This window comes from Coenobita brevimanus, chromosome 49, assembly GCF_032717465.1.
Source record: "Coenobita brevimanus isolate Jiangsu-jjx chromosome 49, ASM3271746v2, whole genome shotgun sequence".
NCBI lineage: Eukaryota > Metazoa > Arthropoda > Malacostraca > Decapoda > Coenobitidae > Coenobita > Coenobita brevimanus.
Window position 1 is genome coordinate 16,639,080 of NC_137002.1, and position 72,089 is coordinate 16,711,168.

Here is a 72,089-nt window from a genome sequence, read left to right on the forward strand (position 1 = left end):
ACGCCGACCTAGCGGTCATCTGCAGTAAAAAATGCCGCAGAGCCGTTTCCCCCACATTCTCACTGCCTGCTTGCACTCCCCCACACCTCAGTCTACCACTTCAAGGGCAGAATCTCCACAATCAGGCCCTTCAGGAGTGGTATGAGTACTGAGCAGGTGTGTCGGGAAGTGTAAATACTCGTAGTGTACAGCAGTGCAGAAATTTGTGTATTTTCACAAATGAGTGAAATGTGTGATATTGTAAGTGAATTATAGAAAGTGCTATGATATAAGTCTTTTATAAGTTCTGCAAGTGCATATAAGTGATTTATAGTAAGTGCAGTACAGGAGTTGATATTGTTTATTGGATATTGGTTAGAAAATTATTGGATATACCTTGAGTTTGCCTACCTGTTACCTGAAAGAAAACCACTTGTGAATGGGCCACAATGAACAATACCTGCTTCGGTATACCCAAATTATTTCACTGAATACTCAGGGGGATTGTTCCAAATATGAGCATCAGTGTATCTGTGATGTGAAGTACAAATAACGTTAGTTGTGTGAAACATTTATATGATTTTCACTATAACCCTGATTAGTACAAAGCAGTCTGATTTACACTACAAATAATTACCTCATACTCTACGATAATGTGTGAAAGAGCAACAGCATTTACTTGTCAAAGTGCAATTACCCGTAATCGTGATGTAAAGTGCATTTCTAAGTGTCTTAGTAAAGGAGAAATATGATTATTTACGGAAGAAGTGAGTACAGAAAAACGACGAGATATTTCTTTTCCCACACACCTTCGGGGCTTAGTGGCATGGTGGTGTGGGCGGTAAATCCTTGGGTGAACTACATGAACCGGGTGATGACTCATTTTCACGGTGGTGAGTAAGGAGGAGTAGAAAAAACGAGTGGAATATTCCGCATTCTAAGGATGCTTGGACAGTGTTACAATCACCACTCCAATCAGTGCTGCCAACGCTAGCCGGCTGGGCCAATGCCATGGCCAGTGGCCCGCGCTTGGAGCAGCACGCCAAAACGTGAAAAAACACTCTTCTTCAACTCATCCTTACTCATCAACGGGACCACCTAGAGACCTCGGGATACCTTCATTGGAAAGAAGAAGAGTTGCTGACTCTTATAAACTTTCATTGAATTCTCTAGCTATTATAGTTTGGCAGATATAGGGGTTTGAAGTAAGGGTATTTTGGTCAAAATCTCGGAAATCGCCCGTAGAGAGGAGTGTGCTGCGGCCGGGAACATCCCAGTGGCCAAGGGTTAACCTGTCCTATCGCTCCGGTATGACCTGCGGACCCTCCAAAGCAACGTCGTATGTGGCACTTTGAGCTGTGGATTGGGAGGCCCTCAGGTAGTACTTCTTTGATTTTCCCTGGAATGATTATTTCTTCCATGGCTAGGAGCCATCTGGGTGTGCCTTGCGCATTACGGAGGTTATTCTCTTGGGCATGGAATCATACATTCCTTTCTCATATCCTTTGACTAATGCATGAAAGTCTTGGTTTAATAACGCTTATTTTAATGCTGTCTGCAACAAGGAGAGGGCCTATAAAGGGTACCGGAGTCAACCCACCCCTGAACCACACCTTTTATACGTTTCTGCCCGGAATCATGCTAAGTCTGTTCTTCACTCTGCTAAAAAAAAAAATTCACCCGTACTAAATGCACTCAACTCTCTAACTCGAATTCTTCCCACTCCTTCCGGCACCTTGCCAAAAACCTTTCTAACAACTTTACCTCATCATCCTACCCTACTCTTTTCTACTGTGATGGCTTTGTAGCTATTTCTTCTACTGATAAAGCAGATCTCTTCACTCAGACTTTCTCCTCCAATTCCACCTTAGATGATTCCGGTGCTGTTCCTCCATCACTTTCCCACTCTGACTTCCTCATGGTTGACATTAAAATTTCTTCAGCTGATGTACAGTATTTTCTGCCATCACAGGCCTCAACAGTAGTAAGGCATATGGGCCTGATGGAGTCCCTCCTGTTGTTCTCAAGAACTGTGCTTCTGTGCTTACACCCTGCCTAGGCAAACTCTTTTGCCTTTGTCTATCAACTTGTACCTTTCCTTCTTGCTGGAAGTTTGCTCTCATTCAGCCAGTCCCAAAGAAGGGTGACCATTCCCAACCCTCTAACTACTGTCCAATTGCTTTAACATCCTGTATCTCAAAAGTTGTTGAGTCTGTTCTTAATTGAAAAATTTTAAAGCATCTTTCTTATCACAACCTTCTTTCTGGTCGTCAGTATGGGTTCCGTCAGGGACGCTCCACTGGCGATCTTCTCACCTACCTTTCAGACTCCTGGTCATCCTCCTTTCGGGAATTTGGTGAAAGCTTTGCCATTGCACTTGACATCTCAAAGGCTTTCAATCGAGTCTGGCATAAATCTTTAATTTCCAAACTGCCCTCTTACGGTTTCTATCCTTCTATCTGTGCCTTCATCTCTAGCTTCCTTTCTGGTCGTTCTGTAGCCGCTGTTGTAGATGACCATCGTGCTTCTCCTAGATCTATTAACAGTGGTGTTCCTCAGGGCTCTGTCCTATCACCAACTCTCTTCCTTTTATTCATCAATGACCTTCTAAGCTGTACATCTAACCCTATCCAATCATCCACTGATGACTCCACCCTTTACCTTTCCATTTGATTTCTGCATCGTCCATCTCAGCAGTTATTTCAACAAACAAGGAATGAGGCTATGGCACACCTAATGTCTGAGTTGGCTCATATCTCTGACTGGGGTAAAAATAATCTGCTTGTTTTTAATGCATCAAAGACTCAGTTTTTGCACCTATCAACTCGACAAAATCTTCCACAGGTATACCCACTAATGTTTAATAATATTCAGCTTAATCCTGCATCATCCTTGAACATGCTTGGGGTTTCATTTACTCATAAATTATCTTGGAAAGATCATATTACATCTCTTGTAAAATCTTCTTCCAAGATATTGTGTGTGCTAAGCCAACTCCATTCCTTCTTTACCCCTGCACAATTGTTGAGTCTATACAAGGGTTTTATCTGCTCCTGCATCAAAGACAACTCTCATGTGTGGGGAGGCTCCCCACATACAGCTCTTCTCAATAGGGTGGAGTCAAAGGTTTTTCTTCTCATTAACGCTCCTCCTCTTACTGACTCACTTCAACCGCTGTCTCTTTGCCGCACTGTTGCATTTTTATCTCTTTTCTATCGCTGCTTCAATGGTCACTGCTCCTCTGAACTGTCTGCATGCATTCCTCCACCTCTACAATGGACGCACAGCACCTGTCTAGCAGCAAACTCTCATCCCTTTTCTGTCCAACTTTCTAATGCAAGAGTTAACCATTACTCCCAGCCCTTCATTTATGCAACAGGTCAACTCTGGAACTGTCTCCCTTTGTCTGTATTTCCTGCTTCATATGATCTCCAGTCTTTCAAACGCAGTGTGTCCAGGCATCTCGAAATGATCGGATCTTGAATTTGGCTCTCTCTTGCATTTTGTTTTTTTCTTGGAAGGAACAGTTTTGCAGGCTCATTGCCTTTGGTTCCTTCTTCCTCACATAAAAAAAACAAAATTAGGTAGTGTATTTTATTTACTAAATTATGGTTGTATTCAGCTGAAGGAAACACTTATCCAACATAGTGTTAACCCTTTAACCGCGGGTGTCATTCCAGAATGACATCGACAAAACTGGACCAAACCTCGGGTGTCATTCTGGAATGTTCGTGAATATTTTGAACACCGCGCATTTTTCCTGTGCGCAAATTGTCTCACACAAGAGTAGCTGTCGAGTTCTTTCACGCCAGCCCTCCCACACCTCCCTCCTCCCACCCCCTGGGGGCCCCCCCACCCCTCCCCTGACACGCATCAGTCAGTATCTGTCCAGCTCTGTGCGTGATAATGGCGCTCCGTCCTGAGTCATCGTCGCTCTCTTCCTCCTCGGAAATTATTAGTGCTAGTGTGCCTTCGACCTCTACACCGAGGAAGGAACTGCCGACGGTGAGGCAGAAGGGGTTGAGCACCCCAGAAATTAGGACAGAGCTGGATAAAACTGTAAGTACAACTATGGATTGTGACAGTGAGAGTGATACACTTACAGCAAGTAGTAGTGACAATTTTGCAGTGATTGGTGGTGAACCGTTTAGCATTGACAGTGACAGTGATGAAAGTGAACATGTTGTTTCCCCCCCACCGCCCCCAACTTACTCTGGGAATGGGAAGGCGCCTATGGGGAAAATTGGTGTAGCACATGGGAAGGGAGTGAAGCGTAAACTTACGTCTCCTACAGCAGGCCCTAGCAAGCATTTCCCACCACTTTCCCGTTCCCCTAGCCCTATTGCCCTCACATCATCTTCATCTTCTGCCGTGCCCTCTCCTCAGTCTACATCATCTGAGGAATATGAATTCCCAGAGCCTGCACAGTGAGGGAAGGCAGGCCGTGCAGGCAGGGTAAGCAGGGCAGGCCGGCCTAGAACAAAGGGGATGCGTAGAAGTAGGAGGGCAAAGCGGGGTGATAAGCAAGGTGATAAGCAGGGAAGAAAGGTTCAGATTTCACCACACACCAGGTCAGTAACCCCCCCGCCTGCCCCCCGCCCAGCTCCCTCATCCTCGCCACCCCCCCACTCACCACCCCCCCACTCACCCCCCTCCCGCTCACCTCCTGCCTCACCTCCTGCCTCACCCATTGCCTCACCCATTACGTCCACCTCAGCTCCTTCTCACGGGGAAAAGAGTGCAATGTGACCTGCCACTGCCACTGAACCACGCACCAGGTAAGTGGATGCATTTGTTTGGTCTGACGGTGCTGATTTTCAGCCACACAATCTGCTGTTTGACATGACAAATGCGGGAATACAGCCTGTCTTCCCATGCAACGAAGATGACTTTGTTGACTACTTCCTGGCCTTCATGGATAACGAAATCATGCAGTTTGTCAGCGATGAGACCAATATGTATGCAGCTCAGTGTGTAACAGAAGGGCTGGGACCTATTGGCTCACCAAAGCAAGTGTCGTGGTTGCCTGTCGGGACAGAGAGCTGTATGTGTTCTTTGCTCTCATGTTCTTGATGCCCCATATCAAGAGACATGAGTTGGAGGAGTACTGGCTGGTTGATGACATTACTTCAATCCCAACATTCGGCAAGTACATGTCACGAGATCGGTGCCGACAGCTGCTAGGATACCTGCACTTCGCTGACAATGGAAACCCGTCCCAAACTGACCCTTTGTGGAAAGTGAGGGATTTTCTCAACAGGATTAGCGATCGATTTATGCGATTTTTCCGTCCTATGCAAAAAGTCGTCATAGATGAATCCCTGGTATTGTTCAGAGGACGTCTCAAATTCATGCAGTGCATCCCCAGCAAACGCCACCACTTTGGGATAAAGTTCTTTGTGCTGTATGACTGTGAGACGGGGTATATTCTTGATTTTGTGATCTACTCTGCAAGTACAATGGACGTGGACAAGAAAGATCCCCTTGGCTTCTCTGGCTCCATTGTAAAAGTGCTGATGGAGAGGTATTTTGGTGGGAATCATGTGCTGTACACAGACAATTATTACACAGCACCGAAACTCGCCAAATACCTGGCTGAACACGGCATCGGCACTGTTGGCACTGTACGGAGCCATAGGAAAGAGTGGCCAAGTTTTCCTGAAGCATCATCATCATCCAAGGGAGATGTGCACCTGAAGAAGTCTGACAAGCTTCTGGCGATCAGGTGGCATGACAAGAAGGTAGTGAATATGCTCAGCACCATCCACAAGGGGGAATTGCAGAGAACTGGGAAGGTCAGCTACAGGACGGGAGAGCCAATCATGAAGCCCGATGCCGTCATTGACTATAATATCAACATGAGACTTGTTGATAAGTCTGACATGATTGGCAAAATAGACTGTCTCAGGAGAAACACCCGATGGCACAGGAAGGCTTGCCTCCACATGCTCGATATGTGCATGCTCAACGCCTTCCTCCTCTACAAGACACAAGTCAGGGGCATAAGGCAACCATCCCTGAGACAGTCCTCCAAGACTGTCGTGCAGCAGCTGCTTGCACGATTTGGTCAGGTGACGGCATTGGTCCCGAGGCAACACTCTGACACACAACCTGACCGTCTTGAGTGCCGCAATTACATGAGCCGGCACCAGCTTGTGAAATTGCCTCTCACCGCAGGCGGCAGGTTGTCACAGGGCCGCTGCAGAGTGTGTCATAACACCACATGGAGGCCTCGGATGAGAAAAGTGAGCACACACCAGTGCCAGGAATGCCAAGTCGCTCTCTGTGTGACTCCGTGCTTTGCCGAGTACCACTCTCTGAGTAAATACTGACAGTGACAGTGATATACAGTGATGCGACAGTGACGTGCTTTACCAATAATTGTATAAGGGATAATGTAGTAATAAGGGATATTTTCCCTAGAAAACAATGTAAATATTGACCAGTATAATAAGTGATATTGTAATAAGAAAATCTGCGGCACTGCTGTGATTCTGTGATGCGACAGTGACGTGCTTTACCAATAATTGTATAATATAGTAATAAGAGATATTTTACCTAGAAAATTATGTAATTATGGCCAGTATATAAGTGATATGGTAATAAGAAAATCTGCGGCACTGCTGTAATTCTGTGATGTGACAGTGACGCAATATAGTAATAAGTGCAGTGTAAATATAATGTATATTGCCCAGATTATATGTAAAATAGTAATAGAAGTTAGAAATAATGAAAACATTGCCGCTAACCAAACGTCAGTGAGCGTGTGATGCCGCAGTGAAGTGCGTGCAATTACAGTGCCTTTTACCTACCTCAGTGAACACAGAGTGGGTGTTTATCGTATGTGCAGTGTTCATATATGTTTATAGTACTATTATCAGAGAGTGGTTGGCATTTGGTACTGGTGTGCGGGACGTAAAATAGTGATTTTACATCCCTCACTTCTAATGGCACTGCCCGTCCTGTGAAAGTCCACAAAGTCATGAAACCTACATCATTGCAAAGCTAAAGGTTAGTACTTTCTAATGGTACCTTATTTTTTTCTCTAGCTTTATTCTGTGCAGCGTTATTAAGGTTTAAAGGTTTGTTTACATTTGGCTGAAACCCCCGCGGGAGAGGCCAGTCGGGGCAAAACAATGCCCGCGGTTAAAGGGTTAATGGACTGTTTGTCTTAGTAATGAAAGTGAGACAAAGAATTAATTTTCGATGTCTATCACAGTGCAGATAACGAATAAGTAACGGAGCAGATGACCTTTAAATCCAAAGTCGAATTTTGGCAACAGTATCTAAATTCTCTTAATATGTCTTACCATCTCACATGATTCTTAATTACTGCAGTGATCAGTGAATTAACCCCTTCATGCAAGATGGCACGATGCGAGTCATAATCCTTGTGATCTGAAGCATAACCGGTGACGCAACATGATGCAACTTCCCTATAAATTGCTGTAGAAACTCTTCCTGTGGATGGATTTGCACCAAATTTCGTTGAGTCAAAGCTGACGGTAGCCACATCTAAGAGAAATATATGGCAACACCCGGGAGCTTATCGGAGGGGCAAGTGGCCTATATTTATCTCAATATTCTCCTGGCAGCCAGGCTTGAAGGATGCGCGTGCCCGGGCATTTAAACCCGCGTTTCCTACTACCACACCGTCCATATCTTATATGTATTATAGTGATATTGTATTATATATAGTGCAGTGTGCTTGTGAAGGTGTATAAGTGTTTCTTATATATTTTCAGAGAAAGCCGGAAATGAAAATTCCTAACTGATTTTTACCGTTACCCTCCTATTTTACACTAAACCTACAGTGTCTCACAAGGGCTTATCAGAGAAAGAATACATGGCAACTGAGACCACTGCCATCACTCCTATGACAACTGACACCATTGCCATTACTCCTATGACAACTGACACCACTGCCATCACTCCTGTGACAAATGACACCACTGCCATTACTCCTATGACAACTGACACCATTGCCATCACTCCTATGACAACTGACACCACTGCCATCACTACACACACACACACACACACACACACACACACACACACACACACACACACACACACACTCGCACATCACACACACACACACACACACACACACACACACACACACACACAGGCTGTGATCGTACCTGTCCTCTCTGCAACTCCATCTCCTCTCAAGAAATGCTACAACACTGCTAGAGGACCTGATTAACCACCTTATTTGTCTAGTTTTTATACTATTGTATTGTAAGACATAAAATGTGTGTTTACTATATATTTCTCATAGGGAAAATGTGGTTCATTTCATTGCTATTCTCTCAGTCATTATACTCGGAAAGTATAGGTCGAATAAAAAATCTGAAGAAAGCTTGATGAAGCTGATGATTTCTTATGCATCCGTTTGTAAAGGAAAGTAACCTATATGTGCAAATAATTAATTTGAGACAAGTTCCGAAAGACGAGCATACTCAGCCTATGGGCTGGAGTATAGGTGCTGTCACCGCGTGCAACCCATCATAACTTTTCAAAATTCATTTTCTCCGTAACGATAAGGCTTATAACACTGTGAATTATATTATGGGATTCCTTAAGCTCTGGGCTACAAAACTGGGTAGAATTTACATATATGTTAGTTACAGTGTCACTAATAACATACGAAAGAAAAAAAATCTGACAATTTTATCCAATTCTCGTAGTTTTTTAAATTTATTCGAAAACTATTTGACGTACCAACTTGAAACATTCACACATGAAAGATTGTGAAATTCTGCATATAGATATGTCCTTTGTAACTGCGTGTCATGGGAAAAATTTTTCACGGTGATGTTGGGAAGTTATGAGAAGCAAGTTTTCACATGAATAAGGTTTATTCTGGCTTCATTTCTGTACATTTACTCATCTGTTTTATGTTTTTTTCTTATCTAATAGTACAAACTTCAACGAAGATGATGGGAAGCAATTTATAACAATATAAGCACTTTCCGAGGGTAAATTGGGCCATAGAAATTTTTTCCCTTGCTGCGTGAGCAGAGCCAGCCTGAGCGATGTTTTGGTTCTGTGCATGGAACCAAAACTTATTGAAAACTTATGGTGCGCGACAGGGTTAATATTTCTCACTGATATGATGCCACACAACACCTCCTTAGTGTAACGTTCTTTTAATCTGTTCTTTGTCTTTTAGGATATTGGAAAGTATTGACTGAGACAGAGCTCAAAATAGTTATATCGAGATATGCTGGCCATATTCTAAGACGTGTAAAGAGGATATAGAGGTAAATGATGTTCAAATAAAGGTTTAGTTTAGATTGTGGCAAACCTTTTGAAATAATCTGAGATGTTTGTGCTACCTTACCCTGTTGCATTGCCTGGGGCTTCAGGTGGCTTCTTTCTCAAGCCTCTCAGTCTTACACAAACACACATCTTACTTCTGCATCACTTTCCCATCCACCACTACTCCACCCATCCTTTGCCATCCAAAACTACCACACCCACACCTACCCTGTCCCTTCCACTACTACTCCAAGCACACCCACCCTCTCCCTTCCACCACATCCCACCCACGCCCACCCTCTCCCTTCCACTATTATTCCACCCACACCCACAATCTCCCTGTCATTACTAGCCCACCCAAATCCACCCTCTCTCATCCACCATTTCCCCATTCAAACTCAGCCTCTCCCTTCCACCACTACCCATTCCACACCCACCCTTTCCCTTTCACCATTACCCCGTTCACACCAACCCTCTCCCTTCCACCACTATCCACCCACACCCACCCTCTCACTTTCACCACAACCCTGCCCACACCCATCCTATCCCTTTAATCACTGCCCCACCCTCACTCATCCCATCCCTTCCACCACTACCCCGCCCACACCCAGCCTATCCCTTCCACCACTGCCCCACCCTCACTCACCTTATCCCTTTCACCACTATCTCACATACATCTACCCACTCCCCCACTGGTTTATTACCACACTTTAATTTGTCCCTTTCAGTGCCCCACCCCATCTCGTTTATCCCATCCCTCTCTCTTCTATCAGCAGATTCCTTCTTCACCCCCTCCCCTCCCATCCTTCCCTCGTCCTCACATGTAATTTTACCATCAGGCCTTGGCTCGTATTTTCGTTGGTTAAGGAAGCTCTCTAAAACCTCTTCCCATGTGATTCATTTTTCATATTACGCCTTGCTAACCTCTTCTGTGTTACATAAATCTTTCACCATAGTCTGCATAAATAACGTACAGAAGGACATTAACCAGCCGTATCCAAAAATAAATACCTAAGGAAGAAGTGTTATTGAACGTCCTTACTCGAGGAGAATAAAGATCCCTGTGTCTTCCATCATTTAGTGCTCTCACTCTCATCATACACCTCTCCTCTTATAACCCAGTCTCTCCCTCTTACCCCATCCCATTTTCTATCATAATTCTCTCTCTCTCTCTCTCTCTCTCTCTCTCTCTCTCTCTCTCTCTCTCTCTTCCATGGCAATGTATTTTTCATCACAATCTTTCAGCCTTCAAATTACTAGTCACAAATATTTGTAAAACTTTATTTAGGAAATGGGTATATATTAAAAAATGAAAACTAAATTTTTAAAGCATTCATTAACCATCCTCAGGTACTCTTTCAAGGTAGTTAATAACTTTGGTACACCTGGGTCTGCCAGACCCAAAATAATAACAATGCTGTGGTTTCACAAGTGATTCATTTAATGAATTCCTGAACATCATACAATTTATTAGGTTCACTAAACTCTACATATATTTATTTCTATTTTGGAAAAAAAAAAAAAAATGGCAAAGAAATACTTTTTCTTTTTTTCTACAGTAGGCATACGAGAAAACAAAGAACGCTATGAGCCTAGCACTTGTCACGGCTTGAGGAATGGAGGACCTTCACGATGGAAAGAGTTCATTCCACACTGCATAGAAACACACTGCAAACTAGGACAACCAAAAAAACCATACTCCTTTGGTACACGTGGATCTCATAGACCCGAAATACAACTTCTGAGTGATATAAAGCAAAAACTGAGAGCGATACAGTAGTAACTCCCCTACATCCTGCTTGGGCACAATAAGTTAGGAAGCTATTGAGAAGTTTAGGGATCCCTGGCATGTATGAGTTACTGAACCAGAGCATCGAAAACGTCGATCGGGTCTGTCAAACCCGACAAATTGTTGGTGTCACAAAAAGGTTTGTGTCATGTATATTAGAGGTGGTAGGTTGTGGTGACCATCAATGGCTTACTTGATATAGCGCTGCCTATTTTTCTTTCACCTTTATAATTTTTTTGTATTTGCCATCCTCTGTTCCTATTTCTTCCATTGTTCCTGTTACAGTAAAACCTCGATATAATGGACTTCAATATAGCGGAATTCGCTTTTATCGGACTCGAGGAGCCAAGTGAACTAAATTCTTATGCGTCAGGAAAAGTCCAATAATGCCAGAAGCAGTGGTCTCTTTGGATAAACGAATAAACAAACAAACGGAAGAGATACCATAACATCGGTCCGTCCTCTCTCCTCCATACATTCCCTTCCTCCCCGTCCCCTCTCCGGTGAGAGAGAGAGAGAGAGAGAGAGAAGGTAAAATTGAATATGATAATAAAAATAACTGTGAAAATAAGTGTAAAAATGAGGGTGAAAGAGAGCACACAAGTGAATATGGAATGCCAGAGTCAACAGAGAGAGAGAGAGAGAGAGAGAGAGAGAGAGAGAGAGAGAGAGAGAGAATAAGTACAGAAATGACAAGTGGCGTCCCACTGGCATAAACAAATGAGGGAGATAGGCATAACCTTGGTCCCTCCTCTCTCTCTCCTTCTATATTTCCTCCCCTTCTCTTTGTCTCCGGGAGAGAGAGGCGAAAGTGATTGAAAATGTGCAGGTTAGTGAATGCATTGTGAAGGTGAAGGTGAAGGTAGTGTGAAAGTGAAGGTGAAAGTAAAAGCGGTGAAAGTGAAAGTGAAGGCAAAAGTGAAGGTGAAGGTGAAAGTGAAAGTGAAGGCAAAAGTGAAGGTGAAGGTGAAAGTGAAAGTGAAGGCAAAAGTGAAGGTGAAGGTGAAAGTGAAGTCAAAAGTGAAAGTGAAGGTGGAAGATGAAAGTGAGGGCGATTTGAAGGTGAAGTGAAAGTGAAGGTGAAAGTAAAAGTGAATGTGAAAGTGAAGGCGAAAGTGAAGTCAAAAGTGAAAGTGAAGGTGAAGATGGGAGGTGAAAGTGAAGGAGGTGAAAGTAAACGTGAATGTGAAAGTGGAGGTGAAGGTGAAAGTGAAGTCAAAGGTGAAAGTGAGGGTGAATGTGAAGGTGAAAGTGAAGTCAAAGGTGAAAGTGAGGGTGAATGTGAAGGTGAAAGTGAGGGTGAAAGTGAAGGCGAAAGTGAGGGTGAAAGTGAAGGTGAAAGTGAGGGTGAAAGTGAGGGTGAAAGTGAAGGTGAAAGTGAAGGTGAAAGTTTGGGTGAAATTAAAGGTGAAAATGAATGAAAATGAAGGTGAAAGTGAAGGTGAAAATGAATGTAAGTGAAGATAGTGAAGGTGAAGGTGAAAGTAAAAGCCAAGGAGAAAATTAAGGTGAAAGTGAAAGTGAAAATTAATGTAAAAGTGAAGATCAAGGTGAAAGTGAAGGTGAAAGTGAAAGTGAAGATGAGAAAGTGAAAGTGAAGGTGAAGGTATTAGTGAAGGTGGAGGTGAATGTGACAGTAACAGAAGGGAGGGCAAAAGTGAAGGTGAGTGAATAATTGTAAATGTAAATGTGAAAATGAGAAAGTAAGGTTGCAAGTGAAGGTGAAAGGGAAATTCAAAATGAGTGATAGTGAAAGTGAATGTGAAGGTAAAGGTGAAGCTGAAATAAGCATGAAGAGACTATGAAAGTGAATGTGAATGTCAGAGTGAACTGAAAGTGAAGGTAAAAATGAATGAGAAGGTGAAAATGAAGGTGACGACGAAGACAAAAATATGTGAAGTAAAATAGAAGTGCCCAGTGAGAGAGAGAGAGAGAGAATAAATCCATGAATGACAGGCAAGCTTCTGTGCATAACAAAAGGAGGAGGAAGTCCAGGGGGGAGTCCTGATGTCCCTTTTATCGGACTTTCGCATTTTTTAGGACTGGTTTGGGCCCCAATTAGTCCGAAATCGTGAGGTTTTACTGTACTTTTTATAACTCTCTTTTCCTTTTTCAGGTGACTTTACATTGTATGACATGCCCAGTGGTTTCCTGTAAGTCAAGAAACCATTTACATTGTTGGGTGGTAACCATATACATTAACCAACCCATATGTGTTATCTATGTGTCAACCAAAGTCTATATAATAACATGTCAGGACATGCGCATTGGAGGAGTGAGGGAGAGATGCAGTCGTGACGTCACTTAGCGTTAGTGCCAACACAGAAAATGGACCCAACAATATTTGAACACGAACTATAACAAAATATCATGGCAGCATAAACATTATTAATCTTAATTTCATTTATTTATTTTTTATCACACTATATCTAGTAATATTATTTGTAGATAATATGACGGTGATAAGAGGTTGATGTTCGTGAGATGATGACGAGTTGGCAAGTTTGGAAGGGTTGATGAAGAGTTGGTTTAAGGTAGGTAGGGGGCTGATGAAGGGTTTCTTCCTAACTATGATACGGGTTATAAAATTCAGTAAATATAAGAAAAAGGTATGAATTAAAGAAAAAAATGTTTAAATCCACTCGTTTATTACAGAACTGGATATCAATAATTGCATTAACAGATATACTCTCTCTCTCTCTACTGTATATGGACTTTGGTCCGTAAAACAAGATCAAAGGAATTACCTTCATCTTGCCAAAGAAAGCTGGGAAGGGGAGTCGACATCACGACATCATTTCACACTCAGCCGCCCGTGGCTCGTGAGCAACTGAGCTGAAAAACCGGCACGACACGTGACGTCTTAACGCTTGATGCGCAGCACGGACGCGTTTTTGTCGGTAAGATTCCCGACATGTTATTCTATCAGTCAGCAAGTGGATTGGCGGTGGGCTAGTGCCCCTCCCCGTAAAACCAGTACCTCGGAGACAAACGGCCACTCCTTACGGGATTATTGTGTCTGGCTAGAGATAGACAGACTTAAATGTTCTGAAGAGTATCGAGTTTTAATGTAAAAACTGATGTATAAGAAAAAGAAATGGTTTAGCGTTCTTAATCCTATGTTAGGGTATTGGTTAAGAATGTGTGTGTGTGTGTGTGTGTGTGTGTGTGTGAGAGAGAGAGAGAGAGAGAGAGAGAGAGAGAGAGAGACGCTGGAGAGTTTTGTGTAATCTGGGTATGGTTTTATGAAAGATTTTTTTTTTCGAAAGTACATTTTTTGTTAATTTCTTCAGAGCCTCTTCTGACATTAACTCCTTGCTTGAGTTTTTTTCAAATGTTCCTTTTTTTTTTTCGTTCTTAATTTTTTCCCTTCCAGTTTCTATTTTAGTTTTTCCCTCCCTTCTCCTCCAGTCTCCGTCGCTGTGTTCTCTTTATCTTTCCTCCAAAAGGCTATTCTTTCCCAAACTTCGTGTCACTCTGGTTATTTTCTTTTCCTCTCTTCATTCCTTTCGTCATTGTTGTCACTTCTCCTACCGTTTCAGTATCTTAAGTTCTTAACTTTCCCTCCCATATTTTTCCGTTCTTCCCTTCTTCGTTATCCCTCTCCATTTCTTTCCCTCCTTCTCACATTTCTTTCTGTCCTTCTTCCCACTTTTTCATCTTCTCATTCTCTTCCGTTTCTCCTATATACTTCATCTCCTGTCTCCATATTTTTACTTAATGCCTCTAATATTTCTTCACTCCTTCTTTCTTTCTCCCTTTTCCCCCATTCTTTCCCCATTTCTTTTTCCACTTTCTTCCATTCTCTCCTCATATCTTTTCTTTCTCCCCACCGCTTCCTTCAGTCGCTCTCGTGAGGCCAGTCAGCTCAGACGTGCCTGAGACCTGTGGTAGTGTTGTGCTAGTGTGCTTTAGTGATCTGTGATAGTGGTTGTGTTAGTGTGTTGTAGTGATCAGCGATAGTGCTGTGCTAGTGATCCGTGAGAGTGTGTGTTGTGGTGACCCGTAGTGACCCGTGATAGTGTGTGCTACCTTGTGTGAACTAGTGCGTAATGGCTTCCTCGGCAGAGAGCTGTGTCCCCACTGCAGGTACTGAAAAGGACTACCTTGAATTAAAGGAGGAACTTCTCGAACTGAAGCGCGAGGTACAAATTCTCAGGCAGGAGAAGGCACAGATGAGGGAATTGTTGGAGGAGATGTTGGAGGAGAAAGAGAAAAAGGCTGAAGGTTGGACACTAGTTAACAAGGGTGCAACGAAGTTCACTCTTAAAAAGCAAACGGAAGTTAAGACAACTAATGCATTCGACGCACTACGGGACGAATGTGAAGGGAAGGCAGAGAGGGAAGTAGAGGAGAAGGACGGTGAGAGAACTTCCAGTACAGGTAAGTATAAACAGAACAAGAAAGGTAAGAAAAATATTGTTGTTGTTGGAGACTCCCAGGTGAGATATCTGAACAGGGCCATGTATACTCCACTCGCTAAACATGTGTGTCTTCCAGGGGCCAGGGTGGCTAATGTGGTAGAAAAAATTTCAAATATCGTTAAGGAAAGTGGTGACAAACCCACTGTGTGCCTCAGTGTAGGAGGCAATGATATTAGTAGCCGTAAGAGTGAGGTACTGCGGAAAAAGTACAAGTTAATGTTAGAAAAGGTTAGGGAGAGGGGAGGAACCCCTGTAGTGCTTGGTGTTTTACCAAGGTGGCGAGTTGGAAGGGAATGGTTGAGCAGGGCAATAGGGTTTAATTGCCGCCTTGAAAGGTATTGCAAAGATAATGCAATACCTTTCATAGACAGCTGGGACAGGTTTTATGGACGGAGTGCCTCGTATAGTTGGGATGGGACTCATCTTAGTAGGCAGGGAGTTACTGTTTTAGCTGGAATGATAGATAGGGAGTTGGAGGGATTTTTTCGAGATTGAGAAGTAGGTGTACAGGAAGATGCAGCAACTACAGTCAGAAATCATTACTACCATGTTTGGATAGATGCATCGATACTTGCAAAATTAAGAACAAAAGTTCAACCAATAGTGTAGATACATCCACTCAGGCACCTCAAATTGAGCAGGCGATGATAGATGATAGAACAAGCGATGATAGAAGGGCGATAAGCGATAGTACAAAAAATTGTTATATTAGTAAAGTAAAGAGTTTCCGAGTTAGTAACAAAATAAATAACAGTAAATGCCAAGGTAAAGGCATAACTACTCGTAATAATCTGAAAGTATACTACACAAACAGCCGGAGTTTACGTAATAAAATGGATGAACTGAGGGCTTTAATTTGTACAGAGAAAATAGACATTGCCGTTATTAGTGAAACTTGGATGAATACAGACACTCGAGAATTTTTAGCAGAATATCAGATAAAAGGCTATAATATTTTTGTGTCAAACCGTCAGGGAAGAAAGGGGGGAGGGGTAGCTATTTATGTAAAGGATTCATTAAACTGTTACAATAAAGCAGACATTAAAGTAAATAGGGACACAGAAAGTGTCTGGGTTGAAATTAGTAACAATAGGGAGAAAGTAGTCTTAGGAGCAATTTACAGATCTCCTAAATTAAGTAGAGCTGATAGTAAATACCTCTGGGAGGAAATTAGGAAAGCATCACAGTCCAGCTTAGTAATAATTGTTGGGGACCTTAATCTGCCAAGGATAGATTGGAGAAATCAGACAGGAGATGCAGAGTCAGAGGAATTTCTAGAGGTAGTACAGGATAATTTCCTTTATCAGTATATCAGGGAGCCCACCAGAGGTAATAATATACTAGATTTGGTTTTAGCTAATAAAGAAAATATCATTAGCGATTTAGAGGTTGGTGGACGACTTGGTAATAGCGATCATGAAGAAATTAAGTTCAAATTTATTTGGGATGTCTGTTCCACTGAAAATACCTCCACCGTTCCTAATTTTCGTCTAGGAGATTTCGATGGCTTAAGAGCTTATTTTCGAACGGTATTCCACAGGGAGATTAGCTATTTGAGGGAATGTCAGGTCAGTGGGGATCCCCAGGTCATAGGTCAGGCGCAGGAAGCACGTGGGGATGCCCTTCAGGTGTATGTGAGGGGGGAGGTGGTAGATAGGAATGTAGTCCAGGTGACGGAAATTAACTCAGCTCCAGTACCAAACAGACGCTCAACCAGTGAGAAGTATAACGAGTTAATAAATATAATACACGGAGGCCAAGATAGATATATTCCTTCAAAACCGTTTAGAACTAACAATTCAGAACTAAGATGGTTAAACAACAGATTAAAATCATTTTTTTTTTTTTTTTTTTTTTTTTTTGCCTATCGACCATTGAGGCCGGAGCCCCTGGTCATTAAGGCAAATTATATATATGTATATATATTTACACATATATACATATATACATGAACATATATATATACATACATACATACATACACACACCCATGCATATGAACATACAAACTTTCATGCACACGTACATATATATATAATAATTTTTATTTTATTATTTTTTTGTAATTTTATTTTTATTATCTTTTTTATTTTTTATTTTTTTATTTTTTTAACCTTATATTACTTATAAACTAAAATACCTAATATAAAGACCCTAAAACTAATCACCTAACAGACAAATCGCTAACCTATACTAAATCCTACAGAGACAAATAGCTAGACCTACACTAATGGTAAAAATACCTCGACTAACAGAACACCATCGACTGCAGATATGTAATGCCTTTCTACATGACATACCTGCACTCATCACCTGGTGTCTGTCAGTCGAGGCACAACCTAATATAGGGGACATCAATATATGAAAGGGAACCAGACGAGTCAGGAACATTTCCATATACGTCAGCTGTCGTCCCTAATTAGAATAACTTAAGCCAGATAATATAATGTATTTACATAATTTGTACAAAAAGTGAAGAACCTCGGCCAGCAGACCACCATCGACTGCAAGTGCCCAATACCTTTCTATATTGCACACTTCCACTCATCAGCTGGTGACTGTTAGTCGAGGAACTTGGCTTAATGTAGGGGACATCTAAATTAGAAATAGATCAGTGGGAGGAGGAACTATTTCAAATATGTCAACTGTCAACCCTAATTAATATTACAATATCTACATATTTACTGTTAATAAAAACCACAACCACACAGTAAAAAAGTCACATCACTCTGATCAGTCCGGTCTCTCTCAAGAAAGCCATCAATTTATCAGTCATAACAATGTCCCCATCACCCAGGATGGTGGAAAGGGTGAAGGGGACGTCTGCTGCACCGCAGTAATTTATAAGTGAAGTACGTTCACGAATAAATCGCCGACAGTGCAGGATGATATGACTGATAGATAACACCGCATCACAGATGTCACAGTGCGGTGGGAAGCATCTTTCCATATAAGGTTTCATGTGTGTTACAACGGTGGCATTAAGCCGTAATCGTGCCAACACTTTTTCTTCCAGGCGACTGGGGCGGTTGGCGGTATCCCAGTCGCCCAGGTACGGCTTACAGGTTGGAATATTTAGTCTGGTCCACTGACCTTGCCACAGAAGATTTATTGATTTCTTTCCGAGAGAGAGACTCGACCGTAGATCACGAGGAACGTCCCAAGTCTCCTCGAGCTCTACAGCCGACTTTGCAAGTAAGTCAGCCTGCTCATTACCGTAGATACGACAATGACCAGGCACCCAGATCAGCGTGAATGACTTGTTGCATGAATGCAACTTATTAACGATGCGGCCCTGGATCTCGTGAGAGTCCGTAATACAAGATGCAATTGCCTGAAGGGCTGATTTTGAATCTGAAAATATGACAAATGAATCATGCCTAGAATTGAGAGCATAGTCTATGGCTTTGTCAATGGCAAAAAGTTCTGAGGTAAACACAGATGTATGAGTCGGCAACCGATACCTGAGGGCACATTCAGTCGACCACACACTTGCACCCACACATTCACTCGACTTGGAGCCGTCGGTGTACAAGTGGTGGGACCCCAAGTGACGAATGATGATGTTACGAAACAAGTGGTGGACCTCCGCCTCCGGCGCCTTGGCCTTTGGTGCTGGGAGCCATGTAACATCAACAGTAAAGGCAGGTGGCTCCCAAGGCGCTATATTTTTTAACACCAACTTGTCGCAGTCACTGGGGTCCACACCAAGCTCCTGAGTCAGTAAGTGGAGGCGAACGGCAAGTGGCCGACGCACCCCCCGCAAAAGGTGGTGGTATTGACGCAGGGGGGTACAGGCCACATTGCCGATATTACTTTTTCTAAATGTCCTTACACTATAGGACAAGGCCAGGTGGTCACGGCGAATACGGAGGGGAGGCACATTCGCCTCCACTTCCATACGAGCCACACGGGTACACCGGACGGCTCCAAGACACATTCGCAAACATTTATTCTGTAGCACATCCAATCCTTTCAGCGTGGCATCGGATGCCGAGCCATACACCTGTGCGCCATAGTCTAGCTTCGATCGAATACGGGACTTATACACCATTAATAAAGATTTTCTGTCGGCACCCCAGGTAGTACCTACTAGGTACTTGAGGACATTTAACGGTTTATCACAACGAGCAAGCAAAGTATTAACGTGAAATTTAAAATTCATTCTTCGATCAAAATGTATTCCCAAAAATTTTACAGAATTTTGAAAAGGTACCGCCTGATTATCCAAAGTTAAGCACAAATTAGGTACGTTACGATTAGTGAAGACTATAGCGGCACACTTACGGACGGAAAACTTAAATCCCCACTGCAAGGCCCATTGGTGGACGGAGTCAAGGGCTGCTTGAATCCGCTCAGCCGAAAATTGTGCATTACAGGAAGAGTGCCATATTGCACAATCGTCAGCGTAGAGGGAGTATTTAAGATTCCTTGGGATGGGAGCTGATGACAGAATATCATTGATCATAATACTAAATAAAGTAGGACTAAGCACACTTCCCTGTGGCACCCCGTTTTCCTGGATAAATATATCCGATGTTACGTTATGGGGCAATTTGACAGAGAAAGTTCTGTCCCTTAAGAAATTTGAAATAAAAACAGGTAAATTTCCTCTTAAACCATAAGCATAGAGCTTCATTAGTATACCGTGTCGCCATGTCATGTCATAGGCTTTATGGATGTCCAAGAACACCCCTATCATGAATTCTTTATTGGCTAATGCCTCTGCAATACAATGCTCCAAATTCATTAAATGATCTAGTGAACTTCTGTATTTATGGAAGCCACATTGTTGATCATTTAACAAATTCTTCGACTCTAAAACAAAAAGAAGCCTATTGTTAACCATACGTTCCATGACCTTACATAGACAAGAAGTCAACACAATAGGACGAAATGAAGTCATAATGTAAGACGACCAGCCTCTTTGGGTATCGGTATGACGTGCGCAAAGTGCCATGAGTTTGGGAACGTTCGAGACGCCCAAATCTCATTGTACAATGCTAACATCTTAATCAGGTTGTCCTGATTAAGATGCTGGATCATACCGTACGTGATGGTGTCTGGTCCAGGGCTGGTGTCTTTACAGGATTTAAGGGCAAGGAGCAGTTCATCTAGCGTAAACTCTTGGTTGTACGGGGAGTCTACGTCTTCTGTGGCAAAGTCAATGATCTGTAGCTCAGCCGTGCGTTTATGATGTTGAAAACGCGGGTCATAATTGGCTGAGCTACTTACATGAGAAAAACTCCTGGCGAGGATGTTAGCAACGTCCACAGGCTCGTCATAGGTGGTGTTATTCACCTGCAAGGTTGTGACAGGGAAGTATGGGCGTTTATTATTTAATAATCTTATAGTGGACCAGACTTTATTTAATGGTGTTGTACGAGTCACCGTGGACACAAAGGACCGCCAGGAGTCACGTTTGGCCCTTCTTATTATTCTCCTTGCCTCAGCCCGTGCCTGTTTGTATGCAATAAAATTTTTCTCAGTGGGCTGACTATCAAAAATCCTGTATCTCCTATTGCGTTTTCTTAATGCTTGTCGGCAATCCGGCGTCCACCAATGTGCTCTATGCTTCGCATGAACTGTAGAAGTCTTGGGAATAGCAGCCTCAGCTGCGTGTAATATGGATTGGGTTATATTTTCGACCTTAACATCTATGGTCTCCCCAGATATATCTAAATTGGCGATCCTTGAGAAGGATCCCCAATCTGCTTTCTTATAGTTAAATTTTGGAGGTGGAGGGTCCGAAATGATGTCGCGTGTATAAGAAAGACAGATGGGTAAATGATCACTTCCCAAGGAGTCGTCGTAAGGGTCCCATGAGAGATCTTGATGTATACCAGGGGAGGCCAAAGATATGTCAATGGCCGAAAAGTTACCAGTACGATCATCTACACGAGTCGCTCTACCATCGTTCAGAAGACAGAGGCTGGACTGTAGTATTAGGTCGGCTACTTGCTCCCCACGACCATCAATCCTCAAGCTACCCCATTGATAGTGATGGGCGTTAAAATCGCCCAACACTAACTTATTCCCATGGAGATGTTCCACTAGTGAATTTAAAGCATCACTATCAATGGGGCCATGTGGAGGACAGTACAGAGAGCAAATAGACAGATACGTGTTATTAAATTTTACTCTGCACGCGACAGCTTCCAGAGTAGAATTTAGAATCACTTCCGTTTGTGGGTGTGATTTGTGTGTGTAAATGGCAACTCCGTGACCTTCATATCTTCTATACGAGTGGTAGTGTCTGAACTGTGGAGGATCAGGATGATCCTCCAGGCGCATCTCCTGTAAACAAACAACGTCTGGCCTGTGTAGTGAAAGCAAGATAGCTATATTATGTAACTTATTCCCAATACCTCTACAATTCCACTGCAGTATAGTGAATGCGGCGGTTTAAGATTTTCGAGGGTGGCCAGTGTGCTTAGTCTTTTTATGCACCCCGCGACCAGGCGAGTGGCTACCGGGGGACCTATCCCGGTGCTTGTTTGTGGAGATCTCCATAGTCTCATCAATAACGAGGCTCCCAGATTCCATCGAGGAAGAGCTATTCTTTCTCTCCCTCGCTGGACCAGGAGCAGGAAGGACATGAGGACGTGACTGTTTGATGAGGGTGGTCAAGTTAATTTTATCTGACTTGTCAGGCTTCTGTTTTGACCGCACTGACTGTGAAGGAGCAGCGGCAGCCTATGAGTATGAAGTGGCAATAGGGATGTCTGTCAGAGAGTTGGAACGTACAGGAGGCTTAGACTAAGAGGTAGGGCGTGGGGCATGAGGAGCGAATGTTAGGTCAGTCTGTGTTTCAACGGTGCACATCACGGGACGGGACACAACCGCCGATGCATAGGAGACATTAGGCTTGGGAGTTGCATGCAACTCCTTCACCTTCTTCCTTGCATCGTAAAAGGAAATGCCCTCGGTCGCCTTCACTGTGCAGACCTCTTTCTCCTCCTTCCACTTGGGACAAGCCCTCGAGGAAGTGGAGTGAGAATCCTTACAGTGGAAGCAACACTCCGTCTCAGATGTACAGTGTTCAGCAGAATGTCCCACATTCGCGCACCTACCACACACTGGCTGGGAAGCCCTACAAGCCTTTTCATGATGCCCATAAATCTGGCATTTTAACCCGCCCCGTCCCGGCAACTTTTCGACCACTGGTACCCCCCAATCCCGGGCAATTTTCGACCTTTTTTTTTTTTGCTTAAACTTTCGCTTTTGGTCAGAAACAATGGCCGGTGGCAAAGAAAGTGGTCCCTGGGGTCCCTAATTAGCTTAACCAGGTATGCGTTCGTCCCACCTGGTCCCGTGTTCTCCCTATGCAGTGTGAGCATCAAACGTTTTCTATGGTATTATAAGTTTGGGAAACCAATGAAAGTAAGTAGAAATGAATTTATTACAAACATAAAAACATGTGATAAAAGAGTATATTGGATTTTATACAAAAATAGAGCAGAAATAACCATTGTACCATCGTGAGAAACGAGCAAAATCGGCCAACTTGGTTCCGATGAATCGCTAACATTCTAAAATCATGATACATATAATTTTTTTTACTAACATAATACTTCTACAATAACATTATACCATTTTACAATATATTGAACTGTTTTTACGTATTCACAGGCCTTTTGATAACATTTAGCGTAATGCTAGTGCTAAATTACGTAGTGAGTGAACTCGCTGTGACTGATGTTTCAACTCGTATTGTGCTTTTTCTACTAACATAATACCTTTCTAATATTATTATACACTTTTCAACTTTATATAACTGTTTTGAGATTATTTCAGGCCTTACGTAAATATATAGCGTAATATTAGCGCATAGTAACACACACGGTGAAGTCGCTATGACAACTAATTCAACTTACAACCTATTTTTTTACTTATATAATTTTTCTACACTAACATTGCACATGTAAACACTTGATATAATTGATATTACATCATTTCTGAACGTACGATGGAACTTAGCGTCATATTTGCGCGTACTTACACAGGGAGTGTTATCGCGATATCATTTGTTTCATCTTACACAAGTAATCAACTTATAAAATACCTTACTACTAACATTACAACATCATCCACTGTATATAATTCCTATCACATACTTACTGACCAGAATGTGGGTGTACTCGTGACATCAATTATGACAACTTACAGTAATGTTCAACTTATACGTTTTATTCATGCTAACATTACACCCGTTTCCACTTTATTTCCTTGCTATCACATATTTACTGACCAGATTTACACAGTGGGTGTAGTTTTGATAACAATTCTTTCCACTTACACTAATTCTCATCTTATACATTACTTTTCTGAAAAATAACACCCGTTTCAACTTTATATTTGACTTAGCACCTACTGACTGGCCTTACCATTATCATGAGCGTCATTTCGCCTTCCCACACAGTTTCAGAAGTGTACGAGATTATGATATTCCTTGAAACAAGGCTGAAGGCACAACGCAACATTGCACTCGACACACTCGTATCTTGTGTCTTTTCTCTGCGTTGATGGTCTGACTGTCGAGTGCTTACATACATGGTGCAGCGACGCTGGGGTTTACGACGGTTTGGTTCGGAAGGGATTGCGCTGGGGTAGTGGCGGGCTGCAAGACGTAGGGGAGTCTGAGCAGCACGGGGGGCGCGGGGGCGGTGTGGGGGTCTTTCCTGGGCATGCTTGGCGATTATTTCACGTGCCAGCTCCCTCACAAACCCCTCAAAGGTCTCGGATACTCCGGTGGTCATTGCGTGCAGGTAGTGGGCGTTCAGGACCGTGATGTCGAGCAAGTGGAAGAAGAGTTTCTTGTACCACTTCATCGTTGTCCTGGCACAGTCAACACTTGAAATCATCGAGTCTGACTGATCAACTTGCCTCATGTTCAGATTATAGGCAAGTACAGACTCTGGTTTCCATACGTTGCGCCTCCTCTCGTTACGGTGATCCACGGAGTCTGTGCGGTGCATCAGGGGGCTGTGAACAGTTGATAGGAGGCAAACTTCCCTGTTGTGGTTCCACAGGGTTGCCAGGATGTTATTGGCCTGGAAGAAAACCACCTCATTCTTGTCAAGTTTCCTCCCTATCTTGACCATATGGCGACGGTTTCTCTTGACTGTACCACAGACTCCGGTGTCGTGTTGGTGGAGGAACCTAGCGAGAAGAGGGCTAGTGTACCAGTTGTCCAGGTACAAAACATGACCACGATGAAGGTACTCTTCTATCATTGTCTTCACCATGGCCCCAGAGAGTCCTATACTCCGATCTTCTATTATATCTGTCTGTGCGCCCGTGTACAAGACTATGTCTTGCACATAACCAGTCTTACAGTCACACATAACAAAGATCTTGAACCCGAAACGGTGTCTCTTGCTGGGTATATACTGCCTAAAGGAAATATTGCCTCTCCACAACACAAGACTCTCGTCTATGACGAGGTCTCTGTAGGGATAAAATGAGGAGCGGAACATTTCCCATAAATGATCAAATACCAGCCTAATTCTCCTCATTTTATCGGTGTTATTTGCATTGGCTGGATCATCTGCATCAAAAAAGTGGAGGCGGCCGAGAATAAACTGAAATCTATTACGACCCATCACCTTTCCAAAGAAAGGTGTTAGGATGATTGGGTCCATTGTCCAATAGGCAGGAATTTGATTTTTCTTTACCACACCCATCAAGATTACCAGGGCCAAAAATAGGAACATCTCTGATATAGTCACGGGAAAGTCATACTGTTCTGCATGCTTGCCAGTGGTTCCTAGGCGTTCACTTTCAAGGCGCTGGGATTGTGAAAATATATTCGTCTCTTCTACTATGCGCCCAACAAACGCCTCATCAAAAAACAAATTGAAAAAATCTAAACGTGACGACCCAGCATTTACACCTGGAGCCGTGCAACCTGACCGCCACTCCTCAGTGAACTGGTGAATGATGGGAGTAAAATTACTCCCATCCTCCCAGTTCCACGTGACACCACCGTCTCCAGCCACGTCACCATCGTCCCCTTCGTCAGGGTGGGGAGGTGAGGGTGGTGGGGGAGGTTGGGGAGGTGGAGAGCGGCGCCTCTCATCACTCGCACTTCTCTTCCCTCTCCCTTTTCCTTTACCCTTTCCCTTCCCTTTCTTTCCTTTCCCCACATCCTGGGGCTGTGGGGAGGAAGTTTGGGCATATTCAGGGGCGAAAGAAGTGCTGGGGAGTGACTCAACCTCCTCTCCCCTAGGCCTACGAGCACCACGTGCTCGTGCTGCCTCCCTCCCACCAATGGCCCCTTCACCCCGCACTACCCCCACACCACTCTCACTTACACCCCGCGCTGCCGCCACAACACTTTCCCTTTCTCCCAGCAATCCCACCACACCACTTGCTACTTCCCCAGACAAAGTACTTGAACCATACCTTAGGTGTCGTCTCGCCCCACCTTCTGATCCACGTGGTGATATTTTTTCCTTTCCCAACCACTCGGCGATATCACGTCCTAGCCCTCCGTCATCCTCATCGTCCTCATCCTCGTCCTGATCAGAATCGTGATGGAGAGATAGCTGTGCACGTGGTTGGGGAGCAGCCTGGCCTTCCCTTGCCTTACGGTATGTCACATACCGCGATTTTCGGGGCGAAGGGACCTCCTCATCACTGCTACTTATTTCTTCCTCTGGCTGGACGTAATCGCGATCCACCACATCATCATCGAGTGGAGAATCACTGTCTCCAGTGAAGGCTTCCAGGACGGATGCAATTTGCTCATCTGAGAGACCTTTCCGCGCCATGTCTGACCTGGGTCACTGCTGGCAGGTGAGTGACCGAGACAAGGGCGAGCGCGGGTCACGCGGGGTCTAGGACGCTGCCCGCCTGGCGGCAGGTAGGGGAGGCTTGGGTACCCGGGCGAAACGAAAATCTCCCGCGAATTTTGAAATTTGTGGAAATTATGAACCTTGCAATTGCAGGACGTTGAAGTACGTCCTCGGGACTGGCTGTGACAAAACGTGAGGACGTGGAAGTACGTCCTCGGGACGGCGCGGGTTAAGCAACGCAAGGGGTTCGGGATGTATGGTCTGACGTTAAGAATTTCATAACCAATTCTAATGTTTGAAGGTAAAGCAACTTTGCCGAACGTTAGGACAACTGTGGCGGTCTTCGTCTTCCTGCCTTCCGAGAATCTAGTTATGAAACGGGCCTCTATAACATCCTGCTGAGCAAGTTCTTGTACGATCTCTTCCTCCTCCATGACCACAAGATCTCTGCAGGTGATCACACCTTTGCAGGAATTCATGGAGTGAGGGATCGTGGTCTGAACATCATAACAGTGGAACTTGCTCAGTTTTAGCAAATCCTTTACCTGACTTGAGTTCCTAGTTTTAACGAGAAGATCTCCACCCGCAAGTTTTTTCACTTGTTCCACTTCACCTGCACACCCATCAATCACCTTCTTGATGATAAAGGGATTGAGGCTGGACAGGGGAGTGGGACCAACCGCATGTATCTGTACAAACTCAGCATTTCTAAAATCAATGTCAAGACGGGTACGTGTCTGGGGCCGTTCAGTCTGGGGGTAGTCAGTCCGTGAGACAGTCGGGGGTCGGTCAGGACTACCTCCCCCCCTGAAGGGGAGGGAGGCAGCAGTGGCGTCCGCCATAGTTATCACTTCCCCCTCACGGGGGAAGTGGGAAGAGAGAGAAAAACGACCAAGGGAGAATTGCCCGGGGAACACACACCTAATCTGAGATTACCCTCTCAAACCACTCTCGGGAGGACGCGCCCGTGTGTAACTCACACCCCAGAGCGATCAGTGGGGGGTACACTCCAGAGGTGAGTAAGCAAAGGCAATCTCAGGAAACAGATATAGACACTTACTATATCTACTAAGGCCAGGGAGGAAAATGAGATCTAGCTAACCTAACTTTATTGAAAAACGCCCTAGTGGCGAGAAAAAGAAAAAGCTAAGGCAGGTGAGGCAACCCTGCAGCTAGAGGAGAGCCAGAGAAACACGTCTGCACACTCCACGACCATCCATCAAAGTCCCTCTCTCATAGGTCAAAGGAAAGGAATATATAGAAAAATAAAACGTGGAGAGGAACACTTACGTAACCGGTACACAATTTTAAATAGAGAAGTAAAGAGGGAGATAAGAAAAGCAAGGAGAAGTTATGAAATTAAGGTTGCAAGTGAATCAAAAGAAAACCCCAAGGGTTTTTATCAAATGTACCGAACGAAAAATAAATATAGGATAGGACACTCAGAACAGAATCAGGTGACATTACCAGTGAAGATAAAGAAATGTGCTCCATCCTAAATAATTATTTCATATCAGTATTCACCAAGGAAAATCTAAGCCTGGTCCCTCAAGCAGCAAATATTTACCATGAGAATACGGAAAATATTCTTAGTAAAATAACTATTAGTAAGGAGGACGTATTGAAAGAAATTAATAAGTTAAAACCTCAAAAATCGCCAGGTCCGGACGATATATATGCAAAAATTATAAAAGAAACCAAAGAAGAATTATGTCAGCCACTTTTAACGTTATTTAATGACTCTTTAATTTCAGGAGAAGTTCCAGAGGCGTGGAAAACCGCAAACGTAGTGCCCATCTTTAAAAAGGGTGATAAATCAGCTGCGTCGAATTATCGTCCGATAAGTCTAACGTCAATAGTAGGAAAAATGTTAGAGTCAATTTTGGCAAATAAGATGAGAGAACACTTAGAAAGATTTAATCTTATAAACGAAAGTCAGCACGGATTCAGGCAAGAACGATCCTGCCTCACAAATTTGTTGTCATTCTACTCGGAGGTCTATGAGGCAGTAGATAGCGATAAAGCTTACGATGTTACTTATCTGGACTTTAGTAAAGCTTTTGATAGAGTCCCACACGAAAGGTTAGTTAGAAAGGTTCGAGCACACGGTATAGACGGCGATATCTTAAAATGGATAGAATCCTGGCTGAAAGGACGAAAGCAGAGAGTATTAGTAAATGGAACTAAGTCGGACTGGGGATTAGTAACTAGCGGTGTACCACAGGGTTCAGTACTCGGTCCCTTATTATTTATCATATATATAAATGATCTAGACTTAGGAGTCAATAGCAGAATCAGCAAATTTGCCGACGATACAAAAATAGGGCGTATCATTAACTCGACTGACGATTGCCATAACTTACAAAAAGACCTCGATACATTGTCCAAATGGTCTAAAACTTGGCAAATGGAATTTAACGTTGAAAAATATAAAGTACTTAACGTAGGCAAGACCATTGGAGATACTAAATACAGCTTAGATAACAAAGAAATTAGCAAATCGGAATGCGAGAGAGATCTAGGAGTTATGATTAGTAACGACCTTAAACCAAGGCAACAGTGCATTAATGCGAGAAATAAAGCAAATAGGGTCCTAGGATTTATTTCGAGAAGCGTGAGCAATAGATCATCTAAAGTAATACTGAAACTTTATCTAGCATTAGTAAGGCCACATTTAGACTACGCAGTACAATTTTGGTGTCCTTACTATAGAATGGATATTAATTCGTTAGAAAATGTACAGAGAAGAATGACTAAAATGATACATGACGTCCGGAACCTGTCATATGAAGACAGACTGAAAAGACTAAGTCTGCATTCGCTAGAGAGGCGTAGAGTAAGGGGAGACTTAATTGAGGTGTTTAAGTGGATGAATGGTATAAATAAGGGAGATATTAGCAAGGTACTTAAAGTGAGCATACAGGATAGAACTAGAAATAATGGTTTCAAACTAGAAAAATTCCGTTTCAGAAAGGAAATCGGTAGAAATTGGTTTGGTAATAGAGTAGTAGACGAATGGAATAAGCTACCTAGTAAAGTAGCTGCTGCCACTTCCATTGAGAGTTTCAAGCATAGGCTAGATAAGCATATGACAAATAAGGGGTGGATATAGAATAAAGAAAATCTTATAACCAATACTAATTCAAAAAAAATTTCTTTTCAGGTTACACTATGATAGTCTCTATTCTCCTTTCACACTTTCCTGTAAAATGTCCACGCCAGTTTTTCTATACGGCGTGGTGTTCTTTCTGACTTTTTCCTGCCGGCTTCGGCTGGAGGGTTTGGAGGGCGGGGGAGAGCCTTCTTCTTTGCTATCCTTATCTCATTCTAGTAGTTCAGTTACTCTTCTGGGAGCTGCCTATGGTCAGACTCAAATATGAAGTCCGTTTGGGTGGGGCCCGCGTGGGGATTTCCCTCTCTACAGCTCTGCCAAACCTCCTCTCTCTCTCTCTCTCTCTCTCAGTTGATTGAGAAAGTTTTTATATATTTGTAGGTTGTGTTTTCTTCTATATTGTTTCGACCTTTTTTCCACACCACCACTGAGGTTAAAGTCTTGGCGCGTTTTTTTTTTTTTTTTTTATAGAGGTTTCCCCAGTAGGCATAAGTCCTCTCTCTGATCTTTTTTCTAGAAAATACTTGTTCACATTGTAAATAAGTTCTTTCTCCCGACTGTGGAGCACACGAGAGCGAGTCGGAGTAGCTGCCATCGTGGGTGGGGATCAGGGAGGAAGTGACCGGTCACCTGTAGTCTGAGGTGGGTGTCCTTGACCTCTGGCACCGTTGGAAAGCGACGTTGTCACGTGGTGTGGAATTTATACAAATCATTGCTATTATCCTAAAAAGCGACACATTCATAGCACTATATAGCCTTATTTAATATATTTAATAAGTAGAGAATATTTAATATACAATTTCAAATAGTAAATAGCTGACATATACAGAGAGAGAGATAGGTACTGGGGTTGATGCGACAGGGCTGTAGAGAGGGAAATCCCCTCTCGGGCCCCACCCAAACGGACTTCATATTTGAGTCTGACCATAGCATGGGCCAACCGGCCTACTGCAGTTATCCTCTCTTCTTATGTTCTTATGTTCTTATGTTTATATATTCCCCCCTCTCCTTTTCCCATTCGTTTTCTGTTCTCTCATTTTCCATAATTCTATCGTTCCCTCTCCTTTTCCCATTCGTTTTCTGTTCTCTCATTTTCCAAAATTCTATCGTTCCATCTTCTTCGTATTTTACTTATTTTTTCTTCTGGTACGTTCCTCAGTTAGTTCCCTTGATTCTGTCGTCACCTTAATGGATCACCTACCTCATTTTGATCAATATTACTTCCTATTCATTCTACTGTCTTTATCATTTTTCATCCTTTCTTAATCCCCTCCTTCCTTCCATTTGTGTCCTCACTTCTATATAATCATTCTACATCTTCCTGTCTTTAGCTTCCCCTCTCCCTCCTCTTGATTTTATGTTTCACTTCTTATTTCCATTCTCTTCATTCTTAATCCGTTTTGTTTTCCACATCTTCCACCTGCCTTGCTTGTTGACTTCCTTTCCCCAAGCAGCAAGCTTCACTGCCCTATTCTGTGGCATAATGCTTAGGACATACTCTGCACAGATAACGTACAGAAAGTTATTAACCACCCATATTCAAATATAAATCGCTAAGGTAGAGGAGCTACGAAGGTTCCATACCCGACGAGAATACGGGCCTTAAACATAATGCTTAGGACAGTGTTAGGATATATAAAAATAAGTATTTATTGTCACGCTTTTGTTTGTGTTGTAAAAGGAATATACATGGTTACTAGTATGTAACTCTCCTTTTCCACTGTTTTGGATGAATTCTCGTGTGTTGTGTGGACGGCTCAGTCAGCATTATCACTGTCTACCAGAATTATTTATTCATTTCCTGTTCCCAGACCCACTCCCACGCCAGCTGACTGAGCCGTCTCTACAACACACACGGTAACTCCAGGTGAGTTTCTACAGTACTGGAACGCTATTTACGTTTTTCCCTGAACGGATCTTGAATTTGGCTCTCTTTTCTATTGTTTTTGTTTTTTTCTTGGGAGGAACAGTTTGTGGGCTCCTGGCCATTGGTTCCTTCTTTCTTGCACGGAAAAAATATCATTTGTATTATTAATTAATGTGGTCCGTGCTCCTGTCGAATGGAGAAGCTTCCTAACACCTTTTCTCAATTGATTTATCTTGCGAATGATACATTACTATGCTATTCTGTGTTTCTTATATCATTCTAATATAACCATGCTCTTCAAAAGCAAGGTACAAAAGCACATTAACCAGCAGGATCCAAAAATAAATAGCGGAGGAAAATGTGTTAGGGCGCTTCCTTACCTGACTAGAATACGGGCCTATATGTTTAATGAATGAGCATGTAAAAGACCACAAGGATAATGTTATAATGACTTATATTGCACTGCTAGAACAAGTGCTGACTGCAGAGGTGAGGTGGAAAAGTATACTCATATGAGGGAGGATATTGTGTCGTGGGAAGAGAGGTCGTTCATTATTACCGAAAGAAATGCTAATACATTCTATATTGACAAAGGCTTATATTATCGCAGATTAAGGAGGTTCCCTAGTATGTCTTCCCTAGCGATTTATTTTTTGGATTTTGGTGGTAAATATCCTTTCGTACATTATATGCATATAGTTGGGCGATGTTGTGAGGATAGATGTAACACAGAAGAGGACGTTAGGGTGTAATAAACACAATAAGTTGCTTAGGAAGAGTAGATAGGGAGCATCTCTAACAGACGAGAATACTCCTGATGGGATGCAGCGTTGGGCAACTTATAGGCAGACAGATATTGCTTTTGATAGCAGCAGTAATAGGGTTTTTATGATCATTACTAATGTTTAGAAGATAATTTGTGTTGCTATATACTGTAGTTGTTTCATATTAACTTTGCCCAGATTTTTGTCCCTTTGCAGAGTAGTTTATGTAGCTCAGGGGCACCATAAAACAATAGCGTGGATTTACATCCTTTCCTTAGCACTTCTTTGTGACTAGCATCATCTTCTATCAGAAATCTCTTTCAACTCAGTACTCAAGATGGAGTTACGGCAATTTTAGGCCAAGTTAGAGTAAACGTGTCATATTACGTCTCTGGAAGTCTCACCGAATGTCAAGAGTCAGGAAGCAAGTGTAGGTATTATAAGTATCTTTACACATTTCCGTCTTTTCCCTCTGAAACAATGAATGTACCAGTTAAAAATATTCCCTAAACACTTATCATTTATGTGTATGTCATCTTTTATTACAAGTGCCACATAAATCACGAATTGTATTCGTGTGAAATAAAATGTCATTCAGAACAATCTCCCTTAGGAAGACAACACGAACACCAACAACGCTCATTATAAAACCATAGATCACCTGCGCAAAAGTAACCTACTTTTTTTACTAAGTGTACAATAAATTAAAAAAAAAAAAAAAATCCTGTCAGTAAATTTATCCCTTCTTTCACAATCCACTCATCCACCAGGTCATTAAGAACTCCTGTCACTTGTATAACTTAATAGAATCCCTAGTCCATGTATCCATTCCACAGCCTCTCACTTAGACCCTTCCATTAATAGCCATCCTTCATTGTTATTAATGCAATCTCTCAAGACGGAACAGTTGTTTTCACATTCTGCCATCTTACTTGTCCGCTACAAGGTCACGCTTCATATTCATTTTGTATCATTTATTTCCAACCAGCTTGCAGATTTTAACACCAGCAGCCGCACATTGAATTGGAAGTTTGTACTGTATATTTGCTCGACTTGCCTTTTAAAATGATAGGCAGTTTGTTTTTGAGTATGTATGTATCCGACTCTATGGTTTGTTTAATCTCGTCTAACAAAGATACAAGACCTCTTTCAGCCTTGTTTAAAAGCCAAATGTAGTCAGAGTGGCGGATATATTTAACTAGTAACAATGGAGACTAAGTACCACCTCATAACTAAGGTCTATCAAATTTCACGCAACCATGACTAGGTACGAAAGCTGGATGGGTGATATACTTATTTTGGATGAAGAAAAAAAAAAAAGGACTAGTCAGGGCTAATTTTGTTTAGGGTACTGTAACTTGAGGAAGTTTGATGTCATTTCCACTTCATTGGAATATTACGAAAGAAGACTGGAATGAGGTCCCAGGGTGGGGGAGGGGATTGCCGAAGAGTAATATTCTTGTCACAATACCTGTTGGAGTTTATGCAGGGATAAAGGTGGAGTCAGAATTCTGGTGGCGTTGAATGGTGAGTGAATAAGCGACCGTCCCATGTAATTGGCAAGATATTTGTTGGATCATCAATCATTTTTGTTTTTTGTTTTTTCTTGACCCTACCCTGCCACACATTTAACCCTACATAGGAAGACCTGTGCCATATGGATACACGGCCAGAGTGCGTTCATGTTTCGCGGTTAATGGTGTCCAGAATATTGGATAATGGATTTTCTTGACACCAAGCAATCCTGAGCCAGCCTATGTGTTTCTGCCCGCAGGCTTAAGTTCCCACCACTGTCGACCTGTGTATCCAGTTGGCACATGTCTTCCTGTAGCGTATAATATTTGTAAAAACAAAACTAGTGAGAGAGGAGGGCAATTCTGGTCAAGGTCAAAGACTTGAACGCACATTTTAAATGTTTTAGGGACAATATGACCATGTACATGCGTGTAACATGTCCCACTATAAGCAGTATACAGTAGTATATAGGGTTTTCTTTGTTTTTTAGTGTATTTGTGTAGGTAATGGAGGCAAAACGAGTTGGGTAGCTGTCCCAAGCAGAGCTGGCAGAATATTCTGAAGCTGGAGTATTTCAAGAGGACTGTTGACATCACATTAGAACCCTTGAGTGACACAGAAACCCTTGATTGTTATTGTGGGTGATGGGAAATTGACCTAGTGTTGTAGTGACCCCATAATGGGGTGGTTTTAGGGGTCAGTGGTGGCCGGAACAATGGGTATTTGGGAATTGTTATTTACACTTACAGGTGTGTAGTCATGGGCCCCAATCGAACAAGATACCTGTCAGACAAAGAGCTGGCAGAGTATCTGAAGTTGAAGGAGTTCAGCAGGACTGTTGACACCACACTGGAACCCCAGAGTGACACAGAAACCCGTGATAATAGTTAGTGTCGGTGATGTGACACTGACTGAGTGTACCAGTGACCCTAGTGGTGATGTGTCGGCCGTCATTACACCACACAAGGACCCACAACAGGAGCCTGATACATTGATTGAGTGCTTTGAGGGAAGCGGTGTATAAATTTATTACCTGTTTCCATTTATGCCAGGCACCCAGTTTTCTGTGGAACCCAGGGATGGCAGGCAGACAGTGTGATATTTAGGTATTATAATTACAGGTTTAGGTAGTTTTTTTGCTCAGTTCCATGTTTGTGCATCTCAGGAAGAAAATAAGTCAGTGCTACTTTTTTCTTTCACTATTTTTTTTCAAGTAACTTATAAATGTATTTATTTCAGCTCAGTTTTATTAACTCTTACTCATCTGGTCTCCGCAGGAGTTATATTTGTATTTCAGCTCCATTAGTTTTGCATAAAGCATCTTTGTACATATTTTTTTTTTTATTATTTTCCTTCAGTGAAACCAATTGGCACAGGTCTTCCTATCTCAAGGTCAGAAGGGACATCTTTCTATCTAGGGTTAAGTAGGAAACAAAGTTTGGTTGTTGATGATGGTGGTGATGATGATCAGTTCCTGATGGAGGAAGGGCATTTTTGAACATGATGATGATGGTGATGATGATAGTGATGATGATGATGAATACCTGATGGAGGGAGGGCATGCTTGAGCATTTTTGATGATGATGATGATGATGATAATGATGAATACCTGATGGAGGGAGAGCATGCATAAATATTTGGATGATAATGATAATGGAAGAAGGGCATGTGTGATAATTAGACGAGGGAAGGGCTGCCATCTGTGTGGGGTGCTGCGGCCCACTGCATCACCGGCAGTAGAGGCACGCTGGGCTGCCCTCAGAATAAAGGCGGCTTTATCCTCAGCCAGGCAGCAGAACACCTGCAGTGGCACACGTGGGGGACAGCATCCCTTAACCCTCTGTAATATGTGAGGTTGTTTTTGCTGCCTCTGGACGATTTTATTCACCTCAGAAGAGATTTTCGAACTGGAAGGGATACTTTATGTTGAGAAGCAGAATTTACTAGTTAGGGAGAACTGGAGTATTCCCAACGATTCTCGAATTTTTCCACTACATGTCAAAGTTGCCAGTTAGCCTGCTATTTATGAGCAGAGGTATTCTGTAAGTTTGGCATTAAATTTCGTTCTCTTTTTCTTTATAATGTTTTATCTATGTGACTGTCTGTTAAATTATGTAATATATTTTAAGTTTGTATGCTAAAGAATTTAGAGTGCTACATAATGTAAGAAAGCTTTGGCATGTTTTGGATGTCTCTGATTTGGCAACTGGTGTAGCTAGGGTAAACTTGAAGATCCGAGTATAATGAAAGACTATTTAAGGATCGGGAAGATGCTAAAGGGTTTTCAGTTCAGTCTGAGTTTAGTTTGACTTGTGGCCTTGCAAAGTTAGTGTAGCTCTGGAACGTGTGATATCTGCGAAGTGTAGTTGGTGAGCATACCGTTTAATCACTTGTTAAATAAAAACAACGAACGTCAGAAGCTTGTTTACATTCAATGCCAGTGCTGATCTGTGTTGTTGTACACTAAAAGGCTGCCTCTAGGAAGAACAACTCACCTGGCAACATCCTTCCTATTCTGAACTATTGCTGTTGAAGCCCGTGGAAGTGTGAGATGTGGACATAATAATCCACTCTTCATAAACACCTTCACTACTGCCGATCCTTCTTAGTTGAATAAAATCGACTGTTAGCACTAAGAACAAACTGAAATATCATGGGATTCAAAGCGATATACCACAACATTATTATTACTCCCCTGCCAGCATATTTCTGTAACATTGCTTATTAAATTTATCTTCTATTCGCAAGATTTATTTTCCTTCCACCATTCCAGAGGACCCCCCCTGGGGGTAGGGGGGGTTTTCAAGAATACTCCCCCAGTATCCCTGCTTGTCGTAAAAGGCGACTAAAAGGGTTGGAGGAGGGTTAGTGCCCCTCCCCGGAAAACAACTAACTAAAAAAACAAACAAGAGGCCTCGGACAAGGACTGACCTAATGATGACAACCCAGGACCAGACAAAGGACTTCGTAATAGCTACATGGAATGTAAGAGAAGCGAATGATGAGGTGAAAGAGAGAGAGATTGTCCAGGTGCTTCAGGGTGCAAAAGTGGATGTATGTGGAATAACTGAAACAAAATGGAGAGGAGAAAGTGTGAGAGAAAGGGAGTATGGATGGGGTATATGTGCAGGAGTAGGTGAGAATGAGAGGGCAAAGGAAGGAGTGTATAGTTGTGAGTAAAAGATGGAAGAAGAGCATAAGACAGCATGGATCAGTTGGGTCAAGGATTGTGTGGGTAAAGTTGAAAGTTGGAATACAAATGTGGGCGATTGTGTGTGTGTATGCTCGAACGCAAGATCGTGCTAGCAGAGTGAGAGAAGAGTTCTGGACAAATGTAGAAGTGTGCATGGAAAGTTTGGAAGGAATGAGAGAGTGTTTTTGATTGGTGATATGAATGGTAAAGTAGGGAATGTGAAGGTGGATGGAATGGTTGGTGAGTGGGTTGTGCCTGCTGAGATAGATGAGAATGGGAGTGCGTTAGTGGACATTTGTGCTGGGAGGGAGTTGGTGATAGGCAATACCCTCTTCAGGCATAAAATGATCCACAGGTATAAATGGCGAGTGATGAGAAGGGTGGGTGGTGAAATGAATGAAAGAAAGGCAATGACTGATTATGTGTGTGTGGATGAAAGGATGTGTAATGGATGTAAGAGCTTATAGAGGCTGGGGGAGTGGACTTTCTGACCACTACTTGGTGGTGGCCAGAATCAAGATCCAAGTAAGATGGAGGAATAGAAGAAGGGAAAGACGAGAGGAAGGAGTAGTTGCAAGGAGAGTGGAAAGGTTACAAGAGGATGAGAAAATGGCAGAATATAAGGGAGAAGTGGAGAAACAATTGGGCAAATATGAATTGGAGCAGATGGGGGACGTGGAAGGTGTGTGCAGGATTTTTACAGAAGAAATATGTGCAGCATGTGATGCAGCATGTGTTGTGGTGTGTGGGAGGAAGAGAAGACGGAGGGGGGTGCAAGGAACAGCATGGTGGACTGAAGAGGTGAGACAGACTGTGGCACAAAAGAAGAAAGCATACAATGAATGGATGAGAAATAGAGGCGTGGAAGAAGTTGAGAGGCGGAAGAGAGAGTTATACTGTATGTAGAAAGAAAGAGAGAGGTGAAAAAATTAGTAAGAGGGAGTAAGAAGAGAGTGGATGAGGAATTTGGAAGGAATTTGGGTGTAAAGTGGAAGGACTGTAAGAAAATGTTCTGGAAAGAGGTGAAGAGAGAAAGACAAGGTGGAAGTGAGGTTAGCAGGGGAGTGAAAGATAAAAATGGTAGATTACTAGCGGAGAAGGGAGAAAAAGTGAGCAGATGGAGAGAACACTTTAAGGAATTGTTGAACATACAGGATGGAAGTAACGCGAGTATACGAGTAAGTGGCTGGGGAATGGCTGGGAGAAGGAGGGAGGTGAGAAGACAGGAAGAAATCAGTAGGATAGAAGTTGTGGAAGCAACGAAGAAAGTTAAATTGGGGAAAGCCCTAGGAATTGATGGAGTGTGTGGTGAAATGCTGAAGCATGGGGGAGAGATAGTAGTAGAATGGATGTGGAAGATGTGCAGATTGGCCTGGGAGGAAGGTAGAGTCCCGGAGGATTGGAAGTTAGGTATAATTATTCCCTTGCACAAAGAAAAAAGAGGAAAAAGAAGTGTGTGGTAATCATAGGGGCATCTGTCTTCTTAGTATAATAGGAAAAGTGTATGGTAGGATACTTATTGACAGAGAGCAGAGAGCAGAGGAATTAGTTGGAGAAGAACAGGGAGGCTTTAGGAAGGGAAGAGGTTGTGTAGATCAGATATTCTTTCTTAGATCTTTAGTGGAAAAGTTTCTAGAGAAGGGAAAGAAGTTGTATGAAGCTTTCATGGATTTGGAGAAAGCATATGACAGGGTGGATAGACAAGGATTGTGGAAAGTATAAATAATATATGGAGTAGATGGGAAGTTGTTGAATGCTGTGAAGAGTATGTATGATGGTACTAAGGCTGCAGTGCGTGTGGATGGTGAACTAAGTGAATTTTTCTCTTTGAAGGTTGGGTTGAAACAGGGATGTGTCATGTCTCCATGATTGTTCAATCTGTACATGGATTGGGTAATAAAAGAGGTACAAGGTAGGGTAGTGGATATTGGAGTGGCCCTGGTGAGAGAGGATAGTGTTTGGAAACTCCCTGTACTGTTGTTTGCAGATGATATTGTGTTGTTGAGTGAAGACGAAGGGGAGCTGCAAGGCTTGGTGGATGAGTTTGGGAGAGTGTGTAAGAAACAGAATCTAAAGGTGAATGTAGGGAAGAGTAAAGTGATGGTCTTTGAGAGAGGTGAAGTCAGTGAATGTACAGCGAGGTTGGATGATGAGGAATTGGAAAACGTAAGTACGTTTAAGTACTTGGGTAGTGTGATGAGTAAGGATGGAGGTTTGGAGGGTGAAGTGCTTGAAAGGGTACTGCAGGGAAGAAAGGTTGGTGGTTCTTTGAAAGCAGTGATAAACAGGGAAGTGAGCACGGAAGTGAAAAAGTTACTACATGACAGTATTGTGATACCATCTCTAACGTATGGAAGTGAAGCTTGGACGTTGCTGGAAGGACACAAGTCAAGAGTGAGAGCAGTGGAAATGAGTTATTTAAGAGGAGCCTGTGGAGTCACATGGAGAGACAGGCTGACGAATGAGGATATAAAGGAGCATTGTGGTGTGGATGTGGATGTGATAGGAAGCATTATGAGGAACACACTGAGGTGGTTTGGCCATGTGGAGAGGATGGAGGGTGAGAGACTGACGAAGAGAGTGTATGTGAGTGAGGTGGAGGGGGGAAGAGGGAAGGGGAGGCCGAGGATGAGATGAAGGGATGGGGTGGAGAGCTTTATGAGAGAGGAGGGTGTGAGTTGGGAGGAGGGCAGTGAAATGGCGGGGGACAGGGCGACGTGGAGGCGATTTGTTTGTGGCCACCCCAAACGGGATTGAGGCATCTGGCAATAGATAGATAGATAGATATATATACACACACACACAAACACATCTATCTATCTATATCTATCTATCATTGATCAATATATATATATATATATATATATATATATATATATATATATATATATATATATATATATATATATATATATATATATATATATATATATATATATATATATATATATATATATATATATATATATATATATATATATATATATATATATATATATATATATATATATATATATATAGCCCGACGCCCTAATCCCGCAAAGGATGGCTGCAGACAAAACGCCTCCAAGTCGCTCTGTCACCCACCATTTGACTATCCTCCCCACAACTCACTCCCCCCTCCCTCATGTACATACTCTCAACTCCATCCTTCTTCCTCATCCTCGGTCTTCCCCTCCCTCTCCCTCCCTCCACCTCACCTACATACACCCTCTTAGTCAGTCTTTCATTCTCCATTCTCTTCACATGTCCAAACCACGTCAGTGTATTTCTCCTAATCTTCTCAACCACATCCACATCCACCCCACAACGTTCTTTCACTTCTTCATTCGTCAACCTGTCCCTCCATCTCACTCCACATGCTCCTCTCAAGTAGCTCATTTCCACTGCTGTCACTCTTAACTTGTTCCCCTCTTGCAAGGTCTATGCCTCGCTTCCATACGTCAGGGTAGGGATCACAATACTATCATACAGTGACTTCTTAACTTCCATACTCACCTCCCTGTTTCTCATCACTGCTTTCACTGAACCAACAACCTTCCTTCCCTGCTGTACCATTTCACGCACTTCATCCCCCAAGGTTCCATCCTTACTCATCACACTACCCAAGTACTTGAATGCACTCACATTCTCCATATCCTCGCCATCCAACCTCACCGTGCATTCTGTGACTTCATTCCTCTAAAACACCATAACTTTACTCTTGTTTACATTAACTTTCAGATTTCTCTTCCTACACACTATCCCAAATTCATTCACCAAACCTTGCAACTCCCATTCATATTCACTGAACAATACTGTATCATCAGCAAACAACAACACCGGAATCTTCCAAATCTCACCCTCATTCTATAGAGCCAGCCCCACATCTACTGCCCTACCTTGCACCTCCTTGACAACCCCATCCATGTATATATTAAACAGCCATGGAGACATCACACAACATTGTTTCAGTCCCACTTTGAGATCAAAGAACTCAGCGCAGCATCCACTCACACCGTAGCCCTAGCTCTTTCGTACATACTCTTCACAGCACTCAACAATTTCCCCTCCACTCCATATATTCTCAATACCTTCCACATACCTTGTCCATATATTCTGTCATAAGCTTTCTCCAAGTCCATGAAGGCAGCATACACTTTCTTTCCCTTCTCTAGATACTTCTCCACTAAACATCATAGAACAAATATCTGATCTACACACCTTTTTCCCTTCCTAAATCCCCCTTGTTCTTCTCCAAGTAGCTCCTCTGTTATATGCCTAACCCTATCAATGAGTATTCTACCATATATTTTTCCAGTCACACTAAGAAGGCAAATACCCCTATGGCTACAACATACTTCTCTCTCCCCTTTTCCTTTGTATAAAGGAACAATTATACCTGATTTCCAGTCCTCCAGAACCCTTCCCTCCTCCCAAGCCAATCTACATAACTTCCATATCCACTCCACTACAATCTCACCCCCATACCTCAGCATTTCACCACATACTCCATCAATTCCTGGGGCCTTTCCCATTTTGATCTTATTCATTGCTTCCACTATTTCCTCCCTACTGATCCTTTCCCCCCTCCTCTCATCTCTGCTTCCCCCAGCCATTCCCCAACCACTTATACTCGCACTGCTCTCACTCTCTACATTCAATAAATCCTCATAGTGCCCCTTCCATCTCCTCAATTTCTCTCTCTTCTCCACCAACAATCTATTATTCCTATCTTTCACTCCCCTACTATTTCCTCTTTCACACTGCCTTACTTTCTTTACCTCCTTCCAAAACAATTTCTTACTCTCCCTCCATTTCACACTCAGATTCCTCCCAAATTCTTCATCCACTTTCTTCTTACTCTCCTTCATCAATCTCTTCACCTCCCTTCTCCTGCTGACATATACCTCTCTCTTCTTTCTCTCATCTTCTCCTCTTTCTCTACTTGCCAGCCATTCACTATATGCCTTCTTCTTTTGTTCCACAGGTCGTTTCACCTCATCATTCCACCATGCTGTCCTTTGCACGCTCCTGCATCTCCTCCTCACTCCACGAACCAACTCACACGCTGCACTTATCTCTTTCGTGAATATCTTACATACGACTTCCACCCCTTCCATCTGCTCTAACTCATACCTTCCCAATCTTTTTTCCACTATGCACTTATACTCTGCCATTCTCTCACTGTCTTGCAATTTCTCCACTCTTCTCGCAGGAGCTGTTTCCTCCTGTCTTCCCCTTCGTCTCTTCAACCATTTTCTTTGCAACTTTACCTTGGCCATCACTAAGTGATGGTCCAAGATTCCATTCCCCCACTCTCTCCACACTCTTGCATCCACCACATGTCTTCTCATTCGGTCATATACACATACATAGTCCATCATTGCCTTCCGTTCAACAAGTTCACCATCCATCCTCCTCTTAACTCTCCATGTACATCTGTGGATCATCTTATGCCGAAAGTTGGTGTTAGCTATTGCTAACCCCTTACCAGCACAGATGTCCAACAAAGCACTACCTTTCCCATCTACTTCAGCTGGCACACCCCACTGACCAACCACTCCATCCACTCGTACATCCCCGACTTTGCCATGCATGTCTCCAATTAAAAACACTCTCTCACTTCTCTCAAACTTGTCCATACACGCTTCTACACTCGCCCAAAACTCATCTTTCACTCTTGCCACTCGGTCCTCTGTCGGGGCATACACATATACAATCGCCCACGCTTGTATACCTACTTTCATCCTCACCCACACAATCCTTGCACCCACTGTTCCATACTCTTATATTCTCCTTTCACTTCTTGCTTATCATCAGACATACTCCCTCTCTTGTCCTCTCATTCTCGTTAACTCCTGCACATATTCCTAAACCATATTCCCATTCTCTCACCCTTTCACCTTTCCATTTGGTTTCAGTCAATCCACATATATCCACTCTTGCATCCTCAAGAACCTGCACAATCTCTCTCTCTTTCACTTCATTCACTCCTCTCACATTCCACGTCCCCACCCTAAGAAAGTCCTTTGTTCGTTCCTTAGTCATCAACATATGGTCCGTCCTGGTCCGAGGAGCTTTATTCGCTTGTTTGGTTAGTTCTTTTTATGGGGTGGGACACTAATCCACCACCAACCCTTTTAGTCGCCTCATACGACAAGCAGGGATACTGGGGGAGTATTCTTGAAACCCCCCTACCCCCAGGGAGTATATATAAATATCTATCTATCTATCTATCTATCTATCTATCTATATTTATGTATATTTATATATTTACATATACCTGTAGTTATATATATATATATATATATATATATATATATATATATATATATATATATATATATATATATATATATATATATATATATATATTTATTGTATGACCGCATTATGGGGCTGTACTACCACTCTGCAGGTAGATTGTGTTAGGAAGAATTCTGCCACCTTATTCCTGCGTGTTGTAAAAGGGGACTGAAAGGGAGAGGTGAGGGGACTAGGGACCCCCTCCACTGTTTTCTTTCTTTCTTTTTTTTTTTTTACTTCCTGCATTGAGCCAGGGAATAGAAAGGGATGGGGCATTGAGTTGTCCCCGTACCCTGAAGATTGGGTCTATGAATGTACATGGATGTAGTACGATTGAGGCTAAAGGGAGGAGAGTGGGAGAATGTTTGTGAGAAGAAACTTGGATGAGTTAGCTTTGAGTGAAAAAGAGATGAAAGGGAAAGGTGAGTCTAAGTTTGGAAGTGTGAATGGAAGGATGTCAAGTGTTGATAGAGGAAGGGCGAGAAAAGGTGTGGCCTTGTTAGTAGGCCCAGAAGTGCAGCAGTGTGTGACTGAATGGAAGGAGGTGTCGTCGAGACTGATGTGGGTGAAAACGAAATTTGAACGTGACTTGTGGGTATTTGTAAGTGAATATGAGACTGGTAGCGAAAGAGATGCAGAGGAGAGGAAGTCTTTTTGGAATGATGTTGATGAGTGTCTGCAGAGTTTTGGAGCGAATGTGAATGTGGTAATGATGGGAGATCTGAATGCTAGAGTGGGAAGAGTAGCAGTTGTAGTTGGTATGCATGGTGTGCCTGGAAGAAATGAAAATGGGGAACGAATAATAGGGATGTGTGTTGAGCGAGAAATGGTGATTGGAATTACTTTGTTTGAGAAGAAAGATATTTATAAGTATACATGAGTGAAACAGGAGGGTGGAAGGGTTGTTGATAGAGTATTGATGGACTATGTGGTTGTGTCCAGGAATGTAAGAGGAAGATTGTTGGATGTGAGAGATATGAGAGGGGAGGGTGGAGGTATGTCAGACCATTACCTGGTGGAGGGAAAGTTAAGAGTAGATAAGAGATGCGTGAGAGCTAGGAGAGTTAGGTGTGGCAGGGGGAGTTTGAAACTGAGTCGGATAAAATAGAGAAAATGATAGAGTATCAGGAGGAATTGAAAGATGATTGGAAAGCAGTGAAAGATCAGGAAAATGGCAGTTGTTTACGAGTGCTGTGGTGGGGCATGTGGAAGAGGTGTGTAGCGTGAGTTGGGTGGGTGGTGGTGTAAGAAAAGAAAGTGAGTGGTGGTGCGAGGAAGTATGTATGGCTGTGGCTGAGAAAAGACGTGTATACGAAGTGTGGCTGCTGAAGAAGGATGAGGTGTCATACGAGAGGTATAAGGAAAAGAGGAATAAGGCGAGGAGGGCTGTGCATGATGCTAAAGTGGCAACAGATGAGAGGTGGGGTAGGTGGCTGACTGAGAATTTTCAACAGAATAAGAAAATGTTTGGAATGAGGTGAAAAGGGTGCAAAAGGGAGAGTCTGTGAAAGAAGAGTGAGTAAAAGCAGAGAATAAAAGAATGTTAATCGAAATGGATGCAATAAGGAAGAGATGGGTGGAGTATTTTGAAAGACTGTTAAATGTAGAGGAGGAAAGGGAGGCTGAGATTGTGGCAGATGGAAGGAAGAAAGGAATAAATATGTTGGGAGAGCTGAATGATTCTTTGATCATGATGGAGGAAGTGCAGGCGGCAGTAAAGGAGATGAATACAGGGAAATCTGCAGGTATGGATGGATGTGCTGTGGAGTGCCTGAAAGATGGTGGAACGACTGTTGTTGAGTGGTTAGTAAGACTGTTGAATGTGTGTTCTGTGAGAGGTTTGGTGCCAATTTACTGGCCAAGTGCTTATGTGGATCCACCGTATAAAGGTAAAGGTGATAAGTATGAATGTACTAGCTTTAGGGGTAAAAGTCTGTTGAGTGTTGTAGGTATGGTGTATGGTAGAGTGTTAATTAAGTGGGTACAGAGGGAGTGATTGATGACGAGCAGTGTGACTTTAGACGAGGGAGGGGATGCGTGGATCAGGTGTCTGCTGTGAGACAGGTGTGTGAAAACTATTTAGGGAAAGGTAAAGATGTATTTTGGGCATTCATGGATTTAGAGAGAGTGTATGATAGAGTTGATAGGGAGGCTTTGTGGACTATTTTAAGATTGTAGGGACTTTGCAGTAGGTTACTAAACGAAGTGAAAAGTTTTTATGTAAAGGGTAGAGTGTGTGTAAGAATGGGAAAGACTGTGAGTGACTGGTTTCCCGTGAGAGTCGGGCTGCAGCAGAGATGTGTGATGTCGCCTTGGTTGTTTGATATTTATATGGATGGTGTTGTTTGGAGGGGAATGCAAGAGTGTTGGGAGAAGGTTTGAGTCTGGTGAATGCTGATGGTAGAGAGTGGAATCTGAATCAGCTACTGCTCTGCTGTCTGATTCAGAGGAGAGATTGAGACAGTTGGTAGAGGAGTTTGGAAAGGTGTGTGAAAGTAGGAAATTGAGTGTAAAGAGAATAACAGTAAAGTGATGAAGTGTACGAGGTTGGTAGATGGTAAGAAGATGAATATAGTTTTGAATGGTGAGTTGCTTTAGGAGGGAGAATGTTTTTAGTATTTACGATCACATTTTGCTGTGGATGGAAGAATGGATACAGAAGTGAAGTTTAGAATGAATGAAGTAGGAAAGGTGCTGGGAGGAATAAAAAAAAGTGTTTAGATGTCGTTCGCTTAGAATGGATGTAAAGAGAAGGCTGTATGAGGGTGTTATGGTACAGACTGCATTATACGGAGGTGAAACATAGAGTATGGGTGTAGCAGAGAGGAACTGTTTGAATGTAATGGAGATGAGGGGTCAGAGGAGTATGTGTGGAGTGATGCGTATGGATAGAGTGAGAAATGATGAAGTGTGAAGGAGAATTGGTGTGTGGAAGATGCCTGATCGAGTTGAGCAGAAGGTGTTGCAATGGTTTGGGCAAATGAAGAGAAAGGATGATGAGCAATTGATGAAACAGATAACTGGATAAGATGTGAGAGGCGTAGGCTGAGAGGAAGACCACAAATGATAGATGAACAGTGAGAGTGTTGAATGCAAGAGGGATGTCTGTTGAGCAAGGAAGAGTGACTGTGTGTGACAGGAATGACTGGAGAAAAATTGTGAAAGAATACGTTATGACACAGCCCTGAGGGGATATTTTCCCGCTTTTGGTCTAATCAGCTGATCAGTCCATTGTGATGTGCCAGAGGTGAACCAGCTCTGCTGTTGGGCCCTGCTGCAGATGTCACTGATTGCACTGCGCAGTTGACCCTCATGTCTTGTCGTGTGGTGAGGATCTGTCCCTTCTTCCATTGGGACTAAGTTGCGAATGAATATGTGTGTGTGTGTGTGTGTGTGTGTGTGTGTGTGTGTGTGAATGAGTAAATTGGGGAGTGTGTCGTGCTGTCTTGGCTACCTCACTTTCTTTGGGGGAAGCAGCCTAGGATATATATATATATATATATATATATATATATATATATGTGTGTGTGTGTGTGTGTGTGTGTGTGTGTGTGTGTGTGTGTGTGTCTGTGTGTAGATAGATAGATAGATGGATATGTGTATATATATATATATATATATATATATATATATATATATATATATATATATATATTGTTACATAGCCTATGATTTCATCACCCTTTGTGTAATTTTAACGCACAGTTGCTGCATGTTTGATCACGAGCGTGTTCTGCCTCAGTCCCCCCCTTCTACCGTTATAGTAGAGTAAGTCGTTCTCTCTGTTATTCAGAGCAGGATTTTCAGCTTTTTGTCCCCATGGCTTCATTTGCGCGTCCTTCTTACAAGTTGTATCAAGCTCTCCTGGCCCCTATATAATGAGCTCAGTCTCTGCATCATTGCCACTTAGATCTGCTCCACATTTTGTTCACGTCTCTGTCCTCCCCTGTACAGATATTATTATTGTGAGTGCTCAAGAAATCTCCAAACATCTAGCAGCTGTGTGTAATTTGAGTATAACTGTTGTATTTTTTCTTATACTGTGTAGCATAAGGTTAATTCTTAGGCCTAGTGAGGTTTTTGATTAATGTTGGGTTTTATGTCAGTTATTTTTTATACTAGTTTGGATCTGTAATAATTTATCTGGCATTCACTGAGTATTATCTGGTATCTCATTTTATCAGGGCTGACTTAGATAAATTTACTCTTGCTAATTTCGTGTTAATAGAGGCTATTGCAGTTAACCATATATTTAACCTGTTTTTTGCCATTACATTATCCTTATGAGTCCTGAATGTTTTGTTGTTAGTTTGAGCATTAAACTTTAACATGTAATTTTACCTAACTCTTTGTTTTGAACCTGGAACTTTACGGGATAGTAGTGATTTTTTAGTATTCTCACTTAAAGTGTACATTATCTTTCTCTGTTCCGTAACATATATTTGGCGACCTCTTATCAGGATATTCAGGATATTATCATAAGGATATTGCTTGATATTTTGTGACTGTGATATATTCATGATGGCTACTATTACTACACTTGATGAAGCCAAAGATTTTTTGTCAAATGTGCAAACAGTGTGTGATATAGAAAACAGAACAAAGAATGAACTTAAGCTTGTTGCTCAACAATTGGGAATTGCTGTTCGCTCTCATCATTCTAAAGATCAAATTGTTGACATGATTAATGAAAGCTTGTTTAATGTAACTCCTCCAAATGAGCAAACGCAGATTGAATTAGCTAAGTTACAGCTAGCCCTGCAAGAGGCTAAGGCTAAGGAGGTGGAGGCCCGTTCTAAGGAGGCTGAGGCACAAATTGAACTTGCCAGGATTCAGGCAGACCATGAGTATCGCATGAAACAAGGTGGAACTGGATCATCTAGCTCTGATGATTTTGATGTGGCTAAAAATGTTAAACTTGTCCCTCCTTTTAATGAATCTGATTTAACAAAGTATTTTCAGTTGTTTGAGAGGGTAGCTACAGGTTTTAATTGGCCCAAGGAGTATTGGCCAGTACTCCTTCAAACTGTTCTCACCGGTAAAGCTCAAGTAACTTATGCATCTTTGCCTCAGGATCAATATGATAATTATGATGTAGTTAAGAGCTTGATTCTTAAGGCCTATGAGCTTGTTCCTGAAGCTTATAGAGTAAAATTTAGGACAACTTACAAGCAAGATAAGCAATCCCATGTTGAGTATGCAAAAATCAAAGAAGATTTGTTAGAGCAGTGGTTAAATTCTAAGAATGTGGATTCTGATTTTGACAAATTTAAGCAGATGATTTTGCTGGAGGACTTCAAAAGGTGTATTAGTAAAGATGTAAGCCTATATCTTGATGAGAAAAGAATAGATAATTTGTCTGATGCTGCAGTTTTAGCTGATGAGTATGTTCTCACTCACAAGAGATATTCTAGAGAAAAAGGGAAAGCTGAGAGTAAGTACGTTGCCTCTACTCAGAGTACAGGTAACAGGAAAGAGAATAAAGATGATGTTTCTCAGGAAGTAAATACCAGCTTCACCTCTAGATTTCAGAAAAGTAAATGTACTTATTGTAGTAAGCTTGGTCATACTACGGAGAGATGTTTCAGGAGACAGCGTGATGTGAACAAAAAGGAGTCTTTAAATATTCAGTCAATTGGTCTAGTGTCCACTCTTGAGAGTTCCCAGAATTCTTTAACTGAGTTAACTGAACCTGCTTTGAGGGGTAACTTAAATTCTCATGATGGAGCTCCTCTTTTGAGCAGTAACGTGGGTGACACTCTCAAGAGTTCATGTGCTAATTTCCTGTCTGATGGTTTTGTCAGTCCTCTGGACAGTAATGACAGGAAATCAGTTCAAATATATCGTGATACAGGTGCTTGCCAATCCCTTATGCTGACCAGTGTTCTAGGTTCTAATGTTAATTCCTCTGATGAAACTGTAATCTTACAAGGTGTAGGGAATAATTTCTTCTCTGTCCCTCTTTGCAGAGTGAATTTAGAGTCTGGTTTTGTTAATGGTTCCGTTATGGTTGGGTTGGTTGAGACACTCCCAATGTCAGGTGTAACTTTCTTACTTGGAAATGATATTGGTGGAAGTCAAGTGTGTCCAGCTCCTCAGTTGTCTAGTGAGCCAGTGGCTGCGACCCAGGATTGTGATGTCCCTGATGTGTTCCCTGCATGTGCTGTCACTAGGGCTAAGTCTAAAGTTACTGGTGATTTAGAGGATAATGATGATGATGATGTTATCCTAGCTGACACTTTTCTTGCTAATTTGGACCACTCACCAGATGAGGCAGTACCCCGTAGTGTTGATAATTTGTCTCGTCAAGAGTTGGTTGAGTTGCAGGTTGCTGACCCTGAGTTGAAAGGTCTAGCTAACTCTGCTTACAGTGAAGAAGAGTCAGCCGGTGCTTCTACTTGTTATTATGTAAAGTCAGGAGTACTTATGAGGAAGTGGAGACCCCCAACAGCATCAGCCGACTGTGAATGGGAGGTTGTACATCAAGTTGTCATCCCTCGTGTTTGTAGGCAGGATATCATTCGAGTGGCTCATGATTCCAGTTTGGCAGGACACCTTGGAGTGAGGAAGACTGTGGCACGCATTTTGAAACACTTCTACTGGCCAGGTATCTTCAGGAATGTTTCCTGGTATTGTAAGTCTTGTCACACCTGTCAAGTTGTGGGGAAGTGTAATCAGACTGAAAAGGTTGCACCTCTAGTTCCCATTCCTCCTTTTGAGGCGCCTTTCACCCGTGTGTTGGTGGATATTGTGGGCCCTCTTCCTAAGACTTCTTCAGGATTTTCTTATGTGTTGACCCTGATTGATATGGCTACTCGTTATCCTGAAGCCATTCCACTTAGAAATATCTCAGCAAAGAATGTGGTTAAGGAAATGCTAGGGTTCTTCACAAAGTTTGGTCTGCCCAAGGAGGTACAGTCAGACCGGGGAAGTAATTTCATGTCAAACGTTTTCAAGCAGTCTCTGAAAGAGTTGGGCATCACCCAGATCACGTCTTCAGCTTACCATCCCCAGACCCAAGGAGCGTTGGAGAGATATCATCAAACACTCAAATCGATGCTCAAGAAATACTGTTTGGAACATCAGAAAGACTGGGATAAAGGTCTTCCATTCGTTGTGTTTGCCGCAAGAGAATCTCCAAATGAATCACTGGGCTTCTCACCTTTTGAACTACTGTTTGGCCATGAAGTAAGAGGACCCCTTAAGTTACTCAAGGAATGCTGGCTGTCGGAGGAAGATGACGTCAACCTGCTGGAGTATGTGATGAATTTCAAGGAACGGCTGTCCACTGCTTTACAGCTGGCGAGAGAGAAATTTAGGAGCTGCTCAGAAGATGAAGACTTGGTATGATAAGAAGTCCAGGTTACGCCACTTTCAGCCAGGACATCAGGTTTTGATTCTGCTACCAGTTCATGGGCAACCTCTTCAAGCCAAGTTTAGTGGCCCTTATTTCGTGGAGAAGAAACTCAGTGATGTCAACTATGTCATCGCCACACCAGATCGTAGAAAGAGCAAGCAACTATGTCACATCAACATGCTAAAGTTATATCACAGGCGGGACGAAAATAATCCAGTCTGCACTGTAGCTGTTCCACCCGAGTCTGCAAGTGAAGCTCTCCCATGCAGTATGAGCCTGAGTGATAGTTTGGGGAAGAATCCTGATATCATGAATGATCTCCAGACTAAGCTTTCTCATCTACCACCCAAGGAAAGGCAGGAGTTTTCGGCATTACTGCAGGAGTACCCGCAAGTGTTCCGTGCCACTCCAAGAAGAACCACTGTGTTGATGCATGATGTCGATGTTGGAGACGCAAAGCCAATTAAATTGCCTCCTTACCGTGTGAACCCAGTGAAAGTTCCTCTCATCCAGAAGGAGCTTGGCTACCTGTTGGACCACAAGATGATTGAGCCCTGTCAGAGCGAGTGGAGTTCTCCTGTCACTCTAGTCCCTAAGCCAGGTGGGTCACAGCGGCTTTGCAGTGACTACAGACGTGTTAATCAGATAACCAAAACAGACACTTACCCTCTCCCTCGTGTGGAAGATTGCATAGACAAGATCGGAAAGGCTAGGTACATAAGTAAGTTTGATTTGTTAAAGGGATACTGGCAAGTACCTATGACTGAACGTGCTAGGGAGATCTCGTGTTTTGTAACACTAGGAAAGACTTTTGCATGTTCTCTAATGCCAGATACAGATTGTTTTAGAGTAATAAGAAATTTCCTTTGTAAATTTCTTTTTTCTTTGTGGGGAGGTGTTACATAGCCTATGATTTCATCACCCTTTGTGTAATTTTAACGCACAGTTGCTGCATGTTTGATCACGAGCGTGTTCTGCCTCAGTCCCCCCCTTCTACCGTTATAGTAGAGTAAGTCGTTCTCTCTGTTATTCAGAGCGGGATTTTCAGCTTTTTGTCCCCATGGCTTCATTTGCGCGTCCTTCTTACAAGTTGTATCAAGCTCTCCTGGCCCCTATATAATGAGCTCAGTCTCTGCATCATTGCCACTTAGATCTGCTCCACATTTTGTTCACATCTCTGTCCTCCCCTGTACAGATATTATTATTGTGAGTGCTCAAGAAATCTCCAAACATCTAGCAGCTGTGTGTAATTTGAGTATAACTGTTGTATTTTTTTCTTATACTGTGTAGCATAAGGTTAATTCTTAGGCCTAGTGAGGTTTTTGATTAATGTTGGGTTTTATGTCAGTCATTTTTTATACTAGTTTGGATCTGTAATAATTTATCTGGCATTCACTGAGTATTATCTGGTATCTCATTTTATCAGGGCTGACTTAGATAAATTTACTCTTGCTAATTTCGTGTTAATAGAGGCTATTGCAGTTAACCATATATTTAACCTGTTTATTTGCCATTACATTATCCTTATGAGTCCTGAATGTTTTGTTGTTAGTTTGAGCATTAAACTTTAACTTGTAATTTTACCTAACTCTTTGTTTTGAACCTGGAACTTTACGGGACAGTAGTGATTTTTTAGTATTCTCACTTAAAGTGTACATTATCTTTCTCTGTTCCGTAACAATATATATATATATATATATATATATATATATATATATATATATATATATATGCATAATAACCACAGGAGAAATGAATGAAGCAACAGTGAGTACTTTCGTATATTATATCTTCAGACAGAGTGAGACAGAAACGTAAAGGGTAGAGATCTTTTATGCACGCTTGCAGCAGGGAGTGGCACACAGAACAAAGGATAACCTGAATTTTTACCTGCGGCTTAATTTATGGTAACGTGCAGTAGGAAGTGGCACACAACAAAGGTTGACCTGAATCTAAAAAGGGGCGATGCACAGAACAATAGGTACCTATCTTTTTTCTTCCTTAGGGTTGCAAGTGACAAGGGGGGGGAGGAGAAGAGGAGGAAAAGGGAGGGAGAGGGAGGGGGAAGGGGTAGGGGAGGAGGAGAAGGGGGAAGGGGAGAGGGGGGAGGGAGGAGGAGGAGGAGGGGACAAATACTGTTGCTTAACGTAACTCGCCACGTGCCAGCTATTTTTAGCACTATGGGTCATCCCAGTGCCGGCCATTTTTTGACCTTATTTTTTTGGTTATAATGATAGATCTTGATGTGGAAACAACGAATTTTGCCATTAAAATGCTCAATGTGGCTCAGAAATGAGTTTTATTGAGTCCTGCATACTCGTGTCCAGGTAAAGCCACTCTCTCACGCTCACCACGTACGTGAGAGAAAGCCGTTTTCTATGTAAGTTATACTCAGGTATTTATGTTGGGAAGGTATAGCAATGTTCAGTACACTTTTCTGATCACTTATTACTTCAGCATCTATCACAATTTGCGTGTCTTTCTCACTGTGAATGCATTATCTTACAGTTACTTGAAGATAGGTACAACCTGACTTCATTACATACAGTCCTGGCACTTACAAGAAGGTATTTACAATTTGACTTCACTATATAGTCCTTACACTTACAAGAAAATATTTACAACTTACACTTACATGAAAATATTTACAAAATGCCTTCATTATGTACAGCACTGGGTGAGGCACACAGGCAGAGTGAGGCAGAGCGAGTGTGAGAGGGGGAACGAGTGAATGTATGGCCTTGACAGCCTGGGAGATGGTAGAGGAACAGTTACTTTACATGCCTGCCAATCTTTTCCTGCGAATCTTGAAAAATGCAGTCCCAGTGAAGTTTTTTATTTTAAACTGTTTTAAAACGGCACTGGCATTGGCCTCGGAATTATGTCAGACCGTTTTAAAACGGCACTGGCATTGGCCTCGGAATTATGTCAGACTATTTTAAAACGGCACTGGCATGTGGCGGGTTAAGACCTAGAGGATTAATGCTTAATGTGTCCCAAACAGGTGTGAATACACTACCGTACCAGATGACAGGGAACAATCAGTTGTTAGTCTGGGGGATACTGCTTTAAAATTAATTCAGTTAACAATCTATCATACTTATAATGACCATAGCTCATGTTTACATTCTTTTCATATGTGCCAGAAATTAGACAAGATTCTGTTACATTTCTTTCATCCAAGCTTTTTGATCTTGCTAGAATCTTAGAGCCTGCCCAGTCATTATAGTGATCACTGGATGCTTTGTGCTGAAATAAACCACTGCTCTGTTGGGCTGTCCTTACACTGTATTTATGTTGTGATATTCTAATTTCCAAATCTTTTTCAGATTGTCCTATGTAAAATTTGTTACAGCTTTTACATGGGATTTTGTAAACAACGCCTGAATTACTGAATGGGCTGTTCTTGATGAGTTTTTTTTTTTATGGTGTTCTCATATTTGAATACTACTTGTACATTAAGTTTCTTCAGTATGTGAACAACATCAAGAAAATTTTCATGGAAGGGGAGGACAAGGGTTCTTTGAATATTCTGGCAATTTGGCTTGTTAGTTTTCCCTTCCAGGAATCGTTTCTTGACTGCATTGTGGCACTGAGTTAGTATACTCTGTGGATATTTTAGCTTCCTTCCAGTGCTCTGAATCATTTTTAGTTCATCATCTAAAAATTCTGGGTCTGAAATTCTATATGGTCTTAAGAATATGGATATGAACACAGATATTTAAAGCAGCAGTATTTATCCTCTCCTCCTCCTCCTCCCTTCCCCCTCTCCCCTTCCTCTTCCCCTCCTCCCCTACCACTTCCCCCTCCCTCCCCTTCCCCTTTCCTCCCCTCCACCTCCCCCCCACTTGTCACGTGCATCCCTAAGGAAGAAGAAAGATAGGTACCTATTGTTCTGTGCATCACCCATTTTTGGGTTCAGGTAATCCTTTGTTGTGTGCCACTCCCTACTGCAAGTGACCATAAGTTAAGCCGCAGGTAAAAATTCAGGTCATCCTTTGTTCTGTGTGCCACTCCCTGCTGCGGGTGTGCATAAAAGACCTCTACCCTTTACGTTTCTGTCTCACTTTGAAGATGTAATATATGAAAGTACTCACTGTCGCTCCTTTCATTTCTCTGGTGGTTATTTTGCATACATATCTTCATGGTGAAGTGAACTCTCTGCATATATATATATATATATATATATATATTTTCTTCTTTCGGTTCTTCCCTTAGGGGTCGCCACAGTGGATCACTCGTCTCCTTCTTACTCTGTCTTGTGCATCTTCTTCAGTTACACATACCACCCACATGTCCTCCTTCACTACATCCATAAACCTTCTCTTTGGCCCTCCTCTCTTTCTCCTGCCTGGTAGCTTCATTTCCAGCATCCTCCTTCCGACATACTCCTCATCCCTCCTCCGCACATGTCCAAACCATCTCAGTCTCGCCTCTCTAGCTATGTCCCCAAACTGACGTAACTGCACTGTCTCTCTAATATGCTCATTTCTAATTCTGTCCCGCCTAATCACTCCTAGTGAAAAATGCAACATCTTCAATTCTGCTACCTCCAACTCTACCTCCTGTCTTTTTGTCAGTGGTACCGTCTCCATTCCGTACAACATGGCTGGCCTCACTACAGTCTTATAAACTTTCCCTTTCATTTCTGCAGAGACCCTTCTGTCACAAATCATTCCTGTCACCTTTCTCCATCCACTCCATCCAGCCTGCACTCTCTTTTTTACCTCTCCACAACCGTTCTGTTACTTTGTACAGTTGATCCCAAGTATCTGAATTCATCTACCTTTGCCACCTCTACACCTTGCAGCCTCACGGTTCCCCTGTCATCTTTCTCATTTACACACATGTACTCAGTCTTGCTTCTGCTTACTTTCATTCCCCTTCTCTCCAGTGCATATCTCCATCTCTCCAGCTTTGCCTCTGCTTCCTCCCGGCTTTCACTACAAATCACAATGTCGTCTGCAAACATTATTGTCCACTGAGACTCCTGTCTAATTTCATCTGTCAATCTGCCCATCACCATTGCAAAGAAGAAGGGGCTCAAGGTTGATCCTTGAGGCACTTCCACCTCCACCTTTAAACCCTCAGTCATTCCTACTGCACATCTCACTGATATTACACGATCGTCGTACATATCCTTCACCACCCTCACTTACTTCTCTGGCACTCCTGACTTTCTCATACAGTACCACAGCTCCACTCTCGGTGTCCTATCATAAGCTATCTCCAGGTCTATAAATACACAATGCAACTCCTTCTGGCCTTCTCTATACTTCTCCATCACCATTCTCAAAGCAAATATGGCGTCTGTAGTACTTCTCCCTGGCATAAAACTAAATTGCTCCTCACAGATCCTCACTTCTCTTCTCAGCCTAACTTCCACCATTCGTTCCCATATCTTCATTGCATGCCTAATCAGCTTTATGCCTCTATAATTGCTGCAGCACTGCACATCACTCTTGTTCTTGAAAATCGGAACTAGAACAATTTTCCTCTAATCCTCCAGCATCCTCTCACCCTCAAGGATTTTGTTGATCTGGTAAACCATGTCACAGCCATCTCTCCTAAGCTCCTCCATGCTTCCACTGGTATACCATCTGAGACCACTGTCTTACCATCCTTTATCCTCTTCATGGCGTTCCTCACTTCCTCTCTGCTGATATCTTGCACTTTCTGATTCACTACCTCCAACTCTTCCAACCTTCTCTCTCACATTTTCTATATTCATCAGCTCTTCGAAATATTCCTTCCACCTTCTGAGTACACTCTCCTCACTTGTCAGTACGTTGCCATCTACATCCTTTATCTTTCTAACATGCGGCACTTCACTCCCAGCTCTGTCTCTCTGCCTGGCTAATCGGTACAGGTCTTTTTCCCCTTCTCTACTATTTAACTTCTGTACAATTTCTGGTATGCCTTTTCTTTTGCCGTAGCAACCTCTTTCTTGGCTACATTCGTCTCTTTACACTCTCGAATACTGACTTTGTCCCTGTGTCTATCCATATTCCTCTTTGTCTGCTTCTTCCTATTTATGATATCCTGTACTTCCTCATTCCACCACCAAGTCTCCTTGTCTTCCCACCTCTGTCCCGATGTCACCCCAATATATATATATATATATATATATATATATATATATATATATATATATATATATATATATATATATCAAGTGGGGTTGGTGGAGGATTAGTGCCCCTCCCTGTAAAACAATTAACTCTAAACCCTTGGCCACCCCGTTTGGGATACATGGCGTCTGGCAATGAATGAATGAATGAATATGGAGCCTCTGTGGTACAGTGGTAGAGTGTGCATTTCGTACATGGGTGAGTCAGGGTTCGTGCCTCGCCAGGGTAATAAACATTTGGGAGTGTTCACCCGTCTACGTACTGCACTGGCGGACACAAGGGGTGCTGTGATTGAACCAGTGTCACTTACTATAAAGTATGCTTGCACCAGTCGGCTTGCACGGGCCGATTACACTTGGTTCACAGACTACACACACATCCAAAGCCACTCCAACACTACAATTACATTTACAAGCACTTCTCACCCTACATACAATCTCAACCAGACAGCCTAAGCCACTTGGTAGATACATTGGCTGAATCGTTCCAACTTCGGTCGGGATAGGCCAGTCCTGTAGTGGATACTCAAATGGCTGATATATATATATATATATATATATATATATATATATATATATATATATATATATAGAGATATATATATATATATATATATATATATATATAGAGAGAGAGAGAGAGAGAGAGAGAGAGAGAGAGAGAGAGAGAGAGAGAGAGAGATATATATATATATATAGGCATTAACCCTTTCATGCACTATAATGCAACGCGAGTCATAGTCCTTGCAATCTGAAGAGTAACCGATGATGCAATATGACGCAACTTCCCTATATATGATGGTAGAAACTTTTCCTGTGGCTGATATTGTGTCAGATTTTGATGAGTCAAAGGTGAGGGTGACCAGGTCTGAGGGAAATATATGACAAAACCCACCAGCTTATTGCAGGGACAAGCGGCCTATTTTTAGCTCAGTGTCCTCTTGGCAGTCAGACTATAAGAGTGTGTGAGCACGCGGCCAGCTGTCTTATTCCTTGTTTTCTATTATCGCACCATTCATACCTTACATGTATTATAGTGATAGCATGTTAAATATAGTGCAGTGTTCTTGTGAAGAAGTGAGTGTTTCTTATATATTTTCAGAGAAATCCAAATTTGAAATTTCATAACCGATTTTGATTGTTCCCCTTCTATACACTGAAACTACGATGGCAGGCAAGGGCTTGTTGGAGGAGGAGTATTTGAAATACTTGTTTATTGGGACTGAAAGTGAGGAATCTACTGATAGTGAAATTGGTGAGGCGGAGAGAGAGAGGGGGAGGAAAGGGAGAGCAAAATCCTCCCCCAAAGCTGTGGTCAAGGCTGCAGCGGTTAACACTACAGGCAGTAGCACCACCACTACCACCACTCTTATCACCACTGACACCACTGGTCTTACCACTGCTGTCACCACTGCCACCACTCCTGTCACCACTGCCATCACTCCTGTCACCACTGTTATCACTGCCACTACTCCTACCACCACTGCCACCACTGGTATCACCCCTGCCACCACTGGAACCACCATGACCACGGAGACTGAGTCGTATTATCGCCACCTCTCTTCCCCCCCCCCACAAATATTGACCTCGTTACCCCCACAGTCACCTTATACTCTCACAACACTCCAACCTGCCCACATCTCACTGCTCATCCAAGATATTTCTATATCATCTTCCCCTACGGAATCATCAAAGTCATTGTCCCCTTCAGAATTCATTCCCCCTGAATTTCAGCCATCATCATCATCAGCAGCAGCACCACCACAACCATCTCCTCCACAACCATTTCCACCACAACCATCGTTACCACAATCATCTTCACCATAACCATCACCACCACAACCATCACCACCAAAACCATCACCACCACAACCATCTTCACCACAACCATATTCACCACAACCATCTCCATCACCATGAGTACCTGAACCTTCATCCACCAAGCCATCATCCACACAGTCACCATCACCATCTTCCTCCCCACCACTAAGACGAGGGTGGTGTGGGCCTAGGAGAGGTAGTGGTGGGCAGCCAAGAGGCAGTTGTCTGGCTCCAGGTCATGTGCACCACACACGTACACAGTCAAGCATTTCCCCAGGTGAAGACTGTCAGGATGAAACCTGGAGTTCTGGGTCATTCACACCCAGTGCTGGCCCATTTCACTGAAACCCCAGGTTTGAGAGTGGCAGTACCAAGAACACCACTCCAATACTTCCAACTTTTTTTTTTACCAGGGAGTTGTTAATCTACCTGATGGTCGAAACTAACAACTATGCAAGATTCCTGGGGACTGCACTAGATGTTTGGTACCTCTGCAACGAAGAGGATATGGCCCAGTTCCTCGGGCTATACTTTCTTATGGAGATTTGTGACCTGCCAACCATAAGACACTATTGGTGGTCCACAGAGGTTCACCATTACCCCATATTTGTGCGGACAATGAGTGGATAGCACTTCAGGGCCATCCTGAAGCATTTTCATGTTTTCAATAGTTTCACCATACCCAAGGACAATCAAGACTGGCTAATAAGGATTCACACAGTGATGCAGTATCTCCTTCAGAGGTTCAGGTAGGTTTACATCCCATCCAAACATCTTAGCCTGGATGAGGGATCTCTGGGTTGGAAGGGGCGGCTCTCCTTCTGTGTATATAACCCTACGAAGCCCCAAAAGTATGCCATCAAACATTACATCTTGGCTGAGGCAAGGGGTGGCTACATTTTGAATTTTGAGGTGTACACGGGGGAGAAGAAATCTCTAGGAAATGCAGTGTGAGGCCTGGTTGAACCTTTGCAGGGCTAAGGATACTAGTTGTATACGGACAATTATTACAACTCTGTATCACTGTGCGAATGCCTCTTCAGAGAGAGAGTGCATATGTGTGTGGCACAGTACACCTCGCAAGGGGAGCACCGAGGGAGCTGTAGGACATCAACTGTGCTAGATGTCTTCCTGATGATGGAGTGGAAGCTAGGCACTAGGGCAATGTACTAGTGTTGCTGTGGAACGACAGAGATATCGTAAGTATGGTGTCCACCTTCCACAGAGATGCCACTGCCCCTAAGCAGGTGCATGGGAAGGTAAAGGGTCCAGACGGGAGATTCCACCACATTATCAAAACCGTCAACTAGCCCGTCATGGTGGAGGACTACAATAGGCACATGGACGAGGTGGATTATTTCAGTCAGGTGATCCAATACTACCCGGCCCAAAAGAGAATAGTCAAGTGGACTAAGAAACTGACCTTCTGTTCCATGCACATGGCCCTATTCAATGCCCACACTCTGTACGAAAAGAACACCACCAGGCCTATGACTCTCCTAAAATTCCAGGAGCACAAATGCCACAAACTCCTTGCATTCCAGGGGGAGGAATAGCCTGCATCAGGTCTTGCCCCTCACCACGCCCCTGACCTTCCCTCGCGATGACGACCACCAGTACCTGCAGCAACCACACCATCAACTGCAGGCTCCGCTTTACCTGCAACCATTGCTCCACCTCCTGCAGTAGCTGGTCCTTCAGGAGTAACTCGGCCAGCTTCTGCCACTGGACCTCCAGGAGGAGTACGGAGGTGAGGAGATGGAGAAGCACCGCCGTCCTAGCACCGTCGATATGTCGAGGATAGGACACGCTTGGACTCAACACCACCACACCCTGGGGAGAATCTCCGACAGGAAAAGGCTGCGTTGTTTGCTGTGCAGATAGCACAAGAGGAGGAGGGACACCAGCTATATTTACTGTATGTCCTGTTTGTGATGTGCCACTCTGCACAGGACTATGCTGTCATCATTACCATACTGATGAAAGCATACAGCAGTAAATCATATCGGAAACACACACACACACACACACACACACACACAGGCTGTGATTGTACCTTTCCTCCTTTCTGCAACGCCATCCCCTGTCAAGGAACAATACAGAGAGAGGGAGAGAGAGATTATACTATCTATGGAGGAAATATAATGGAATAACCAGGAGGTGAAGGTGCAAGCAAAAATAAAATGCATGACTGAGGGAAGAGTGGGGAAGATGAGGGAAAAGGAAGGGGAAGAAGACGAAGACAGGAAATAGATGATATAATAATTTAGGTAATGTGGAAGACGTGGAAACGTGAGTTAAGAAGGCAAATGGGTGAGAACATGGAAGTAAGAGTGAGAAAATATGTTACGTGTGCTATGAAAAAGTGGTAAAGAAAGAGAGAGGGAGAAAAAAATGATTAAACAGGACAATTAAGAGAATAGAAAAAAAACGCGATGATGGAAAAGGAGATAAAAATTAATGGAAGAGGAAAATACTGAAATAGTCTGGAATAAAGGCATGAGAAAGCTTGAACTGGTGAAAGTGTGTGTGTGTGTGTGTGTGTGTGTGTGTGTGTGTGTGAGAGAGAGAGAGAGAGAGAGAGAGAGAGAGTCACTGATACACACTCAATTTCCATCTCAAGGATAAAATATAAAACACATCCACGTAAGGGGCAAAACATGATACGAGGGGCTACATAAAGCTAATTCTGGTACTCTTGTTGGTTGAGGAAGTTCCCTAACACCTTTTCCTATGCGTTTTATTTTCTTAAGTGCATCTTAATGACTTCGTCTGCGTTATATATATTTTTTTTTCCGAAATCACCATATTCTGCATAAACAACGTTCGTAAGGATATTAACCACTCTTATCCAAATGTATATCACCAAGGGAGGGTGTTAGGGACTCTCCTTAACAAACTAGAATATGGGCCTTTGAGACAACATACAATACTCATAGGGATTGTAAGCCTTTCCAAATTACACTCTTTCACTGTTTTCCCCCTACCAATATCGTCCTTTTGTGGACTTTAGCAGCTTATTTCATAGCTCAGTGACAGAATAAGTCAGCACTGTGGCTCTACATCCTGTCCATATAAGTTCTTCATGACTAACACCACATTCTAGGGTTACATCCGCTCACTCGATGTAGTGCTGCTCCCGGGCGTCTGCTTTCCTCTCCTCCATCCTTCTTTCCTTCCATCCTCTTCTGTCTTTCTTTCCTTCATTCTTTCCTTGTCCTTCTGCCTACGGGTGACTTTACACTCCCTCTTCTGTCTTTCATTCCTTCATTCTTTTCTCTTCCTTCTGCCTTTGTGTGACTCTAAACTGAGTGACAAGCCAAATGGTTTCCTGTACACCAGGAAACCATTTACTCTGCTGGATGGTAACCATATAACCAAATTTGGCGCCTGGTGGTTATTATTGCGCTCCAGTCGGATTTAGCCGGTGAAGTTTATATCCAAGGGGTGGTTGGGGTTGATTGCTCATGTAATGCCAGGGATGAGTAAGGTTGGTCACTCTCATCTTAAATGTCGGGACCAACTGCCTAGCCCCGGGCTCCTACTCTCCTCATGGGGCAATGTAGGATTGGATGATGGATGGATGGATGGATCTTTTTTTTTTTTACAACTCAGCAGTGAAGATGGAGAGATGGCAGTTTTTGGCCAAGATAGAGAAAAACAGCATATATAGCACATCCCATTTTTGTATTATTTTGCATTTTACGTTTTATTTTTTTCAGTATCGGGAGTGCATAGATAAGCAAATGATCCTTGCGTATTATACAGTATGCAGTAATAAAAAAGGGAAAGAGATTCACGGGTGTAGTCAAATGCCACGAGAGGACGACTCCACTCTCTCCTCTACATCGCCTTCTCCCAGACGTATTCCTAATCATCTCGTTATTCTGTCAGTTTACCCTTTTTACTCGAACTTGACCTAAAAATGCCATCTCTCCATATTGACTTGAGTATTGTAAAAATAGATTACACTTAAATACGCTGCTTGTCACGAAAGGTGCTGTGGGAAGGATGTAGAGCCGTAGCTATGTCTTTTTCTGGCACTAACGTAAGTGAAAAAAAGCTGCAAAAGGACGAAAATCTGGGCCAAGTCAGAGTATGAACAGTTAAGTACTTGTTTCATCTACAATCACCTCAGGGCAAGAATGAGACTGTCAGGTGTTAAAGAACAGGAACCTTTGCCACATAATACTTAATAAGTCATCCATCCCACTGCTTTCCACACCCACTCTAACTCTTTCACTGTCAGTCATAGCATTCAGCATTTTAAATATATATTACATGCTTTAGTTCATTGATGATTAATGTTCACCAGTTGGAGGGGTGTTAATGTAAGTGAAACGAAAGAAAGTATGAATCTTGAGAGCTGGTGCGAGGATAATGAGCGAGAGAACAGATGGAGATTCTTTTTCTTTTTTTTTTTCTTTTTTAAGATGAGATGACCATTAAGATACTGAGACTGACTGACTGACTGACTGATTAAGGGCATCTTTGTTGTCTAAAGGCAAAGTTTACTGTGTCCAATGCCAGAGCAAGAGAAGGGAGTCCAGTAAAGTAATGCTTCTCCTCTGATCTGTTTAGCAACAGACGATTTTATGCAGCTTTGGAGATACCTTCTCCAATGCATAAAGTAACACGTAAAGAGCACTCAGAGCGCGCATGCCTCCGTCAACGCCTATACCAGACAATTCAGTTCACTACTAAAGTTTAATCAACTCTTCCCTCCAACTTCGTTGGCGGAGGTAATTATTAAAAAGAAGGAGCACCACAAAGAGTGCAACACCTGCGACCGTCAACTGATCTAAAAGCTGAACATTTGACTGCTCCGTGACCCTGACTTTCAACTTACTCTTCTCAAAATCCAATTTCTTCATTCTCGCCTGATCCTTAACACTTTCGTCAAGTTTGGTCCAAAACAAGTCGAAACTGCTAGAGTTGACCTGGTCTTTCCACCTTGTCTTTCGACCTTGACATTTGACTGTTTACAAAATCGAACACTTTTGCCCTTGTTTTACCCTGTGCCATTCAACAAATTTTGGTGTAAATCTGACAAAAACTGTTCAAGTTGACCTTGCCATGAGCCCTTAACTTTACTACCTACTGGTAAAAAAAAAAAAAAAAAATATCAATCCCTTGGCTGATCCTCAACCCTTCCACCAAGTTCGGTGCAAATCAGATGAAACTTTTATTATTACTCTCATCACCATTATTATTATTATTATTATTATTATTATTATTATTAGTAGTAGTAGTAGTAGTAGTAGTATCATTATTTTTTTTAATTATTAGTAGGTGGGGATGCTCACCATCCACTCACTGGACGTAGTGTTGTTCTCTTGTGACTGCCCTTTCCTCTCTTCCTTCTTTCCTTCCATCCTCTTCTTTCCTTCCTGCCTCTTCTGTCTTTCTTTCCTTCATTCTTTCCTCTTCCTTCTGTCCATGGGTGACGTTACTCTGAGTGACAAGGAAAAGAGTTTCCTGTACACCAGGAAACCATTTCCAACGCTGGGTGATAGTCATATAACAAAATTATGGCGCTTGGTGGTTTCGTAGGTAATTAAGGGGCTCCAACCAGGTTGAGCCTGTGCAGGTTTATATCCAAGGGGTGGTTGGGGTTTATTGCTCACTAAATGCCACTCAAAGATGAGTGAGGCTGGTCACTCTCATTTTAAATGTCAGGACCAACTAGCCTAGCCCCGGGCTCCTACGCTCCTCATGGGGAAACACTGGATTGGATGATGTTGACGACGATATTGATGATGATGATGATTGTCGTGACAGGCACACGGGTCAAACCATGATCTTGTTCTGTGGTCTTGACCTCTGACTGATCGTTCTCATAATCGAAGTACCTCGTCATTGCATTGCCATCAGCCGTTCCGCTAAGGTTAGTCTGCATAAGAAAAAAATGTTCGGGCCTACTTTGCTGGGTCATACTTAGAATTAACCATGTGACCTTGACCTTTGAAAAGTTGTTCTACTGAAAGGAAATAAAATAAGTCATCCCCTTGGTTGTCCCAGTACGCCTACACCTCATTTGGTTAAAATCGGATAAAAACTGTTAGAGTTTTGTTATTTACAGACAGACATAGGTAGAATATCCGCTACTGCTTCGCGAGCGCGGGTGTAACAGCCTTTATTTAAAATACTGTGTATAGTATCCCCCAAAGTCAAATTACAATTTACTTTTTGTTGTAACTACCAACATTTGAACTTTGTTCGCCTTAGAAGAAGGCTATCTGACAAAAGTGGTTAGTTTCCATTAAGAATAACCTGCATTCAGTGTTACTCATTCATAATCAAGTCATACACCCAAGGTCCACAACCACCACCGTCACTACCTGCTGTGCTTTGACGTATTGGGTCATTTGTCACAGGTTTGCCTCACAGGTTCGTGGTGGTGGTGGTGGTGTCGGTAAAGACGAGGGTAGATGAGGGACTAGAGTTTGTGTGGTAATTATAATGATAATGGAAAACTGTTATAGGGTGCATTTACAAGCCGGTACGTAACGACACTATATGTGAGGTATCATCTACATGTACTTATTTACTAGCTGTCTCATTGCACCCATTTACTATTCTCATCACCCTTCCGCTCCAACTGCTCTGTCCTCCATCCGTCTACCCCCACTGCTTTTTCCTTCACCCTTCGTCCCTCACTGCCCTCTCCTCCACCTTTCCACCCTCTCCACCACCCTCACTGCCCTCTCCTCCACCTTTCCACCCTCTCCACCACCCTCACTGCCCTCTCCTCCACCGTCACTCCTTGTCCTTCAGCTTCACTACCCCCTCCTCCACCGTATCCCCCTCACCGTTCCTCCCGCACCACCCTCTTCTTCACCCTCACTACCTTGTCCTCCACCTTTCCACCATCACTGTTCTCTCCACTGAACAATGGACCTGCATTTCACGAACAAAACCCCTCACCCTCGCTGTTGCACGAAGTTGAATAAACTTTTCTGGAACGTAATTAACATTAAAGTCTGACAATCCACTCGCCAATGGCTGACTTTTCCAGTGACATTTTCTTTTCGTTGATAATGTGACTGTCGATAAAGCTTCAGTATTTTAAAACAGAATGCCTGATGCTATTTTGTGAATTTACTGTATGTTGCAGTGATTTTAGCTACCAGTAAAATAAAGTCTCTCTCTCTCTCTCTCTCTCTCTCTCTGCTCATCCGTGATCTGTCTTTCAGATTGTTTATTTGTATATATTTACGTCTCTCAGTCAGTCTCTGTAACTTTTCTCAATTGTTTGACGGCATATCTAGGTATCTCATTAAATATGGCTAAGAAAAAAAAAATATTGAATGGTGGATATTTAGCCTCTATAATTTTATTCTGCTTGTATTTTGTTCATTTTCCTATTTATTTCCTTTCCATCCTATTCGAAAGTGGAAAGAGGGATTAGGTTAAGATGGATATATATTTTCTTATTACTGTATGACACACATTGTCATAATACTGCTCACACACACTAAAACCATCCATCTGTCTCCTTACCCCCTCCTAGTAATCTTAAAGCGTATCAGAATGATATACCTTTGTCATGGGAAAGTACATTCTTACGCACCTACTGTTACACAAGACAATATCAGCCAAATATGGCCGACTTGCACCATCTATACACCCAAATATTATCATCCGTATTCTGTCCAAATCTGTAATGTAATGGTTAAGCGGTATTCTCAGTCCACGTACATACGATCAAAATCGCACAGGAGGGATCCGACAATGACCTAAATGCCCAATGCAACAGGTAATAACTAAGGAATATCAATCTCTTTCCATGTAGGTCTCCAAATAATAACCATACTTATCATGGATATAGTACGAAGTCACAAACAAGAGATAACCTGCATCAAGAGTCTATTAGAAATACGAATATTGGGCATTGTGCATTATCCATCGTTCGTTGTGTCAGATCATTGATTTTTTTATCAACTGTACACAATTCTTTAACCTTGGAGTAGTTTCTCAGGTTATTAAGTTTTTGTATTTTATATTTCTGAAGCACGAGTGTTTTCATCCTTTTGTTTACGTTTTGCATCAAAGCACTACTCATTAAACTAATTACACCACAAAAAATGCAAATGCAATAACTTCTAACACCATTATCTTTACTTTATTATTTCTGACACCACTTAAGACCCTTGCTTCATCATTTCTAACACCATTTAAAACCTGTCCTTCATCATTTCCAACACCATTTAAAAGCTTTCCTTCATCATTTCCGACACCATTTAAAAGCTTTCCTTCATCATTTCCGACACCGTATAAAACCTTTCCTTCATCATTTCCAACACCGTTTAAGAAATTAGTTTCATCATTTCCGACACCATTTAAAACCATTCCTTCAGCATTTTCAACACCATTTAAAATCACTGTTTCATCATTTCCAACACAATTTAAACTTTTTTTCATCATTTCCAACACCATTTAAATTTCTTTTCATCATTTCCGATACCATTTAAAACCTGTTTCATCATTTCCGACACCATTTAAAACCTTTGTTTCATCATTTCCAACACCAGTAAAACCATTGTTTCATCATATCTGATGCCATTTAAGACCTTTGTTTCATCACCATTAGTCTCCCACATTATCATCCCCCTCCTCCTGCCACAATGGCGTCATCGAGCACAGTAACTCTGTGATGCTTTCGTGGTCGTCCGTGGCTGGCATATTTGGTAGCATATGTCATGGGCAGAAAATGTTGACACAGTCGGTCATATCACAGTTACTGGTAAATTTTCTTTTCCTGAGAGTTAATGAGCTATAAGTCCCATGGCAAGCTTTGAATATGAAAGTCAATTTTCCACCTTCCCCGCCACTCTCTGTCTGTCTGTCTGTCTGTCTCTCTCTCTCTCTCTCTCTCTCTCTCTCTCTCTCTTCCCGTATTGTTTCTCCTTCCCAGCTTTCTTCCTCGCTCATTCTCTCCCTCGTATGGTACACAGATTAAATAGGTTTGTAGAATAGTCTAGAATAATATCGTTTTCGTAGAGTGTGTGTAGTGGCCCCATAATTAAATAACCGTAACTTTTTATATACCGTACATTTGTGCCTATTCCTAACCACACTCTCTTCCAAATAGCTTTTTTAGGAGATACGCATTAATGCTTTAGCAGTCATTACTCCCGCCTGTGTTTTACGATGATTAAAATGAAATGTGATGCTGCTTCGCTTCTCATGAATATTTCCCGGAGAGGAATTCTATTGTAAAATTATATATAAAAGTTTAACTGGCACACAGTCTTTTAATGTGAGTGCTGGACCACTTTCCAGAGTAGCCAATACACGCTTTTATGTTGCTCTTTTATTCTCAATATTTCTGCCTATCCCATTCAGTCCTAGGGGTCTTCGTAACCTAGATCAAATCATGTGGTGGCAGCAGGAACAGCATTTCATAGTCCACTGAATGATGAAGGTACACCCGAGAAAAGTTCCGCGTTATACACTTGCTCACCACTTCGAAATAGTAAATGTGAGACAAGTGGTAGCGAAGTACTAACCAACATTTATCTATGTGGTGACTGTGTGGCTGTCTCACGCATAAAGGTCCGAACTGGCAGGCAGGGGTATAAGGCGGAACTTTCCTCGGCTGTACGTGGCAACCCACGGTACCCTGTGGCTGCTGTTTAGTGATGCGAAGTGATTGTCATGATGGCAACAGGTCCATCGATTCTCACATTCACTTGCTCAAGTCACTTCAGAAAAATTCGATCTGAAGCAAAAGAAACTGGTTAATCAACATAAGATGTGACATGTGAGATGGCAAAACGCTACAGTCATCTTGTGCAGGTGGCATCATTGCCTGGGCTCTCATTTCGTCTGGGCTGGAGGGTGGGGGGTTTAGGGTGGTTGAACACCGTCTAGGTCACATTGTCAGTGTAAAAGGCCGTTTGACTAGCTTCAGGTTCACGTTCATCATTATGTGTTTTTCTTAATTCTTATTACTTCCTCCAAAGATGTTTTAAAAAGTTGTTCTCGGATATCAGTGAAATCTGGTGTTTAGATGGGCAGTGGGTCAGGAAAGAGTTTAAAGGTATGAAGGTGGATCCAGTTTCGGATACATGAATAAATAGTAAGTTTACTGGCGTTGGCGGAGATAATTATGTACTCTGAGACTGTGTAACAAGCCAGACTAAGACCGTTGAATGAACTACGTGAGACTGTAAAAATATTCGACTGCTAGGGAAAGGGAATTGCAGCAGTAAATAAAAAATAAACAAAGTGAATAAAATTATCTGGCAGAAGCAAAATACGAAGCCACGTACTGAAGGAATTACCGCTGAGTAACGTAAAACAAAATCGATGGCAAAATGAATGAAACTGTTGGGTATAAAACGTGGAGGCTGAGGTAGTGGGAAGCATAACCCCTGCACAGAGCCATCTCCCTTAGCTACTGTATGTAAAATAATTAAACATAGCAAGAAGGAATTTGGAAAAGGGAATCGTCGGTTTGAAGGGGTTGTTTGAAGATCGTGTCTAAAAATTTCATTACAAGTCTCCAGTAAATCGAAAAAAATTGCCTAGCCTTAATAAGAATATCTATTTTAAAAAGGTAAATCTCATATTACTTTGAACGGGGTAATGTGGGATCGAGTGTTAGCGCTATTACAATTTGTCGATGGCGATAAAATATCGTAGCAGACAGTACCTATATGGACAGAGAGAGAGAGAGAGACAGAGAGAGGGGGGGGGTATATTGAGTAGATCGATAGATAGAGAAAGACCGGCAGATAGATAAAAAGTAAAAAGTGAGGTACCTATCATGCCATTGATTACTCCCAACATGCTAAGCTTGCCCCTATAATACAATGGCGGTTTTTCTCTTAAATGTTTACTCTTCAGAAGCGAAAGGGTTTGGCTTAATCTCACGGTACCTCTTTTCTTTCATATTTTCTTCTGGTTACTGCTACGCTTAGATCATTACTTATGGGAGACTCCTTTTGGTGGTGGGGATAATTTTCTAGTTGTGTGGTGGTAAAAAAAAAAAAAATCGACATTTCCGCAGAAGTCAGCTGTTCTTATTCTCTTTAGATGCTGGCTGTTATTTCAGAATCTCAATTTGTCACTGATAATGTCAACAAGTACGGGACCTCATTATAGTGCATTATACTTTTTTTTTTTTTTTACCAACTCAATGCTGAGTTGCAATAACAAAATAACACCAGAATATGATGATAGTTACGAATGAGTGCTATGGGAGAAATGCAGAGCGTTACTATTTATTTATCTGCCACCGAGGTGCGTGGGATAAACTCCTAAAGTACGAAAATCTAGATCTACGTAAGATGAAAAGCACATAGTATGCTCACTGAGTTTGAACTGATATTCGTCATTTTTGGTGAAAGAGTTAAGGGTCAATCTAGGGAATGTCCTCTTGTATTTTAGATTTTAGAACAATAAGTCAAAGGTCAAGAATACATGGCAAGGGTCGGTTTAGACCAAGCTTGGTGGAAAGGTTGATGATAAGCCAAGGATGAACTAAGTTTTGAGATCAACCAGTCAAAAGTCAAGGTCACAGGGTAAGGTCAGAACTCAACTTCGTGTGTGTGTGTGTGTGTGTGTGTGTGTGTGTGTGTGTGTGTGTGTGTGTGTGTGTGTGTGTGTGTGTGTGTGTATGTGTGTGTGTGTGTGTGTGTGTGTCCGTGTGTGTGTGTGTGTGTGTGTGCGCGTGTGTGTACAATCAATAGATTCTTTACACATCTTTACATTTCTGTAGTTCTGACCCAAGATTCTACGCATCTGATTGTTGTTTGCTATTATAAAGTACTAGACATACTGTATCAGGAGAAGAGGCTATTGTACCCCTTACGTCAAATAATCTTGTATTTTCTTTCACACACAAAGTTTTCATTAATCCCTCAAAAACCATTCTTTTCTGCCCGTCACTCGTTACAGCTTTTGCCTTTTCCAATAGAATAACTAAGACCCGTATACTCCACACATTAGGAATCATTTTATATCCTCCCTCTGAGCGATTAATCCTCAATATTACTGATCGGTGTGCTCATTTGTAATTTACATCTTTTAATATCTACATAAATTACGTAAACCTCATGAATTAGAATACTGACGCAACATAAACTGGTAAGGAAGAGATGCTAGCGACCAGAGCACGGACCTAGATCTTTCACATTCCTCATCACTAAACTACTCTCCTGATCTTCTTGGAGAAATCACATTATTTCCCATGTCACACACCTTGCCATGGGTTGGCTGTTCTGATCCAACTGCCAGAAAGTATTTTATTGATTGCTAGAGATAAAAGCTGTCAACCCAGCCCAGCACAGTGGTCTGGATATCAAAGAGGGGAGTAGTTGAGTGAGTGTCTCATCCTTGACAGCCAAGTCTGGATAATGGAGATTTACTTGTGCCGCCGCCACTGACACTGCCGCCCTCACGTTATTGGCATAGTCTGGGTGCGATATCGAGCAGGGTATGGAGTGGGGGAGGGAGTGGGAAGGGAAGGCAGAAAGGAGGATGCAGAGAGCTGGAGATTTTTTTTTTTTTTTTTTTTTTTTTCATATCATAGCTCGTCAAAATGATGAAGACAGTTGTAACAAAAACCAAAGGCAAGCAATGCGTAAATGATATACAGTACCTTCAAAAAGAGCCAGACAGACGTTAGGCAGGATCAAGATCCTTTAGAGTTGCGATGCCTGCACACACAAGTTCAAAAGATTGGAAATTGAAGGCAGAGAGAAAGGCAGACTCAGGTAGATTGTTTCAGAGTTGATCAGTTGTCCTCATCAAAGGACTGAGAGTACCTATTAATTCTTGCATGAGAGAGTGAAACAGAATGGGTGAGAGTGTGAGCAGAACGTGCGTGTTCACCGTAATGGAACAGCCATTAAAGGAAAACGACGAGCAACGATCAGAGAGAGAGAGAGAGAGAGAGAGAGAGAGAGGAGTCAATGAAAACATGATTTAATAAGATGAATAAGGATGATGACAGTAATGATGATGATGCCGATAATGATGTGGATGAGAAACAGAGATAATAATGGTGATGATAATGATGGCGTTTAGGACGATAATAAAAATGCAAAAGACATCATTATATATCGAGTTATTCTCTCTCTCTCTCTCTCTCTCTCTCTCTCTCTCTCTCTCTCTCTCTCTCTCTCTCGTGTAAATGTGTGTGTGTCAGTTTGTTATCCAATGCTCAGACTGAAGGACAAGCGCGCTAAACCAAATTATATAAACAATTATAAAATTTGTATATAAGCAGATGAATAATACAATGAGGTAAGTGACTTTTTTAAACCATCCTACTGTGCGCTCGCTCGTGTCCTTGACTGAGCCGCAGGAGACGCATCAACACCAAACATTATCCATGGGCTTTCAACCCTACTTCCAGAGCATTTCTGTAGTAAGTGACGTGCCCGGCTGAAGTAGAAAGGGTCAAAATAGTTTTATATGGTTCTAACTCCAAACCGCCAAAATTGGTGTTTACCTCATTGTAGCATGCTGGGCCTCATATATAACTGAATTTGTATACTGTATATGCCCGCCGCTATTCACCTACTCCAGTCACAGCTTCACTTGAAGTACCTTGAAAATAAATATGACAGTACTATTATTTTTGTGAATTTTTCTTAAAATGATTTGGATGCCACTTGCTATCATCATTTTTTGTGGAAATTAAAAGAAAAAGATTTGATACTCCATGTTACCATCACTGTCTGTGGAAATTTCCGTAAATGAATTAAATTTTACTTTGTGCCATCATTTTTTTTTGCGGGGATGAGTATCTAACATTCTCAAATTGA